The 71465-nt window shown below is 45.1% G+C and overlaps 1 protein-coding gene and 1 non-coding gene across 2 annotated transcripts; both read left to right on the forward strand.

Annotated features, from left to right (window-relative positions):
* The first annotated feature begins 8914 nt into the window (after window positions 1-8914).
* Window positions 8915-40077, forward strand: ADD2 (adducin 2). Its single transcript, XM_049785047.1, has 14 exons — window positions 8915-9122; window positions 9641-9779; window positions 12489-12640; window positions 13003-13083; window positions 17024-17173; window positions 18453-18596; window positions 19594-19692; window positions 25936-26112; window positions 27340-27597; window positions 28799-28918; window positions 30199-30282; window positions 32634-32781; window positions 34606-34731; window positions 39761-40077. Exons 1-14 carry the CDS (start codon window positions 8940-8942, stop codon window positions 40066-40068), a joined length of 2169 nt encoding a protein of 722 aa, XP_049641004.1. The 5' UTR covers window positions 8915-8939; the 3' UTR covers window positions 40069-40077.
* A 22653-nt stretch (window positions 40078-62730) lies between these two features.
* Window positions 62731-62837, forward strand: LOC126025120 (U6 spliceosomal RNA). The gene has a single exon (XR_007501167.1). It is a non-coding gene; the product is annotated as a U6 spliceosomal RNA (small nuclear RNA).
* Window positions 62838-71465: the final 8628 nt, after the last annotated feature.

Below are 71465 nucleotides of genomic sequence, written 5' to 3' on the forward strand. Positions count from 1 at the left end.
CGGGAGCATTCCCTTTATCTGAGCAGCCCAGGCAGGGTGTGGCTCCGGCCCCATTCTCCATTCACTGGCTGAGGCACTGAACAGAAGGCAGGTGGCTCCTCCATCACCATCACTGGGAAGCCTCCCTCAGGGATTGGTGAGTCGGGCCCTAAATGCCCTAAGGCTTGGAAGTGCTGCTGCTGCTTTGTCCTTGGGGAGAAAGGGTCTGGCTGCAGATGTGGCTCTGCCCCAGGCAGCCACGTATGGGGGAAGCAGACAATGGGAAATGACAATTCATGATGCTGAATTCTAAAGTCTCTCTCTTGCTGTCTGGCTGCCTGCCCCTCTTGAAGGGACAGGAGACAGGCACCTGTCAGTTGCCTTGTCCTGCAGGCAGTGCTGAAGCAGAGCCTCTGGAGTCTGTCATCTCTGCAGCTGGGAGACCTTTCTGAGACCTGTCTCTAGCTACAAGAGAGATGTATTTTCCTAGTCAGTGATTCTGAGCCGGGCTGAAGCTGCTTGCAGGAGCTGTAGCCCCCAGCTGCTTTCCCAGGAGGTTGAAGTCTAAGAAAACTTAACTGAACAGGGGCTAAGGGTTGGGAGGATGCAATCTGGAGAAAGGGATCTCTAAGTACTAGCTGACAGCCCTGAGTTTGGGGCAGAGAAGGGCCTGCTGTTGGAAAGAGGGGAGAGACAGATAAGTAGCACGACTAAACTTTGGAAAGGTCTTGTGCATGCGTTGGAGTATTACCTTCTCCTGTGCTTCCCAGAATCCATGCTTTATTGTGGAGTTGTAGTTGAGGCTTGTAATTCTGCTTTGAAAGAGGCTAGAGAAGACTGTCTGCTGCTGGAGGAGGCCTAGCCATTTGATTTCTTTAAGAAAACAATGTTTTCTTCTACAGGAAGTGGTTTGGGCCCTAGAGTACCTGCCATGAAGCTGCCATTAACATTCAGCATCTGACCCCAAAAGGGCTACGTCCACCCCCAAACTCCTTAGTACTCAGAGCTCCCCAGGGTACTCTATCACCTCTGGCCCAACTCCTCCCAATTTGTTGTCCACTGGTTTCAGGTTTAATTAATTTTTATGCAGCATCTACCTGGCACAAGTCTTTTGGCAACACATAGGATAGAGAATAGAGAAATGTCCAAGATGTAGAACTTCCTATTAAGAGCTCAGAATAAGGAATGCTGCTGTCTGCCTGGACATGGAGAATGGGGGAAGGGGGCCCTAAAATCTGAGGGACAAGTTGATTGAGGTGGGGGAGGGATTCCTGAAAAAGAAAATAGACATTGGTGCAGGAAATGCGTAAGAGGCAACTCCAAGCAAAGACAGCTGGTACTGTCTGTCCCTGTCCCCTGGGCATAGTCCCTGAGCTGTACTATGAGCAGGAAAGGCAGGGCTGGCACTGGAGCTTTGCATTCAACTAAGAAGGACACCACATTCTAGCAGGTAGAGAGCCTGGAAAGCTAGGAAGGCCCAGAGGAAAGTCACAGAGTCCTCAGTCCTCACTGGTTGAATAGAGATCGGGCAGGGAATCTTGGGTTCACCTTGCACTTATCTGGGCCCAAGAGAGATGTCTGTCTTCTTTCACAAGTGACCCAAGTCCTTTATGGAGACAACGGACACACCCTCTCAGTAGATACAAGCCTTAGTCCAAGCATTAACAATCTAAGCCTGATGTGTCCAGGGCCCACATCACAACTGTATGCCATGGTAGCAGCTGTCATGGAAAAGATGAAAATTAGTGTTCCAGGTGAGAGCACGATTTACCTGTCTACTAGGCTGCTTATCTCTGTTTCATTTAGTATCTAGGTCAATGGAAGAAGACCCCATTGGTGACTGGGCAGGCAGAGCAGAAAGAACAATTTTTAGATGGTTCCTGAAGTGGGAATGTCAGACTTGGAGGTGCTCATGGGCACTGAAGTGCTGAGTCCTGGGCTCAGTGAGAAAAAGGGCCTCAGTGGGGGGAGAAAAGGGCCTTAGGGGGCCAAAAAGACAAGCACAGTGGCAGGACGTGTCTTGCATGCAGCTGACTTGGGATGGACCTGGGTTTGATTCTCTGCATCCCATATGATCCCCGAGTCTGCCAGGAGCGATTTCTAAGCACAGAGCCAGGAGTAACCCCTGAGTTACACCAGGTGTGACCCAAAACCCAAAGACAAAAAATAAAAGGCCATAGGATGGGTTCAAGAGCAGCACAGTTCTTAGATACTTGGTTTGTTTCCAGATTTGGGTTATTGTGAATATGCTGTAATGAACATAGGGCCACAATCCTATTTTTTCTTAATAAAATAAAGTTGATTTATTTTTAAGTTTATTTAAACACAGTGGTTTACAAAATTATTCATAATACAGTTGTTCTCTGGCATTCAGTGTTCCAGCAATAATTCTACCACTACACTACTGTAACATTCTCTCCACCATTGTCCCCAGTTTCCTACCCACTCCATTGGCAGGCACAAAATAATTTATATTGCTTGTAATATATACTGCTGTTACAACTACATGGCACAGGCATTATTGGAAAATTTCAATAACAACATTTATGAAACTTGTTAATAGGGTCATTAAATCATGTCTGATAATTTACTAAGTGTTTGTTGCTAGTTGTACATTCTGTTGTTGGTTTTTGTTTGTTGAGCTGTGTGGCTTCTAGGCTACTTTCACCTCTACTTTAGTGTGTCCTACTGGGTTGTCAGTAGTGAGGAATTTGGAAGTGTTATATGGCAGCACAATCAGGATCAGGATCTATTGAGCTGGGCCAGTGAGCTGATATGACAGTGGCTGTGTAATGTGGCTGTGGTGGCTGCTGGGGCTTCTGGAAGTAGAGTGAGGAGGATGCAACACTCACTTTGAGAAAACCCCAGAGTTTTCAGCCCCCAAACAAGTATACATGGAAATTTTTATAAATTAGGTACAAGAGTGAAGTTGGGATACTGACCTGATGGAAACTGGCAGATGTGATTGCATCTGCCAGGGATTCACCAGAACTTGGGCTTGGCCTGCTCCCTTCCTAAGGGTGTCCACAAATGTCTATTCTGAATATTTGGGTCCTTGGGATAGATGCCTAGAAGCAGAATTGCTGAGTCATATGAAAGCTCAATTCTTAGTTTTTTTGGAAAGTGTATTTATTGTTTTCCAAAAAGATTGGAGCGGTTGACATTCCCACTAGCAGTAAATGAGGGTTCCTTTTCACCAAAACCCATGCCAATTCTAGTAGTCTTGATATTTTTGAAGTGTGCCGGTCTCAGTGGTATGAGATAATATTTCAATGTTGTTTTGATTTGAATTTCCTTCGTAATAAGTGTACAAAGCATTTTTTCATATGCTCATTTTTTTTCATATTTTCCTGGTCATTTTATGTCTTCTTTGAGGAAATTTCTGTTGATCTTTTCTCTCCAAGTTTTGATAAGATAGATTTGTTTTGTTGTTGTTTTAAGTTTTACCAATATCTTGCATATTAACTCTTTGTTAGATGGGTGGTGGGCAAATATTTTCTTGCAGTCTGTGGGATGCCTTTTTATTCTGGTAAAAAGGCTTCTTAATTTTATTCAATACCATTGATTGTCTTCACTTCTGTTTTCTGAGACATGTAAATTTATCTAAAGTTACTTGGCTTTTAAAATAAAAATTCCTTTCAAGTTCACTTTTAAGAATGCCTTAATAGTCCTATAAAGTAATCAGCACCTAATGGTGCTGCAGAAAATGGATGAAGAGTCACATCATATCGACAGTTATATGGGTATTGTATGTGTTTTCCAGTTTCTGCTTGAATGCTGAGTGCCTGTAATTCGGTCTGTGTTCCTGAGCGTGGAGTGGAGCGTGCAGGCCAAGTGTCAAGAAGAGTGAGGCAAGGACAAGGCTGGCTCAGCCTCCTGGTAAGGAGCCTATCATGTGGGTGGTTGCAAGTTGGGGAAGAAATAAGTCACATTATGACTAGACTCATCTCAAGTCTAAGCTGCCCAAGCCTCAGGTCATTACCATGGGCTCTCCAAATTCTGCTGATTCAATAACTAACTTAGAATTGAAGGAGCTTACTGGTTAGTAGGCCAACTCCTGCTCCCCCAGGCCCCTAGAAGAAGCCAAAACCTCTCTTCAGTACTCTGATTTAGAGAAAGCTCAATGGCACTCTGCCCCATCTTTCCTGCCCTCCACAAACACTTGCTATCTCTAGCCTGTTGGGTTCTTAGCAGTTGGCCTAATTCTTCTACCTACATGGCATCCCAACAGAGGTTTGGAAAAACTTGTGTTGGGGAAGCACAGGATACGTACAGAGGCAGTTATAGTTGGAATTCCAACTCTATTGGCATCTGTGTGCTCTCAGGCAACTTCTGGGTGTGATCTGAGTCTCTGTGAAACAGGAACAATCCCATCTGCTCATAGAGTGGTCCCAGGGATGAAAATAAGCCACAAATAGAAGCTACTGGTGCTGTTCTGTCCCCAGCTCTTCTGTTGCCATCTGGGTGTTCTAGAATTCATTTCTGACACTAAACTGCTGAATTAAAGAACACTCAGTGAATGCCCATAGTAAAGGAGTCAGGTTCTCAGAAGATGCTTTCAGACACTGGTTAAAAAAGACCCTCAGACCCTCCATATTTCTGATCAACTTGACTATAAGTCTGGGGGTTCCTACAGATTCTCTGAGAGTGCTGTACCTGTGATCATGATTTTTTTTTTTTTTGGTTTTTGGGTCACACCCGGCAGTGCTCAGGGGTTACTCCTGGCTCTATGCTCAGAAAATCGCCCCTGGCAGGGGGACCATATGGGATGCTGGGATTCAAACCACCTTCCTTCTGCATGAAAGGCAAACGCCTTACCTTCATGCTATCTCTCCGGCCCCCGTGATCATGATTTTTATTAAACAGGAGATACTTCAAAGCTTCAGGAACTGCCAAAGCAATGGATTGGGCAGACTTTGAGGGTTTGGGGAATGATGTAGAGCTTTGAATCATTTCCTTATGGATTCAGGACACATCACCCCCAACATAGCAATGTATTTACCAAGTGGAAACTCCTCTAAGCCTCATTGTTTACAGATTTTTAGTGGGAAGACAAGCAGTTTAGGAGGAGGGTTAATTTGTAGGTATAATTGACTGATCATCTGCCACCTGAATGAATTTGGTCCTTTCACCAACACTGTGGCTGGGGCAGGGGCCGAGTTGCATCACTGTGAGCAGATCTTGGTGGATGGTCCCTTCTGACCAACTCAGGTGTGGTAAAAGGGACTCATTGTGAATGACAAGGAACCTCTGGTAGCTTTTGGACAGGTTAAAATCTCTCATGTGTGTTTTTGATAATACTTCCAAGTGTTACTGGTATGGCCAGATGCCCTCCAGGATATCCTGTCCAATTTAGGCATCACTTATCTCAACAGGCACTTCAGGGGCCCCTGGGTAATCTGGTCTCATTATCTGGCCAAGGAGCAAGGTGTTCCCCTTGCTCTTTATCTGTCTGGTCTCTTCATTAATATTCAGGACAATATTGAACTAAACTATGGTATTAAAGTTCTTTGGAGAGCACTGGTCCATCACTGAATGCTAAGCTTCTCAGTTCTTCATGCTATGATGCTGACAAGAGCAAATGGTTATTTATCTTTTGTTTTGGGGCCATATCTAGTGGTCCTCAGGGCTTACTCCTGACTCTGTATGTAAAGATCAGTCTTGCAGTACTCATGGTACATTACATATAGGGTTCTGGGGATCAAACCAGGGTTGGCTGTTTGGAAGTCAAGTGTCCTCTGCCTATTGCACTATTTTCTCTGGACCTAAAAGCAAATGCTTATTAGTATTTACTGTGTACCAGCACATTTACACTAGCTTCACTTACACAGCCTCTCATTACAACCACCTAGACAGTTGAATAGTTTCGATCCCATCATACCAGGAAACAGGTACAGAGATATTAGGCAACTTGTCCAAGATTGTATGGCTATTAAGTGATATGGTTGAGCTATTACCTCATTGAATTGTTCCAGAATCCATGCTTTTAGCCATGAAGCCATAGATGGATATTCTATGTGACATCTACAGAAAGGAGCATGAAAAGATGCTCTGGCTCACATAGCCATAAGCTTCACCAAGACCTGTTATTGTAGTGAGTGGTCTGGCCTCTCAGAAGGTATAGTACAGGCAGTTGTGGTGAATCTCCTGCCTTCAGATCCAGAACCTTGTTGTTCCTCATCCCTTTGTGCTTTGATGAGGGAAGACCCCTCAGAACCTTTGCTGATTCCTGCCTAAGGAGGATAATCACACTGGGAGCAGAGGTGAGAACAAGCCATTCCATACCATGGGAAGGAGTTAAGCCATGAAATCTCAGTGCCCAGGTCCCAGTGAGTGAGAGTTCAGGCACTTGTGTTGCTGGTGGAATCTAGAGTGGTACTGAATCCAGGATGCTTGTTCCCACACACAGATTTATTGTATCCACAGTGGGCTCCTTGTTGCTGCTTTTAAAATCACAATGAAAATCTAGGACTACAGCAGTGTCAAATGGTATGGAAAGGGAGGTAGCAGGTGATGCTCTGGAAGAGCTTGGGTTATAGCTTTGTCTGCCCAGAAGATCTGACTTGCATTGTCTCCACCTTTCATTCCCATCTTTGCTGAAATCTCAGGGGTGAATTTAAGTAGCAACAAGCAGGAGGGGAAGTGTTTGTTTTTTTTTATCTCATCTCTATATATGAGACATACTTGAACTCATATGACCCCTCTGTGTTTCTGGCAGATGTTTCTCTTTTGGCATTTGGCTTGAGAGAGAAACAATTTGGGTGGTTGTGGCAGGGGGAGAGGCACAGGAAGAAGCTCTCTTGTTTCAGAAAACCTGGGTCCTCCCTTCTGCCCTTTCTATATTAATCTGTCTCTCCTACAAGTATTTTTGTTTTTGTTTTGGGGCCACACCTGGTGGCACTCAGAGGTCACTCCTGGCTCTGCATTCAGAAATCTCTCCTGGAAGGCTAAGGGGACCATATGGGATGCTAGAAATTGAACCCGGGTCCATCCCAGGTCGACAGCATGGAAGGCAAATGCCCTGCCGCCATTCTATCACTTCAGCCTTTTTCCTACAGATTTATAGAGTTCCATGTGCGTTTTGTTTACTCCTTCAAAGATGGCAAAGAAAAAAGTGAGTCTCTGATAAGAAACTGTCCTGCAGTGTTCAGCTACTCAGCACAACTGCCACTATTCTAGTAAATTGTCAAATAGTATTCAAAAGTTTCCTTTAGCTAATTATTGCCACTGCTACCACCTCCAAGTCTTCTAAGCAGGATACTCTCTGGGAGGGATGGAAAAACCACTAAGCCAAAAAAAAAAAAAAATTGGGATCAGAGATCCTTGTCTAGTCAATATATAAAAAGCAGGGTATTGTGGCTGTTGGGGAGTTCTTGTTGTCCTAGTCTAGTGAACAGTGACAGATGGAGTTTTGAGGGACCTAGATAAATATGGACAGGGATGTCCGTCACTGGCATTGGAAAAATGAGGCTGGGCACCATTTTCAGGCTTGCTGAATGCCTTTGTCTTAAGTTACAACCTTCAGTACCCACCCAGTCATATGAAACCTGGACGCCCAGGATGCTTTTCAGAATCTCTCAGGAAACTTTGTAAAAATCTGAATGGCCGGGCCCAGAGAGATAGCACAGTGGTGTTTGCCTTGCAAGCAGCCAATCCAGGACCAAAGGTGGTTGGTTCGAATCTCGGTGTCCCATATGGTCCCCCGTGCCTGCCAGGAGCTATTTCTGAGCAGACAGCCAGGAGTAACCCCTGAGCACCGCCAGGTGTGGCCCAAAAACAAAAAACAAACAAAAAAATCCGAATGGCCAGTTCATACCCCAGATTAAAAACATTCAAACTTCTGAATGATAGGTATTTCTTTAATGGTTCCCCTAGTGATTTCAGGAACAACCAAGATTGAGAATGATTGAGAATCACTTCTCTAGGGTCACACTTCTTAAAACCTTTGCTGCTCCTCAACACTTTTCACCTGAGAAATGCAATCTGGATGAGCACTGCCAGAAACAACTGTGTTATTTTTGTTTAGTTTGGGGGCCACATTTTGGGGTGCTGAGGCTTCATTCCTGGCTTTGTGCTCAGTGATCACTTTTGGAACAGGGGGATCATAAGGGATACCGGGGATCCAACCCAGTTCAGCTGTTGGCAAGGCAAGTGCTCAACCTGTTAATCCCTGTACATCTGTACATCCCTATGCTTGACATAATTTATGTCAAATTTACTTTTTGGTATGGATGATGAAAAGTTCAGAGGGAAACTATGCATGTTTTTCTTTATGCTTCACAAAGGAGACAGAAAGAGAGAAAGTGACACAGAAACAGATGCAGAGAAACAGAAATAGTGATAGAAAGATGAGATAATGACATAGGATGGGAGAGATATGAGGATGATGATGATGATGATGATGATGATGATGACTCCATGAGAGTTTGTGTTGTAGACCCAGGTGGTTCCCCATCTGTTTTTCAAGTTCAGAGTTTTCCGTTTTCTTCTGTGAATTGCCTGCATTTTTTTAGGGGTCACTCTCTTCATGTTCCTCCTTACTCTTGGCTCAGTGCTCCAGGGGTCACTAGCAGCAATACTGAGAGGACCACGTGTGAGTCATTAGCCACCTCCTGGAGGGCTTGCTCTAGGCATTAAGATGAGTCCCAAATCACAGCTTCACTCCTGGAGGTGCATGTCAAAGCAAGGTGTAGTTTGCCCCCGGAGTTCAGACCTATGGAGTGGTGGTGAAACCTGATCCTAGCATACACTCCAAGGTCTCAGATGAACTCAGCACCCTTATCAGACCTGTCTGCACCCACCTGCAACCATCAAGCCCCTCCGTGGATTGATTGCATCCCACTTGGGATCCAGCCTACACCAAGCCCTCTTACCTTGGAAAATGTGTTCCCGGACTTGCCTGCACACCAACTCTGTTTCTCTGCAGACATTTCGAGTGCGTTGGAAAAGCCTCTGAGAATATGAGTGAAGAGACGGCCCCCGAGGCCACCTCCCCTCCGCCACCCCAAGGCCAGCAGTACTTGGACCGCTTCTCCGAGGAGGACCCTGAGTACCTTCGCCTTCGCCACCGCGCGGCTGACCTGCGGCAGGACTTTAACATTATGGAGCAGAAGAAACGCGTCACCATGATCCTACAGAGTCCGGTAAGGCGCCGCAGCCAATGACGGGCCACCAATTCTGACAACATGGGGTGTCTGCCTGGTTCACTCCCTAGTCACAACTATGGCTGGAGGTGGGGTGGAGATGGGAGGTCAGAAAGGTGGAACCCACTTCAGCTTCGAGTGCCCCTACATAGCCCCAGTTTCCAGTCTAGCGTGTCCACTTTACCAAAGCCTAGAGCAGTGGATGAACAAATTCATTTAAACTGGAGGTCTGCAGGGGAAAAAAAACCTAGATTCATGTGCAAATTGGGCCTACATGAACATAGGCATAGCTAATTAGTAAGGAGCCTGGCCCACTTCCATGTACTTCTTTCTGTTAAAGTTTCAGTTCCTAAAGTAAAGCCCGGCCATGTCTGACAGAGAGGGGTCCTAGTTCTCATTTAGACCCAAGAAGGACACAGATTGTAATATGGGTACTGGCAAAGGCTCCTCCATGGACTGAGGGACCCTTGGTCTTCCACACGGAATGGTGGGGCTCAGTGCCTGGGGATCTGCTTCAGTCTTTCAGGGAGGAGCTGGAAGGTCTCATCCAGGAGCAGATGAAGAAGGGGAACAACTCCTCCAACATCTGGGCCTTGCGGCAGATCGCGGACTTCATGGCCAGCACCTCCCAGGCCGTCTTCCCAACATCTTCCATGAGTATGTGGGGAGCCGGGGTGATGCAGCACAGAGTTGGGTGGGGGGCAGAGAAGAAAGAATAGTTTGGTTGCCAGGTTACAAGTGAGTGCTCAGGCTGCCTTAGCAAGAAAGAGGGGAGCTGCAAGACTGTCAGAGGCATCTTACTGCTCCATAAGCTGCTAGCAGAATTGAAGACGTACCCCGCTCCTCAAGAGAATGACTCCCTCTGGAGAGGGCGGGGGTGGATGGAGGTTTAGCTGCTGCTGGGATTACATGTGACTACTCTGGTTGGCCTCTCTAAGGACTCAACCTCCCCTCCAACTCACGTCACCCACCCTGTAAGTGCATGATTTGCATAAAGGGAAAAGCTAGCTGTAGGCGGGTCCCTTAGGAAGCCTCTGCTCAAAGAGGGAGAATTTTTCTCCCCATGACTCTAGCTTGGATACAGAACCTCCTGTCCTAGCACCATCCTGATTCAGACAGCTCCTTCTCTCGCCTACTACCTAGGACTATGGTGATGGGCAGGCAGGCCCCAGGGATCACTCTCGACTCCCTGCTGCATGGGCCAACTGCCTCCATAGACTGTGCCCAGGGTCTCAGGGGGAACTGAGGCCCAAATCTGCCTCGAACCTCTAAGAAAAAAACATTGAAAAATAAGTGCCTGGGACTGGAGAGATAGCATGGAGGTAAGGCATTTGCCTTGCATGCAGAAGGACAGTGGCTCAAATCTCGGCATCCGAGATAGTCCCCTGAGCCTGCCAGGAGCGATTTCTGGGCATAGAGCCAGGAGTAACCCCTGAGCGCTGCTGGATGTGACCCAAAAACCAAAAAGAAAAAAAAAGAAAAGAAAAGTGCCCACAACTAGAGGTATATATGATTAATGTCCAAAACTAGGACTAGGTTCCAGAAAGGAGATAAAATTAATTTTTTACTAGTATTTGGATGTCTAGCTAGCTTCTAGCATTTTCTCTCTTTTTCTCATTTAGTTTTAAAAACATTTTTGGGTTTTGGGCAGAATCCAGCCCTGTTTAGTACTTCCTGGCTCTGTGCTCAGGGATCCCTCCTGGTGGAGCTCAGAGCACTGTCAAGTCCTGTTCAAGGCATGCAAGGCAAGCCCCTTATCTGCTGTACTATTTTTCTATCCTAGCTCTTTTTTCTTATGATATACATATGCAAGCAAAAATATGAATGAACAAATTTAATAGCTTGCTGTATTTTTATTTATTTTTATATACTGTGACTGCATTATATAATTTTTTGGCAGATATGTAAGTTCCATAGAGGAAAGAAAGTCTGTTTTCATCATTCACTGCTATATCCTAATATAGTGTCCTAGACTTTTCAAAAAGTGCTTGGCCTATCTTGGTACTTTACAAATATTTGCATGAATGAGGGCTGGAGAGATAGCACAGCGGTAGGGCATTTGCCTTGCATATGGCTGACCCAGGAGGAACCCAGTTTGATTCCTGGCATCCCGCAGCCTGCAAGGGGCAATTGTACAAAACCAGGAGGAACCCCTGAATGCTGCTGGCTGTGGCCCAAAAACCAATTAATTAATCAGTAAATAAAGTTTAAAAAAATATTTGTATAAGTGGATTTTAAGTCTGTTCATAAGTGATATAGATCTTTGATTTAATATTTAATGTTTATTAGAAAAGGCTAATGATTATTTTTGTATAGTCCCTATAATTTTTAAGTTTACCTTGGAAACTATATGCAACTATAACAACTACATCATTGTTATGGGAAATAATTCTCCATTTAGTTTTCCTTACTTGATATTATTTGTAATTTATTTATTTCATTTTAATTTAAATTAATATTTTAGTTACAAAATAATATAATTTTATATTTATGACATAAAAATAATTTGTTTAAAATTATTTTTAATTTAGGGAGACTAGCTTTTATTAAATTCTTAGATCCTAATAACTTCTCAGTTAATTATTTTGGGTCTTATTTATAGAAAAATCATGTTATCTACAAATAATGGTCATTTTGCCTCCTTTATTCCAACATTTATCCTTTGAAAGGATAAAGGATAAATTCTCAGAGAGTTTAATAATAGTTGTCCTTATCTAGCTTCTCAATTTAATGTAAGTTCTATTTATCACAATAGTTTGAGATAGTTATCCTTTATCATGTTGAGGAAAGATCTTTTATAACAGTTAAACAAAATTTTTCAGAAAAATATATTGAATTTTATAAAATATATTTTAGACACTTATTTTTTCATTGAGATACTGGTGTGAAAAATTATATTAATAGAATTTTTAATACTGAACTCTTTTAATTTCTGAAATAAATAATTTTATTGGATTATTTTTAAAATGTATCTCTGGATTTGATTTAATAGAATTTTAAGGACTTTTATGTCTATAGTGTAATAAAATTGGGCAGTAGCTCCCTTTTGGAGCTGAATTTATTTAGTATCAAGATGAATCACAAATAAGTGATACTTTTTTTGGTTCTTCACACTTTTCTTGAACAGTTATTTTTGTTGTAATTATTATTATTCAGCATCCAGAGATTATATATTTTTGAATGCATTTTCTTGCTTGGTTTCATCTTGGATTTTTAAACATATTATATTGCTATTTTATGAATAGATTTTTCCAAGTATCTTGCATACAATATTTTGCTATTATTTCAACTCTGCCATGGATGAGTGAATGCCCCATTTTCATTCCTGTCTATGTATTTCCACTCCTCCCTTTTACTCCCCTTCAGATTTCTCCATGATGACGCCCATCAATGACCTCCATACAGCCGATTCCTTGAACCTAGCCAAGGGTGAACGGCTCATGCGATGCAAGATCAGCAGCGTCTACCGTCTCCTGGACCTCTATGGCTGGGCCCAGCTCAGCGATACCTATGTCACGGTGAGGAGAGCAACTGCATGGAATCCCCATGAAATTTCTGACTCTTGGCACTCAGGGCACAGGTGGTAGCTTTCTCCCAAAATGCAAGGAGACCTTCCTAGGTTCCTAATCTCTGTGGCACCAGAAATAGCCCAATGGGAGGCCTCTGAATGAGGTGTCTATACCTCCTGGATTCAATTTCTGATACTTTCCTTGATACTGGGAAATTTCTGTTTCCCTCATTCTCTATCAGGGCCAAGTCTTCTTCATCTCTTAGGAGTCAGTGGGAGACAAGGGCTTTGGAGAGGAAGATTTGGGTGCCATGGATTTAGGTGTAGAGGATGAAAGCAGAGTGCCCTAAAAACATGTGTCTTTCCCCCCAGCTGAGAGTCAGCAAGGAGCAGGACCACTTCCTTATGAGCCCCAAGGGGGTCTCCTGCAGTGAAGTGACTGCCTCCAGCCTGGTGAGTAACACCTGTTTCTTCCCAAAATGCTCTGTTATCCTGCTCTGTTCCATCTTAACTACTGCCCCTCCAGTCCCTTGACTCTGGGGTAGGGCAGTCCCCTAGGCTTTGAGACAGGGTACCCAGTGCAGGATGTACTTGAAGGCCACCTGTGTGGCATGGACAGCAGGGACCTAGGAGAAGGGCCCTGGACTTAGACTCACACTCGAGTGGCTGCAAGAGGGGAGGCCTTCCATGGGGAGGCAGAGAGTAAAATAACATGTGCTTAGATCCAAGCTCCTAGTGGTTGTGCAGTCAGAGAGGGCTTTTAGATCCCTTTCTGTACTGCTCCTGTAGCAAGAACTTTCCAGCAGTGGGTTTTAATCTAGGAAGATCTTGGGCAGGTGAGGAAAATTGCTAGAAGGACTGCTTTGAGACAGAAGCAGTCCTGGATGGAGGGGTTGTGGCTGCTCATGCAAGGCCTATGGAGAGAACCATTCCCATTTTCTGGGGCCATTGTGCCTAGATGAGGGCACTGTGACTGAGTCCAGGACTTAGTCAACTTACAGGCTGACAATATTGTAGCTCTCTGGGAGGGCAGGATCTCAGGGGCTGCCAAAGTTATAAAGCTGCAGTCTGGGAGAGAAGTGACTGACAGGGGACCACCAGGGAGGTGACAGTCACAGGAGACCATGACCATAAACACAGGCCAGTAGAGGCTGAGTCTTGTATTCATGGTCTAGTGGAGATTCGACAGCCTGGGAGTGAAGAGGGTCATCTAGAGATGATGGCGCTTGGGAACCTAAAAGTGACTCTCTGAGCATGATAGGTGCTAAATGCGCTACAGGAGTGGAAGATGAGCCTCTGGATTGCAGTGGTGGAACAGGAGTGGAGTGGGGTCCTCAGGAACTTACAGCTTTCACAGATTTAGACCAGAGAGACTGACAGACATGTCTCTTATTTCACACTCAGATCCAGCTCAGGGGAGCCAGGGGAGCTTCTGAGTCAGACTTATGTAGTCAGTATGTGTATTGTGGGGGAAGAGGGAGGAGTAGATGGTGCTAAAGGCCCCATGAGTGTACGCTGGCTTTCTTCTGTTCCACACAAAGAGCCACTGAAGCCCTGACATGCAGTCGGTGAGATGGGATCTGGTTTCCTTTGCAGAAGCTGCACTCAGTGGAGTCAGGTGAAATCAAGACAACTGGGCTTGGGTTAGTCTAGTAAGCCAGGAAGAAATTCTGGGCCAGTATCTTTTGTAGACCTGGTGATCAGTTGGGTTGGGGTATGGGATTGAGTCTGAATTTCTGGGGAGAGGGCACAGCCAAAGAAAAGACAGCTGTCCTAGATCTGGAAGTAACCTTGACTAGAGATAGTGTGGGAATCACAACATAAGGTGCTCAGGGCGAGTGTAGGGCTGCTGTGCACAGCTGTGTGGCTTGAGCACTGCACAGTGAGTCTAACTGAGGGAGAGGGGAGAGCGATGCAAACTTGTGGTCTGTCTCTAGAGTTGCCCTAGAATGCATTTAGTCTGTACCATAGCAATGTCTGTGCACCCAGTCAGGTGTCACTGGGGCTCTCCTAGGGTCTGTTTTTCACTTGGATAAAAGGCTCTGTGGGATAATGATTGTCCTGTTGATCTGCAGAGATGCCTGAGTGACCACAGATCACACATCCTTATCTCAAGGCTGATATAAGGAATATCTAGGATCACCCCAGAGAGGAAACCCTGAGCAGGACCTGGTTGTGGGCTTACTCCTGCTTCTGGGCTTACTTCTGCTTCAGGGATCACTCCTGGTGACACTTGGGGATCTAACTGGAGTGGGTTTTATGCATGGTAAGTGACTTAAACCATGTACTACCTGGTCTCAGCCCACAGCTGTAAAAAGTAAAGTCTAACTGGCATGTGAGTCAAGTTCAAGGTATTCATGTGGCCCATTCACCAGGCTCAGGAGCCTACAGGAGCAGTTTTAAGATTACCAGGAGACTTCCAGGAGAAGATTGTACCAGGACTGGGATTTAGGTGGGGTGTTTCAGGGGGGATGGTCTTAAGAAGGAGGGTTGCCCTGTCAGTGCCCGGTAGGGTTAGGCAATGAAGAAGACAGCTGTCCTGGTAATAAAGCAGCAGTGTCTCTTGTCAACCAGGAGGGGGCGTGTTGGTCATTTCTTTGTACTAGTCTTTTCTGTGCTAAGAAGTGACTCTGGACTGGTCTTTTGTTTGCTGGGATCCCTGGCCTGGGGTGGTGCAGTCCCTGAGATTGTTTATTGTAGACTGGGAACACCACTATCAGCAATATGTTCTCTCTTTCTTCCTCTCTTTCCCTCTGTCTCTGTCTCTCTGTCTGTCTCTCTGTCTCTCTCTCTCTGTCTCTCTCTCTCTGTCTCTCTCTCTCTGTCTCTCTCTCTCTCTCTCTCTCTCTCTCTCTCTCTCTCTCTCTCTCTCTCTCTCTCTCACACACACACACACACACACACACACACACACACCCCTCCTAGCACCTTGAATCAAAAGCAGATAAGACTAAGAACTGCTTTCCATTTGCCTGATAAGACCTAGATTTTGGGTGATTGGCAAATGGATGTTTATTACACTGTGTTTCTCTTGATCTTTGTATACATTTTTTTAAAAGTCAAAAACACACTAGTCTCCCACTGCTTTAACCATGATTCCTCTTTTTGTGGTTTTAATTGGATTCTGTAAAGCTTTAGGTACTATAAGGTATTCTGAGAGTGAGTCCTCCACTGAGCCTATGTCAGCATAACTTTTACTTATGTACCGTGTGAGACTCGTCTATTTTATTATTTGCCATTTTTAATATTGTGCTGTGCCTGGTTTATAAATTAAACCTTATCATAGGTATATAATATATATATATATTGTACTCTCAAGTCCAGTGGTCTTCAACCATTAGTTCATTGGCTGGTCCTAGTCCAGGGGTGTAGAAAGCTTGAGAACCACTGGACTCCTGCCTTGAGTATAACTGCTGGCTAGTGCCCATCTAAGATGTTAAAGGGCTGAAGAACACAGCTCTAGTTAACATTGTGAGAGTTTTGGAAATGGCAACTTTGCATGAAACAGCATGTAACAAACAAGTTTCACTGTAGGTCCTTGAAATGAAAAAGGCTAAGTTTCTAGGGTACAAACAATCCTACAAACAATCCTGCCTATCATAGCAGCTTACTCTCCCACCAATAATTAATTTAATTGGAGAACTATTTATTATCCTTTCCTCATTCTCCAGATCATATACTATAATACTTCTTATAGGCCTAAATATGGTAATCACAGCCTTATACTCACTATATATATATATATACTAATCATAACTCAACGAGGTAGGCACAAAAGAGCCACCAAACTTTAAGAAAACAAAAACACAGCACTTCTGACACTAAACAGCCTTTTGCATCATTCATTCATTTACTCATTCACGTCTAGCTCACTTACTTTAGTTAAGGGCTCTAGGACTGTGGCCTCTGCCAGCAGCTTAGGAAGCAGGGGGAGCTGAGCTGCCAAAACAGGAGCCTGCCTTGGGGTGCACGCACTCACTCCCATCCCCAGCAAGGACAGTCCCCTCCACACCAGTACACCTGACTACACTGTTTGGACCTATGATGGAAGCTGGGAGCAAACTTGGGGTTCATACTTGTTCTGGGAAGGCTTTTCTGACCTCTACCCCCTTGTTGGGATTAATAGCTCCTCTGTCTGCTGCTAGAAAATGACTCACACCCTGCATAGTCTCTGGTGCTCTTCCCTGCTTGCTGAATCATTGTACTCTACTCTAGTAGTTTCCACATTGAATGGAAATCACTGGTGTCCCAAGAGCCTGGACACTTGCTGAGGACAAGGAGTGATTTCTACTACCCCGAGGCCCAGCATGGTTGCAGCTCATGGCGTGGTGGGAGGGAGAGGAGTCTCTCCTCTGAGTTCTGAATCTCTCTCCGATCTCTCTCCCTGGCTCAGATCAAGGTGAACATCCTAGGAGAGGTGGTGGAGAAGGGCAGCAGCTGCTTTCCAGTGGACACCACGGGCTTCTGCCTGCACTCAGCCATCTACGCAGCCCGGCCTGATGTGCGCTGTATTATTCATCTGCACACGCCAGCCACAGCAGCAGTAAGTGCCCCCCCCACACACACACACACAACTGCCCTTCTTTGTGTGTTTTTGAGCTATGCCATGCCCAGCATGTAGTCCCACATGGGATACAGGGATTGCATTTGGGTTGGCCATGTGCAAGATAAGCTCCTTACCTGCTATACTGTGGCTCTAGTCCCTGCTTTCCCTCTTAAAGAAGCTCTCCGAAGACCTCCTGGGCTCAGGCAAAGGAAGGGGAAGGAACACCCAAACTCAGGGGATTTCTCCTAACTGTTTCCTAACAGTGAAATGGTTCGTTTGTGGGGGAAAATGATAGAGAAAAGGCTGCATTACATCAGTCCCTCCACCTTGTATACAGACTGGCACTAATTTCCTAGTGGCAGCACCTCGTGGGTTTCTAGTAAGGGCATCTGGTTGGAGTAGACCTGGTGCTGGCCCTCACCTGACCCTGGCTTGGATAAGAGAGTCCATGGAAGAGAAGATGGGAAGAGCCAGGACTGTACCTAGTTCTCACTGCTCAGGATATAGGAACTAGGAGAGTAGGAGAGAGTAGAAGGAAGCCTCTTCTTACAGCAACTGGCAGTTCTTGGTAAACACCTCAGACTGTTAGGAAGGAGAACATTTCGCCCACAGTATCCCCTGCAGACCACTAGGTTCCATAGCTGAAGTCAGCAAAGTCTTGTCACTGCTCTGTGACTTTTCCTGTGAGCTCCACTGATCCTTAGAACTGGGACTCAGACTGAACCATGTTCGAGTCTTCCTGAGGGCAGGAGGGCAGGGGTCTCTCCTAAACCCCTACATACTCTGTGCTTTCACAGGAAGATGCATGGTGGCGATAAAAATTGAGGATCCCCATTTGACATGCCTCCTGTCCTCCTGTTGCCTGAATCCCAAGAATATGGGACTTCTCAGTGGTTCTCCCTGATCTGAGGAGACATGGTTGTCTCTGTGCTGATTGCAAGGCTGAGGGTCTCTGTTGTCTTAGGAGACACAGGACCTCAGCCTTACCCAACCTGGTGCCAAGTTCTCTACCCTTGCCTCTTTCCAGAGTCCCAGAAGGATGGGTGGCAGGTCTGGCTCACCTGGGCATGGACTCTGCAGAGATACTGGAAGTGAGATCTCACACTGACAAAGGGAACATGGTGAAGGACAGGAAGCAGTGAGAAAGGGGTGCAGAGCCTCTCCCTGCTGTATCCTATTTTCCCCAGGCCCTAGATAAGGCTGAGGGGTACTTAGACTAAAAGGGAGCAGAGGACTGATGGGGAATGAAAATATGACCATCTGTCTCTTTCTGTAGGTGTCAGCCATGAAGAAGGGTCTCCTACCGGTCTCCCACAATGCTCTGCTGGTGGGAGACATGGCCTATTATGACTTCAATGGGGAAATGGAGCAGGAAGCAGATCGGATCAATCTGCAGAAGTGCCTTGGACCCACCTGCAAGGTGGGGCTCTGCTGTTGGGAAAAGTGCTGAGGGCAGGCAGGGGTGTGAGACAGAACCGAGGGGACAAGGCTCCTTGGAATGCCACAGAGTCACAAAACAGAAACCAAAATCTACTTCACTATCCTGAGAATTTGGGGTACATCCAAACATACTTGCATTTATTTGCAAAACTAGGGTCTAAATTATATCATTCTTGTTTTCTTCAGTGATACAAAAATGAACCCCTTTGTATGTTAAATATTTCAGAGTCATGCTTTTTGAGCTATGAATCATCCTTCCTTATCTGGGTAGACGTGTCACCATTTACTTGACACTTGTTCAAAGTGGGACGATGAAGTTTTCTTTTTTTGTTGTTTTTTTGTTGTTTTTGTTTTTGTTTTGGGGCCACACCCGGTGGTCCTCAGGGGTTACTTCTGCTCCTAGCTCTGCGCTCAAAAGTTACTCCTGGGCCCGGAGAGATAGCACAGCGGCGTTTGCCTTGCAAGCAGCTGATTCAGGACCAAAGGTGGTTGGTTCGAATCCCGGTGTCATATGGTTCCCTGTGCCTGCCAGGAGCTATTTCTGAGCAGACAGCCAGGAGTAACCCCTGAGCACTGCCAGGTGTGGCCCAAAAACCAAAAAAAAAAAAAAAAAAAAAAAAAAAAAGTTACTCCTGGCAAGTTCAGGGATACCGTATGGGATGCTGGGAATCAAACCCGGGTTCATCCAGGGTCAGCGAAGTGCAAGGCCAACGCCCTATCGCTGTGCTATCACTCCGGCCTCAGGAAGTTTTCTTGTAATGAGTTTTCTCTTCCTATAAACAATACAGTCGTGAAGACCCTTTCACTAATGCACAAAGTGTGCATACTGGAGGAGTTCACTTAAAACTCTTACTGTCTCTCCTTTCCCACCACTAATTGTAACATTGGGGTGGGGCTCAGGGATCCACATGAGAAATCCTTCCCTCTTCAAAGAATGTAGATGCTCACAGTTTTAATGGCTCTTTTCTCCCCCGCAGATCCTGGTGCTAAGAAACCATGGCGTGGTTGCCCTGGGCGACACTGTGGAGGAGGCGTTTTATAAAGCCTTCCACCTGCAGGCAGCCTGTGAGGTGCAGGTGAGTGAGTCCCTCCGGGAGTGGATCTGGAACAAAGTATAAGACTGAAGGGCCTTTGAGCCGGCCAGCTAGAAACCCTGCCTGACTTCTCTATCTGCTCGCTGCCTTATTCGTCTAAAGTTCACTGCAGAATCTGTTTTGTAGCGTAAAGCATGCATCCTCACTCTATCAGCTCATGGGGGGGGGGGGGGGGTCAATGCCCACTGCAGGCAGATTCTGGGACTCATTAATGGGGTAGCAGGAGAAATTGTAAAGGGGAGACTCTTCCCACACTGTTCAGCTACCACCTGGGCTTTCTTTTTTTCTCAGTTGTGTCCATGCAGGAGGCAGGTAGGCTGGCTGGCTGATTTTTCTCTCCCTATCTCTTCCTTCCTTCCTTCCTTCCTTCCTTCCTTCCTTCCTTCCTTCCTTCCTTCCTTCCTTCCTTCCTTCCTCCCTCTCCCTCTCCCTCTCTCTCTCTCTCTCTCTCTCTCTCTCTCTCTCTCTCTCTCTCTCTCTCTCTCTCTCTTCTCTTCTCTTCTCTCTTCCTCTCTCCTCCCTTTGGAGAGGAGAGAGATTTGCACAAACATGCCTGGGCTTTTTTTTTTTCTCAGTTGTGTCCATGCAGGAGGCAGGTAGGCTGGCTGGCTGATTTTTCTCTCCCTCTCTCCCTATCTCTTTCTTTCTGTCTTTCTTTCTTTCTTTCTTTCTTTCTTTCTTTCTTTCTTTCTTTCTTTCTTTCTTTCTTTCTTTCTTTCTTTCTTTCTTTCTTTCTTTCTTTCTCTCTCTCTCTCTTTCTTCCTTCCTTCCTTCCTTCCTTCTTTCTTTCTTTTCTTCCTTCCTTCCTTCCTTCCTTCCTTCCTTCCTTCCTTCCTTCCTTCCTTCCTTCCTTCCTTTCTCTCTCTCTCTCTCTCTCTCTCTCTCTCTCTCTCTCTCTCTCTCTCTCTCTCTCTCTCCTCTCTCTTCCTCTCTCCTCCCTTTGGAGAGGAGAGATATTTGCATAAACATGCTCAGTCCTAAAATATAAGGTGGGATGTCTGTACTGCAATCTGAAGAGCCAGGAAAAAAACCCCAAGGCTGATGATGTCTAGGAGCCTTGGCCCACATAGTCCTCATCAGGGAGTGCCTGCTGGAGGGGTATGTGCAGGGCATGTCAGCGGTCATGGGCAATTTAGAAGCTAGTGGGAAGCAGCAGAACATAGACACGTTGTTTCTCCCTAACATGTGGTGTAAAATGAACTGAAAACTCCTGTCAGTGTGGCTGGGCCTGCCAGATGGGTAGGGTCTGGCCCACTGAGGACTGCATACCCCTGGGGTGGGCGCCCACTCTCTCCAACCTTAGAGTCCATGTGGGCACGGACCCTTTCTGACGAGAGAAATTGTTTGTGGGGAGGGATTTGGGGGATTCCATTGACCAGAGTGACTCTGCAGCTCAGGGTGAGTCCTCTTGGCAGTCCTATGTCTGTTTAGCCTGCCCTCTGCTGGAGGACCTGGCACACAGCCTCAGAGCAGGAAGCCTTTCTGGGGAGAACCAGAGGCAAAAAGGGGGTGGGTGCACTTGTAGAGGATGCACCCCAGTAGGACCTGATTCCCTGATGAGGAGGAAATCAGAGAGGTCAGCTGAATCATGAGAAAGCATGGGAGAATTGTGGGGGACCATGCCCTCTACAGCCATGCCTCCACAGGAGAACACAGAGAGGGTGATCAGATAGCAGTCAGGCTCCCAGCCATGCTGCTAGCCTGGAACTCTACCCTCCGCTCCTGTGTTGATAAAACTGGGCAGTGCCTTTTTGTGCCCCTTCCATTTTCTGCATTGGCACTCTGGAGAGTTCTCCACTCCCTTCTGAGGAAGAGGCTTCCATGAGAACGAGCTCCGGGGAATGAAAATGCATCGACAGGCAGTCCTAAGGGGGAAAGAGGCTTTTCTTTCCCTCACCCACAGGAAGTGCATCTCTCCCAAGCCCCACCTCCCCAGAAATGACCACTGTCAGAGATGAGGTAGTGGGGTGAGGAACTGGAGCCAGTTGCAGTCTGGACTGATTTGGTGGGACCTTATAGGAGATGTGCTCCTCCTACACCACCTTATCCTCAAGAAAATATTCTGGGGGGTTTTGGAGCAGGAAGGCTTTTAGAGGAAAACATGTGGTGAGGGAAAGTGGGGAGATGGGACTGGATGTAGGTGCTGGCCATCACAAGTGCTGGTAGGACTCAGTCCCAAATGGGTCTGATTACAGCCTTGAAGTCTCATTTCCAAACCAGAGTCTAAATTCTCCCACTTGGCAAACTTGACCTGTTGTGGCTGCCATGATTTTCAGTGGCTTGAGACTAAGCTGATTTAGTTTGTTCAGGCATACTGTTCGCTTCAGTCACTGTCAACTGGGGACTCCAGGAGCCTGGGTCAGCAGGAGGTGGTTGGAAAGAAAGAGAGAGGAGATAAGAGAGATGCTATGGGTTTATGGGTGGTAGAAAGATACTCAGACACTTCCCTGTTGGCTCCTAATTGCCATGGAAACTGAGGGGGGCTGGGGAACAGGATGTGGGCAGTTTTCTCCTCATCCCTGAGGCTCAGATCCCCAGAGATTACTGCTTCTGAGCCCATCACAGTAATGTCTCTGAGTAGGTTCATTACAATCACTTTTTTGGCATCCTCTCTGCACTTATTCTTTGGCTTTACAAATAGTATCATAAAATAATCCTCATGAAATAAGTACTACAGTGTTTCACAATGGGAAAATGTCTTAGGCAAACTCCATCCCAAGTGCTAGGGTGTCTAGGTACCCACAAAGCTGGTCGCTGGTTCCTCCCCATCACTGGACTGTCCCTGGATGCCACATCCTAACCATTTTAGTTGAGGGACTAAAAGGAGCATTTCAAGCTGCTGTCCGATGACATTGGAAGTGGAAAATAAGGGGTCTATTTCTGAAGGTTTCTTAGGACCAGTCTAAAATCACTTGCAGAATTCATACTCCTCTGGCCCAAAACTCAGATTCACTGCCTGCCACTCTCCACCCTCTTCTCCCCTCCCACACAGTCCTGTCCACACTTGGCTGTGCTCATCGGTCCCCCCCCTCACCTGCCTCATCCCGGAGCCATGTGTTGCCTTTAGATCTGATTCATCCTTTGGTTTTATTGGTCTGCTTCCTATAAGGGCCTTTTTTAGAGGAGGAAGAAGAGGGTTGATGGGTAAAGTACAACCTACACAGTGTTCTTTCCTTGCACACACATACACATCCTGATATGGGGTGAGGAATGGCAGGGGGAATCAGGGCTGGTGGCGGGATTTGGAAGCAGGCTCGGGGAAAGAGCCTTTTCTTTTTTAAAGTATATCTTGATGCCAGGAAGATAATGGGTAGCTCCAGTATTAGAGCCATTGCTTCACATTGTGAAGCCCTGAGCTTGATGTTCAGCACTGTGTAGTCTTATGTGTGTGTCCGTGTGTCCGTCTGTGTCTGTGGTGACCCCCAAGGTTTGTTGACTCCAAGAAGCACCTATCTCACACCAGTTAAAATGACCCTGGTACTGCAGCACTGTTAGGGGTAGTACCTTATTTATAAAAGGACATTTTGTAAGCCATTGTTATCTCAATTTAAAATAAAAATTAAAAAAAGAATATTTCAAACTCACAATTACAAAATACAGAAAATAGGGGTCAGAGAAATAACATGAAGGTGGGGTGTTTGCCTTGCATGCAGGATGGTGGTTTGAATCCCGGCATCCCACATGGTCCCCAGCCTGCCAGGAGCAGTTTCTGAGTGTAGAGCCAAGAGTAACCCCTGAGAGCTGCTGGGTGTGACCCCCCAAAAACTACAGAAAATAATACTGGAATAAGGAATCTTTCTACCACTTGGATTGAATCCACATTAGAAGCCCTTTTGTTTCAAGATCTTTTCCTATTAAACATTACATATCTGACTAAAAGTTACTTTTTCTCAATTTTACTCTCTCCCCAGAAATAATCACATTTAAAGTTTGTCTATATACCAGGTAACTCTTAAGTCCTCTGTTTGTACATTTTAATTTTTGTTGTGTTGGGGATTGAACCTAGGACCTCATCTATGCAAGATGAGTATTCTACCACTGAGCTACATCCATAGCCCTGTACTGCTTTGCTGTGAAGGTTTAACATTTGGGTGTCCCCCCTTTTTTTTTTCTTTTTTTTTTAAATTTTAATCATAGTGGCTTACATATCATTCTCATTAATATTTTAGGTACATATTAACTTTGAGTCAGGGGAATTCCCACCACCGAATTGTCCTCCCTACACACACCGAATTGTCCTCCCTACACACACACACACACACACACACACACACACACACACACACACACACACACACACACACACACACACACACACACACACACACACGCCTCCCATAGCCTCCACCCTCACCCCTGGGGCTGCTAGAATGAGTGGTCCTCTCTGTGCCTAGCTTACTACTTAGTGATCTTACAACTGTTTGGTCATGGTACCTCCATTGTATCCCCCTCTAATTGGGAGGCGGGACTAGGTAGTTAAAGCTATGTGGTTTTGTTTGAAGAAGAGAAAAGTAATAAGATGGGATAAAAATCAAATATGCCGAAATGGGCGGAGTCCTTCTAGAGGCTCTCATCCTTGGTTCAAGAGACGAAGGGGAAAAAGAAGGTGAAACACCACAACAGTATAAAAAGAAGTATCGAATAAAATATCCAATGGGCACTACAGCAATAAATGTAGGCACCACATACTTGCCATGGTCTTGAGATAAAAAACATGACAGAGCACAAAACGGAAGAAGAGAAAAGAAGAAAGAAAAAAAATGGGTACAACCAGTTCAATATCTACACCAAATCAAAGAAATTGACAAAAACTAGACAGAATAAAAAAAAAAAGATTATTTTGTACTTTTTGTCTCTTTTTAATTTTTTTCCCCTCCTGCATAGTCACAGTAAACATTGGGGTCATTCGAAAATGAATTCTCTTGGCCTAAGAGATACAGGGTTTCTCTATCCTTGGAGTATATTGTCATGGGATTAACTATAAAGTCCTTTCTAGTTCATTTTCTCTCCCGTTGGTGCTTTTGTGGTATATGGGAGACTTCTGCTCTGTCCTGGGTGGTAAAGTCAGGTCTCTGTATCTAGAGATCTTAGTTTCTGCACAGGTCAAGGATGGAACTTATGGTGAAGTCTTTCTTTGTGGTTCTAGAAGTTCTGTTCCCCTAGTGTGATTTTAATCCATCTTCTGTGGTTGGTGGTCTTGGTCCTTGCGCTGATCCTAGGATGGAGCCTGGGATAGCGTCTTTCGTTATGTTACCAGGAGATCCATTAAGTTGCTACTGTCTCAGTCAGACCTCTGGAATTAGAGATCATGGTTGTTGTGCAGGTCATTGATCAAACCCTAAACTAGGGCTTTTTTTATTGGTCCCAGGATACATAATACCCGGTCATGGTTCTATCAGCCAGTCATCTGTAGCTCACAATCTTGGCTTTTGCACAGACCAAAGGGTGACAAGTCTTCTGATTTTGTCTTATCATTAGCTGGTGAGGTAGGATAACCTGCTCTTAGGTCAGGTTGTTTTTAATTTCCTCGTTGTCAGGATATCATATTAGAGCTGGGCCATGTTGGTGTTTGAGCAGTATTAAGGATATCCCAGATGGGATTTAGTTCCTATAGCTGTTGTGAAGAACTGTGTCGTTTCTATGCCTGGGATACAGGGTTTCAGGCTGGACGATCGGCGTCTAATCACCTGGGTTCTAAGTTGGGTTGACATGACATATATTCAAGGTGGGAGATGCCCCTGTGTGTAAAAAAAAGTATGAGTTCTTATCCCTAGTAGATAAGAGCTTGTTTTTATATGTAACCTTAGTGGGTTATATATATATATGTATATATACATATATATACATGTATATATATGTATATATACATATATATGTATATATACATATATACATATATATGTATATATACATATATATACATATATATATGTATATATATAGTCTTTTATAGTCTCTAAAAACTGGTGAAGAGTCAAGGACAAAACTATTCTTGTCTCTTTACCAGGGAGGGAATGTGTCTAATATGGATGGTGTGGCTCTTCCCTTAGCAGGGAGAAGCCAAATCTAGCTGTTTAACAGATCTTTCTGTTTCTAATCCTCCCTGATCCCACTCCCCCAGGACACACACACAAGCAAAGGTAAGTGTGTGGGTACACATGCTAGCACACACACCTGAACACATGTAAGCATGCATATGCTGAAGCCTTGCTGCTCTTTATATAGGTGTCTGCATTATCTAGCGCTGGGGGAGTGGAGAACCTCATTCTTCTGGAGCAGGAGAAACACCGCCCACATGAAGTGGGTTCTGTCCAGTGGGCAGGGAGCACCTTTGGACCCATGCAGAAGAGCCGACTGGGGGAGCATGAGTTTGAGGCCCTCATGAGAATGCTGGACAACCTGGTGAGTGACGTGCATTGACCCTCGAGCCCTTCCTTTGAGGCTTAGTTCCCCAAACCAGTCAGCATCAGGTATGTGGTAGGTGTGAGAATTGTAGCAGCATGTTTATTTAAAAATCATTAATTTTGGCTGGAGAGAGTGCTTAGTAAAATGAACACATGATTTGCATAGAGAATACCCAGGTTTGATCCCTGACACTGCTTTGACCCCAAGCACTAAGCCACGGTAGCTCCTGAGCACCACTGGGAAAACAAAATACTAATAATGAAACTAAAAATCCAACTTATTGATTGGCTTCTTTTAAAAATTACCATTAGGGGGCCAGAGAGATAGCATGGATGTTGAGTGTTTGCCTTGTATGCAGAAGAATGGTGGTTCGAATCCCGGCATCCCATATGATCCCCGAACCTACCAGGAGTGATTTCTGAGCATAGAACCAGGAGTAATACCTGAGCGCTGTCAGGGTGACAAAAAAATTACTATTATTATTTTTTTTGTTTATTTGTTTGGGGAGCTACAACTGGTAGTGTTCAGGGCTAACTCCTGGCTCTGAACTCAGGGCTTACACTTAGCAGAGTTTGGGGGACCACATGGGCTGCCAGGGATCAAAGCCTGATCAGCTGCATGCAAGATAAATACCCTATGCACTGTACTAGCATTTGGAATTAGAATTTATGATTGCTCTAATAGGAGCTGGATTTTCTTAATGGTGACATCTACTTCTCTCCAGCCCTAAAAGGGATGGTTTTATGTTGGGTTCCAGTGGGAGTTATTAAACAGCTCCTGAGTAGAGGAAGGAAGGGCTGGTAATAAGAATCAACTGGGAAACTTGTAAGAAAATTTCATAGCCCAGATCCCCACCTCTGCCTGAGGTGGCCCCAGATCCATGCATTCTCAGATCCCACCATGCTGGGCCAGATCTAATGTGGGTAAGGAGCTCGGGTACACGGTTCACTACTGATCTGAGGACTTTGGGGAAGGGGTAAGACTTGGGAGTGGGAAGCAAGACAGGAAGTGGATCTGAGCTAGAAGAGAGGAGCATCTCTAAGGGCTCTGCTAATGAAGGCAGGTTTGGCTAGGCCCCAACTCTGTGATGATTGTGGTGGTGGTGCTGAAGATGGAGCTCAGCTTGGTGCTGCCAAGAGTGAAGTGGGTGGAGGGTACCATGTCGAAGCAAGTGTCCAGGTGCCTTCTACTGTTCCAAACGGTTCTGCTTTCATCCTCGTGTAGGGGTACAGAACAGGCTACACATACCGCTACCCCTTTGTTCAAGAGAAAGCCAAACACAAGAGTGAGGTGGAGATTCCGGCCACGGTCACTGCCTTCGTGTTTGAGGATGATGGTACTCCTGTCCCCATGCTGCGGCAGCATGCACAGAAGCAGCAGAAGGAGAAGACCCGCTGGCTCAACACACCCAACACCTACCTGCGGGTCAATGTGGCGGATGAGGTGCAGAGGAGCATGGGTAGCCCCAGGCCCAAGACCACGGTATGTGTAGAGGTGGCTCCCAAGGGGACAGCAGGTGGGGCCCTCACTGTACTGGGGGAAACAGCTGAAAAGGGGAAACAGAACCAATTTCTTGCTGGGTACACTATCCTTAGAGGGCTTTGCTGCTCGCTTGTTTCTTGAACCACTGTTCTGAGTCTGGAGCATGGGGTGCAGAGACCATGGCCAGGTCACCCTAGGCAGCACAGAACCCAGGAGCTCTTGATTTTCCTGCTGTTCTTCTATCTGTAAAAAGTGAGAAGCTTAGGGGAGGTGGAGGTGCATTCACAGTGTAGGCAAGGGCCTATTTGAGAGCTGATGGCTGTTCATTCATGTTAGGTCGCCTTTCATCCCTCCAAAATACCCACACTCAGTTTCATTGTGTTTGCGGACCACACCTAGCCACACTCAGGGCTTATTCCTGGCTCTTTGCTTGAGAGTGACTCCTGGATACCTATAGCACAATGATAGCACAACAGGTAGACCATTTTCTCATATGTGACCGACCAGAGTTTGATCTTTGGTATCCTTGGCTATGGTCTCCCGAGCCTGCCAGAGTAATTTCTGAGAGCAGAGCTAAGAGTAACTCCTGAGCACCACTGGATGTAGCCCAAAAACAAAGAGAGAGAGAGAGAGAGAGAGAGAGAGAGAGAGAGAGAAGAGAGAGAGGAGAGAGAGAGAGGAGAGAGAGAGAGGAGAGAGAGAGAATGACTCTTGGAGATGTTCAGGGCTTTACTCAGGCCTCTGGCATACAAAGCATGTGCTCAACCTGTAGTGCTATGTACTACTGCCACATATTGAGGATGCTGAGTGTTCATAAAGGTAGATAAGGCTGATGGGAGAGCAAAGAGAACAGCTCTTATTCTACCTAAAAAAAAAAAAAAAAAAAAAGGACCCCGGTAAATGCATGGCACAAAATCACCTGACACTGAAACCTTACACCACACAGCAATCATGATGCCCACCCAGGCTCTAATGCTGTTCTCTAGGCTTCTTTGGGCTGATAATGGGTTTGCTTAGGCAGTGGGCTCCATTTGTTGCTCTCTTTGGGAGCCTGGCATCAAATAGGCTCCAGAGAAGGGCCCTTGTGCATGTAGGGGTGTGGACCTAGCCCATCAGCTTAGGCTCGTGGGCCAGGGCTACTCACTCTACAGAATTCAGTCCATGGCTTTGCCTCACCACTTGCCCTTGTGTGTGTGTTCAGTGGATGAAGGCAGACGAGGTGGAGAAATCTAGCAGCGGCATGCCCATCCGGATTGAAAACCCAAACCAATTTGTGCCTCTCTATACTGACCCCCAAGAAGTGCTGGACATGCGGAACAAGGTACAGTGGTCCTGGCCTTATTGCATCTTCTCTTCCTTTTGAACTGGGGCTGGGTTGAGGCAGTTGCAAGTCCTGCATATAACAAGCTGAGTTTCCAGCATCATTGATCATTGATCAATGATTGATCATCATCATTGATAATTTATCATCATTGATCAACTTCCAGGGGGCCCCTATTGAAAGAGGCTTACCTGCACCCAGAGCTGCAGACTCTGTGCTAGTGCCACCTGATGTATTCCCCAGGCCCCCTGACCCAGAAACCTAGCTTGACCTAGCTGGATATGTCTACAATGCCTGCCCACAGATTGAGTTTATAGCATCTCTTCCTTTGTGTTCACTTCAAGCTTTCTTTTTTTTTTTAACTTTATTTATTTATTAATTGATTGATTGGTTGTTGGGCCACACCCAGCAGTGCTCAGGGGTTACTCCTGGCTCTGCACTCAGAAATCACCCCTGGTAGGATGGGGGACCATATGGGTGTTAGGAATCAAACCGGGTCCCTCCTGGGTTGACTGTATGCAAGGCAAATGTCCTACCACTGTGCTAGATCTCTGGCCTCCCACTTCAAGCTTTCATGAGCATTTATATTTATTTTTCCTCCATTGCTGACAATCCCTCTGATATTTCCAAGCACTCAGATATACTCCCCTATCAGCATTGCCATATGTGGTCCTAGGCTCTACTGCAGCTCTTGATGAAAATTAAGATTCCTGTGTCTTCCTTTCCAACCTCTCCTAAGAGATTCTGATTCAGTAGGTGTGGAGTGCCTTAGGAATCTCTAGTTCTTAACATTTTGTTTTGCTTTGAGGGCCATAACCAAGTGGTACTCAGTGGCTACCACCTGCTCATTGCTCAGGGTTACTCTTCGTAGTACTCGGGAGACCTGGTGATGCCTGGGAAACATGGTGGTGCCAGGGCCTGAGCGCAGGCCTCCCTCATGCAAAATGTATGCTCAGCCCTTTGAGCTCTTGCCAGCCACAAAATCTGTTTTGAACAAATCTCTCAGGAATATCTGAGGAATGTTAACTTCTTTGGACTGTTCTCAGGGCTCTGTAATAGCACATTCTCCTTCCCCACATCAAACTTGCTTTCCCAAAGTTCTGCAGAATCTGCCATTTTGCACAAACAGCATGTGCTCTTTGAAGCAGAGACACTGTCAGGGCAAGTTTTGAGTTGACTGTGGACGAGATGGTTTCCACAGGGTTCAAGAGCAGACTTGGGGAAATGACTTGGCCCTTCCCAGTCTCAGCTCCTCATGCTCCCCTTCCTTTTCCATGCAGATCCGGGAACAAAACCGCCAGGATGTGAAGTCTGCAGGGCCTCAGTCCCAGCTCCTGGCAAGCGTCATCGCTGAGAAGAGCCCGGTACAGCCGCAGCCTGGAGGGGAAACAAGCTTGCCTTCTGGGGCTACAGAGCCCAGGGCTGGGCCGCAGGACCCCTGAGTCCTGGTGCCCACCTTTCTTGGGATCTTGAGCCCTGGTGCTCTTGCTGTAAAATGGATGCTGTGAGGACCAGAACAGTGTCGCCCCCTGTGGGCACTGGGCAGGGTCACCTCAAGCAGCTAATGGCTGAGGCCAGCTCCCCATTAGCCCCCCATAAAACTCATTTATCTCACTCTTCCTCTCTCCTACCTCTCCTTCCTTCCTTCCTTCTCGCCTCCTTCACTCTACCCCTCTAGTTTTGGGCCCACACCTGGTGGTACTTGGGACTTACTCTCAAACCAGAGCTCCAGAGTCACTCCCAGCAGTGCTCAGAGGACTATAAAGTGGCAGGGATGAACCCAGGGCCTCTGCATGCAAAGCCCCTTGAGCCATCTCCCTGGCCCCTCTACCTTCCCTTAGTGTACAGTAAAGTAAGTGTCCCAGGAATGATTGGCAGCTCCCAGCAGCTCCATGCATGCCTCCTACCCCTCTGTTGCAGGTCTGGCCTCTCTGCAAAATGGTGGCACCATCAGGCTGTAGTTCACAAGCATGCTAGAGGCCACAGCTCCTGCAGGACAGGGAATCCATGTAGCATTAGGAAGTCTAAAGTCATTGTTTCTATGTTTGAGATAGAGTAGCATTTATCTAGTACTTAGCCAAAGGGTGAAGATGAATATTACGGCTTCTGTTAAAAATAATTGCCTCTCTCCTTGAGGCAGCATTGGAAAGGGCCTTCTCCTAAGCAGTAGCAGGGACGGGGCAGTTCAGAAACTGCTCTTATCTGCAGAGAAGACTGAGAGTGGTGATTTGAGGTCAGGCTGCAGCCCAGTGGCGAGTGCCCATTGGCAGAGGGCTCGTGTGTGGTTATGTCACAATGCCCTTGCCACCCCACTTTCTATTAGCCGAGAAGAGCAATCTCAGATGTGCCACAGAGCCATGGATAGAAACATCCTACAGTATTCTCCTTGGTGACCTTCAGTGTTTCTCTCAGCCGAGAAGAGCAAACTCAGATGTGCCACAGAGCCATGGATAGAAACATCCTACAGTATTCTCCTTAGTGACCTTCAGTGTTCTAAGCTCTGCCCTTTCCTTAGGCTTCACTCTCCCTAGAGCCCCTCTTCTGGGAATTCTAGACTTTTTTTTTTGAAACTCCATGATTCCTTAGATAATCCCAGTGCTGTGTCAGAGAGAAAGTGCCACACACCACATATGTCCCATCCCACCCCCCCACCCCCACCTCCACAAGCCCCGCCAGCTGCCAGGAGTGATCCCTGAGCCCGTTGAACCAGGAGTAAGTCCTTAGCACTACTGGATATGGCTCAAATACCCGCCCCCAACTCCCCACTTTTCCTCTTCTTCAAAAGATGGTTCCAGTGCTGTCCCTTTTCTGGAAGTACCCCATGCTCAGAAGAGCTGGTGGGTGGGGAAGATAGTGGAGAGGAGAGGTCTGTGGACCAGCCACCTATTCACTTCCCCTGTCATTGACTCTGTCTGGTCACTCTCAACTTCCAAGTACTGCATTCTCAAAGGGGGAAGTGAAATTAGAAAAAGGGCTTTGGGGTTTGAATATTAGTTCCTGCCTTGAATTAGCGGGGGCCAAATCATTCTTGTAATGTGTTCAAGGCCCAGCTGGGAGCTTCCCAGAGCCAGAGGCTCCACAGAGGTGTGAGACATGGCAATGGGACCCTTGTGCACACAGGAACCTGCAGTGCAGGCAGGTTGAATATCTGAGACTCAGAGTGTGATTTCTTGTAATCTAAGACTGTGTGCCCAACAGGGCTAACAGTTCGGACTGAGAATGCTGAACCACTGTGTGTTTTGTGTATGACTTACTGCTGTGTGTTGTGGCTTGTGTTGCTGTGGGGAATGCATAAGGTGGGAGGTGGGGTTGGGGAAGTGCTGGCATGAAGCTGGCTGGAACCATTGCTTTGCTTGTGGACTGACATAGGGGTCTGTATTTGCTGGTGTTGGCTTGGAAGCATCACAGGTGTGATTGCAATAAAGGCGTATCTCCTTCAGCTGGGAAGCATACTTGGATTTCCTTTCCAGAGCAGAGGGTGTCCCCCGCCCTGCATTCATCCAGCCAGTGGGCCAAGAATCCCAGTGTGAGAGTGAGGTTGCCATGGGGAGGAGTGGACAAGCCTTACCCAAGGCCTGAGCTGTTTCCAAGGAGCTGCATGCCTGCTGCGCTGGCCCTAGCAAGACCTCTGGCAGCCACATGAGTGTGAAAGGCAGCGTGGGCCTGGCCTGGCCACTATATTCAGAGAGCAACATGCCCTCTGGTTAACTTTCAGTCTACAGAGAGTCAGCTGGCGGCCAAGGGGGATGCAGATACCAAAGACGATTCTGAGGAGACGGTGCCCAACCCCTTCAGCCAACTCACTGATCAGGAGCTGGAGGAGTACAAGAAAGAGGTGGAGAGGAAAAAACTGGAACTAGAAGGTAAATGGCCCAGTATTCTGGGATCTCACAGGGGCAGGGCACAGCTCAGGGGTGGTGACACCCAGCCAAGAGGGCAGAGCAACCAGCAACATTGATACCTGGCCAGACTTCCCAGAACCTGTGTCCTCCATTCCTGCCTAGTTTGGCCTCATATTGCTTTTTTTTTTTTAATACATTTATGTATTTTCCTCATTCATGTACAGACCTTGCATCCATGAACACAGATCTCATGCATGCAGAGAGTTTACTTTGCACAGGCCATATCCCAGGCCCTTGCTTTCATTATTGTCTTCTGTAAAATAAATCCTCATGTTGTGAAATCACCCCACACACCGCATCATAGTTTCCAACTCCAGGTGGACAGTCTGAAGAAGGGTAGCCACGAAGAATTAATAAACCAAGCCAGTCAGGAGAGAGTCCGTGGAGTCACTGACTTTTTTGGAGTCAATGGCTTTTCATCTCCTGGTTTCTCTCATGCCAACCCAGACTGAAGTTTCTTTATTAAATCAATACCAATTCATAGTGGACAATGTACCAATTGGTGGAGTAGGGTAGAGTGAGATCCAGGTGGATTATTAAATTAGTAATTAATTAGTAATTATTATTTAATTAGTATTAAATGTTAAATATTATTAGTATTAAATATTACATAATTAAATATCAAAGGGATAGGTTTAAAGAAAAGAGGAAGTTGCGGGTTTGTTTTAGGTTAATAAGTGGGTATTGTCTTACAGTCTTCTTCTGGTTTTCCCCCTTTTCTGATAGTTTTCATTTGACTGTCTTACCCCATCATCTTAGTGCTTTTGTTTGTTTGTTTGGTTGGTTAGTTGGTTTTTGGGCCACACTGTGAGTGCTCAGGGGTTACTCCTGACTATGCACTCAGAAATCTCTCCTGGCAAGCCCAGGAGAACCATATGGGATGCCAAGAATGGAACCCAAGTCTGTCCTGGGTCTGCTGGTGCAAGAGAAATGCCCTACTGCTGTGCTGTATCTCTGGCCTCACCTTAGTGCCCCCTCCTTGTTCAGGGCTGGGCATGAACTCATCCCTCTTGAGTGCTTAGAACTGTGCCTGTAACTGTGACTTAGGGTGGTAAGCACCAGAGAAGTGTTAGCTGTGACATGCCCATCACCACTGTGATTATTATTATGGATCAGCCAGCAAGCCTGGCAGTCAAAACTCTCCACCAGCAAACTCCTTTATGCTTCTCTCTCCCTCCTCCGCCTGGGACTCTTCACCTTACCACGTGGCCTCCCCAGCACTCACGCTCTTGATGGCTTGTATGCCATCATTCTGCCTTTGTCCCTTATTGTCCAGTTTTCTCTTTCACCGAAGCCAATCTGAAATGATCTCCATCTTGAAGTTTAACCTCCGATTCTGTCTCAAACCCCCTCCACTGAGAAAGGCCTCCCCCTGCCTCCCACCTCCCACATGAGCTGCCTCTGCTCTTTGCTTTTCACACCACATGGGGTCTCATACTTGGTTTCAGCTGAACATTCATATCCTGAAGGTCTTCATCCTCTGTTCCACCCCATCCCTCACTGACTGCCTTCCTGGCCACAGATTCAGCCCTGGAAGTACATACCCTCGCTTCTTTGCTTGCCTTTTCATGGGTTTCTTGCCCATCCCCTTAGTCACTGTGCTCCACAGGTGGAGGTGGGGAGGAAACAGCACATGCCTTCCCCAAGAGGGAGCAGAAAGTTAGGGGAAATACTTCACTTAGGCCAAGAGGATCAAGTAGAAGAAAGGCACATTTTGGATATATTCACTCTTTCCATCTCTCCTCTGCTTGACTTCTATCCTGGGGCGGTTTTCTGCCTTTTCAGGAGAGAAAGAAACCGCCCCAGCAGAGCCTGGCTCACCTGTAAAATCTGCGCCTGCTTCTCCAGCCCAGAGCCCAGTGAAGCCAGACACAAAGAGTCCTGTGGTCTCTCCAGCCAAGTCTGTAGAGGGTGAGTGGTGTAGACAAGGCTGGGGGCATGGCGGCAGGCACTGTCTGTGTGGAGGGGGGCCATGTGCACACTGCAGGGTCCTGTCTTTAAAGGTATTGTACCCCACCCCGCTCAAAAACACTTTCGTTTTTAGGGGATCTGAAATGTAAGCTTATTTTATTAATGAGTTGTGACCCCTGATAGTTTAAACCCAGTTAAGCAGAGATGGAAGTAAAAGAGAGACTCACCCTGCTGGCCTCAGCTCTTCCAGCTGCACCAGCCCACTTCTTAGACCTACTGTGCATGAGGAGTGTTTAGGGGTCTCTTTCAACTGAAGACCCCAGTAGAGTAGATCTGAGCTGGGACCTGAATCTCACCAGCAAGCCCCCAGGCAATGATGTCATTCTATGCTTTGACTGCATGTTGGGCTCACTTGGAGAGTTTTCATAATCCTGATGTCCACTTGGACTCCCCACCCACCAGATTCTAAAACAAATAGGGTGGAACTCTGGGGAGAAGTTGAGTCCCGGAGCATGGGAATCTCTAGGAGCGTCAAAGAGCCCAGGCTGAGCACATCTTCATTAGCTGCCAAGGGGAGTTCTCAGCCCATTCAACTGCTAACTAATATTAACTGCTCATTTTGAAAACCAGTCTTTGTGCCTGCCTGTCCTTATCTGTCAAATTGCCTACTAATATTCCCAATATGCTTAAACAGAGTAAAAGAATGACTTGAAAGTAAGATGAAGGGCTGGAATACAGTGGTAAGGAACTTGTGTTGTACATAGCCAACCTGGGTTCCATCCCTGGCATTCTATATGGTCCTCTGAATCCGGCCAGCACAGAACTAGAAGTAAGCCTTGGGCACTTTACAATGTGGCCTAAAATTTTTACAGAAAAAAAGTATATTTTAATTTCAGTTCTGATGAAAGCTACACATATGATGGGTGATAATTTTGTTACAGTCCTTCAGTTACACTACTTCAGTCACAGAAGCTTCTAGAATCACTCCCAGGCATGCCCACTCCTCCCTGGGTCCCCCAGTGCCTCATCAGGGAATTGGTGCTTGGGGCATGTTGGCATCTTCTTCTTCCTGGGCAGAATGGTCATACTGTGGGTGCTGATGGCAGCTCACCCTCCAGCTACCCCCTGAAGTGAATTGCCAGAAGAAACCTATCTGCTTGAGGCCAGAGCCCCAAGTGGATGTTGCTGATGTGTTCATTGTGTCTCATCGTGGTGTTGTCTGCCTGTTTCCCTTTCTCTCCCCATTTGTGCCTTCATCAAAGGAGTTTCCTCCGATTCTGAATACTTGTCTCTGTAGTAAGTATAGAGAGGGGTTTACTAACTCACTCCAGCACTCGCAATGGGGGAGGGAAGACTTGTTCACAAGAAATACATTTCTTCCCAGTGTTTATATTTTGAAACTCAAAATCCCACCTTCTGGAGGGTTCCTGGCTATAAAATTCATGATCAAACCCACATGTGCTGTGCATGGAGAAGGCCTTCCTCTACGATTCACACACACAAGACCCAAACATGCACTAACACACCAAGCCCACACACCCCCCACCAGCCCCCTCAGAAGCAACAAGCCCCACAGTGAGTGGGCAGTGGGCTAGCTCTTGGGCACTTGCTGTGACGGGGTGTTGTGGTCCTCAGGAATGCACCCATTTCCCTGTTACTAATGCATGGACCCTGGTGGAGCTCCCAATCTCTACCAGGGCTGTGAACAGAGTGTAACTGGCCTTGGGGATCATGCCTGTGAGTGATGCATGTGTTCCTACTACAAAAGGGAAATCTGGTTTGGAGAGGAGGCTTATGGCAGACATGAAACAAGGGCCAGCAGTCTCATTTCAGTTCCTGGGATCCTTTTGGAGAGTAGTCTACTGCTTGGCATATAGTACAGGACAAAGGTAGGAAATAGTCAGGGAACCCCTGACCTGGCCTGGTTCTCACAGCATATAGAAGTCCTTCTCTCTGGGCACACTGGGCTTTTGTTAAAAAAAAAAAGTGAGTCTTCCTGCCCTTCAAACTGAACTGTGAGTGTGGCCTCCTTAGAGCAGACCCATAAGCTGAGGAATTAGTAACCTGTGGAATGGTCCTGCATTCTCAGGGCTTGTGAGAATCTTCAGGAAGCACAAGCAGACCATCAGGGCAGCATCTTTGCTTTCCCATTCAGTTCACACTTTTTTGGGGTATCACTTTCTCCCATTTGTGACTTTGCTCGCAAATCCTTGTGCTGACTCACCTCAGTGTCATTTCTTGTCTGTCTCCTTGCCTCATGTTCCATAAGCCTATCTGAATGAAGAAGAGTGAAACCCTCTTTCTTCATTCCTGGTCATCTATCTCATCATCTGCTCCTGCCACTACTCCTATTGACTTTAGCTCCTAATGGTCCCATTGGGGGATATGGGTGAAGCCTGCACACACCACAACAATACACACACACATTTTTTAATTAAAACTATTGTTTTGCACTTGACATAAAATGAACTCTATTAAGTTACTAGTGTAGTTATTTCAAAAAAAAAATCACTTAAGCAGCAAACGAAGAATAGTGCTAGTCTTTGCCCTTCCTGGTTGTTTTAGGATATAATCGGCGAATGAGTATAAAAGTACCCAGTAATATGTGCTGATATAATTAATTCTTGTTATTTACTCTATTTTGAGGGTTGTGGAAATACACTGCTTCTTATTCTAAATTACTGAATTTTGGGTTGGCTTATTATGCAACAATAGATAGTGATTAAATTATGGTGCATAAGAAGAACCCATTTAATGGAAATCAGTCCTATGGGTTGACTGGGCTCAGCAAGATGGTTTTCTGTTTCATTAATGTCAGCTGAGACTACAACTAACCTAGACTCCACATTGGTGACTTATGTGTCAGGAGTCTTATCAGGAAGACTGGACTTAGCTGGGATCCTGGGTTGGTCTCTTCTCTTTTCTCTCACTCTCTTTCTCTCCCTCCTATATGTGGTTGTAGGGCCTCATCACATGTATTTTCATCAGGTATCCTTCAAAACAGAAAGTCTTAGGTCTGTGCCAGCTCAGTGGCACTTATTGTGCATTCCTGGGTTGCTTTGAGACACACAGCTTGTCCAGATTTAGTGTGTTAAGGGATCACAGAGGCATGACTTTGTTACGGCATGGCTTATTAGAACCATCTTAACATATTAGCTATTACATGGAAAACTTTAACTGAGTTCTCATTGGAACATTCATGTCCCAACCATGGTGACTAGACTGGAATAACAGAGTCTGCTGGACCTTCTTACCAGAAGTCATACTATTTTGGCTGTAAGTAATGTATTTCAGTCCCTGAAGGAGGTAAAGATTGGAAGAAGTCGCGTCATTCTCAACCCATGATTCCTAACATGTGTACCTGGCCTGTATAAGTGTTGCCAAGAATATGCATACTCACACACACTGACACATATGCAGTCACACATTCAAACATACCCTGACACAGTCACACACACACACAAACCTCGACACACACCCACACACATATACACAAACCCCACAACATACCTTCTGTCTCAAATTTTTTTGTGGGAATAAGACTGGGAAGCTGCATTCAGTCTTTTTTCAGACACTGATTCTTTCTGACATAGGTATTTGGGAATTTGAACCCAGACACACCACAGCATTCTTCTCTGCATAGTCAGCACCAGCTTATTGGTTGGCTAGAAGGCAGTTTCGTTGGCTCCTTTTTTGCTCCTCTGCTGTTTTTTTTGAGTGCCCTCTGGGCTTTTGGATTGTGCTGCTTCAAGAGCTCACAGTCCTGTGTCAGCAGAGGCCAGTAATCTTTCATTCTAAGAATCAAAGGCCTTTAATGAACCTTTCTATGGTTTATCTATGCAATGGTACAAAGATCATGAAAATGACCCCAGTTAAAGCAGTCACCAAGGCTTCATACTTTTGTGCTTTCAGTTAATATTCAGTCCTTTAAATTTGACTTCAGTAGCAAATCAAAAAAAGCCTGTTCCTGGCCCCTCTGAAATCTCCCTTGCTGCACAAAGGGGCCTCCATAAACTGCAGGGCAGAACAGTATAGATAAGTTAATCTCTGAGCTATTCACAGGCTAGACTCATTGGCAAGGGAGAAAAGGCAGCCTTAATGTTTGTATCACACTCCTTCCCTTGGTTACCAAGTCCAGTTTCTGAATTCCCCACTTTCCTGATAAGATCCCACCTTTCTTCTCCTAGCTTCCTGGCCATTGTTATTAAACAGAAAACCAACCCCACCCATTTTCTAGACTCTGCTACACTCCATCCAGCCCTCTTCTTCCTAAAGCACCCTGTGCCCCAGCCAGGACAGAGAGTAAGGATGGAGTAGGGTGAAGTCAGAGTACGAAGCAGAAAAAAAAAAGGGAAATTTGTCTTTGGGGTCCAAGGTGTTTGAGACTTGAGCATGGGGACCAATAGGATTCCTCTTGCTGGAATCAAGACCTGAAGTCCCAAGTGACCCCAAGAATAGGCCTAAAGTGGTCATCCACATGTGATCAGAGTCACTTGGGAAATTCAATCTTTCCCTTCCCCCAATTTCTGCCTCCTATGAAGATATTGTTCATATTTTCAAAAGTTAGTCACTGGTATAGAAAATAGGATGGGTATTAAGGCATGCTATTTTTCTATCTTTATTGATAAATCTGAACCAGATTGAAGGCCCCACTGAGTTGTACATGATCCTGCTCTCTTCTTTCTGACAGCTTCTCTCCTTGCCTGTGTCTGTTTACTCTTCTGTGCTATGGATGCTCGGAACAGGCCTTGGCTGGACTCCCTGCCTTGTTTGGACATCATTGCCTATTTATATTTGTAGACAAAAACCCAGTAACTGATCTGCCCAGGGCTTGTTTCCCAGGACTGGCCACATGGAAGAGGGTTCAGGTTTGGGTGAGCTCCAGCCCTGTGCCTTATAATGTCAGTCCTACCCTCCCACTGCTTTGGACATGGGTTAAAGAATTTTCTAGAAATGGTTCTGTCAACCACAGGTAGAAGTTCCCACCTAAATGAAATCTTATGGGCCATACCTTTTGCTCTTTTCCTAGAAGGTGCTAAGAAGACAGAAACAAGCAAAACCACTACAGAGCCCCCAACAACACAGCCAGAAGGGGTAGTGGTCAATGGGAGAGAGGAAGAGCAGACCGCAGAGGAAATTCTCAGCAAAGGCTTGAGCCAGATGACCACCAATGCCGACACGGATGCTGATGTTTCCAAGGACAAAACTGAGTCGGTCGACCAGCGGCCCCTCTCTCCAGAGGGCTCACCTTCCAAGTCTCCTTCAAAGAAGAAAAAGAAATTCCGAACCCCATCATTCCTGAAAAAGAGCAAAAAGAAGGAGAAAGTGGAGTCCTGATTTGTAGCACTGTGGGCTCCCGTTTATAAGCACCCCACCCCATCTCTTCCTTCTCTCATCCGTTCCTGGAAGTACAGGGCCAAGGAGGGATAGAACAGGTCCCTGGATCACATCCTGGGGGGTGGGAGACCTTAGGGATCACACATCCAACACTTCATTTTACAATCATCTCAGCAATCAGGTGACTTTACAATATTACACCCCTGGTTGGTGGCAGAGCCTGCACTGGGATCCAGACTTCCTGGCGCCCAGTCCAGCACTCTCCACTACACAACACTGCCGAGTGGGGATGCTGCCCACTGTTCTGAGCCCAGGGCAGATTGGCCAGAGGAGTCCCCAGCTCTCATAGGTCAGACAGACCAGATAGATGGCGGTTTCCTCTTGAGCATGGACCCTTTCCCCACAGGAATCCAATCTCCTGCTGATGGAGCCATCTCTACATTTCCAGAGTTTTTGCCCTGCTGCCCATAGTAATCAGACAAACTGACCCTTCCCTGCCAATTGAAGTTAATCTTTATCCCCAAGGGCTGATGGCTTAGCTTGTGCTTCCTTAACTACTAATCCTGAGCTTTCTTCATGGAACCTCTTGAGTGATGGATAAAGGAATTGGCAGACAGAGGGCAAGCCAGGTCAGTCATAGGATTGGGGATTGTTGACCCAATAGAAGAAGCCAGATACTTGTTCCATTGGTAGTGTGCATCACAGATACTTCAAAACTGAGAACAGCTTAGAAAGTGAATTTAAAAGAAGTGTTCTTGTACTTAGGGCAGAAATTTGGAGAAGTTTAGACCCTCTGACTTTGGGTTAGACAAGGAGGATCAAAGCAGTACTGGAAGTTCTATGTCTACCTTTCGAGCTTTGCATGGCACTCAGAGCAATGTGACTCCTCTTGTCTCACTCACCTAGTATTCGGGTGCCCCGTGATCACCCCTTAAACTTAGAAGCACCAGCTCACAGACAGAACCTGAAACCTTACCCCTAGCACCTTGACTTTCAGGTTCTGACTCAAGTTATTTGAGGTTCAGCAGAGGACAGTGAGGTGAACCCTTCAGAATTCAACCTCATGAACCAGAAAGCAGAGAAATATTTGGGGGTTCCTGGCCCTGTCACTATTCATCCTGAGGCATAAAAATAGTCACAATTATTGTCTTAAATGCCAACAAAAACAGTCCATATTCTTCTATGGACATTTATTAAGGAACAATGTTGGCACCCAAAAAATAGACAATCCATCCTCTTTAAAGCACAGTGTCTTCAAAAAATATTTTCTCTTTTTGCTCTGACTATTGTAAAACTATTTTTGCAAGTTCTTAATCATAGTTTTCCATTTTGAGCACTTAAGTGTATATAGATAGACACTGTGTAGGCTTCTAAACATTATATTCTTCCCCCTCATGAGAATTCTATGATGCAAATAAGATTAGTTTCACTTTATAGGCAAGGAAACTGAGTATTCAAGGATAACTGGCCTATTTCAGGTAACTTGTCTGGAAAGAATCAGAGCTCAAATTTGCATCCATGTTTTCAAGTCTAGAACTTTTGCTCTTAATGGCTCTTTCTAGTCCAGGACCTATTACTGTGACTGGTTTCCACTGCATTTGGAGGGAAAGATGGGAGACCCCTATGCCCTCCCTAATGGTACATGTCGTGAGGCTAATGTGACCTTTGACAAAGGAGAAGCAAAAGTCTTTGGGGGATGGGATGGGAAAGGTCAACGTAGTTGAACTATGTTTTGAGAAGGAAGGAAGAAAACTGACATTAGAGTAAGGAAAAGCTAAACCTGTATCCCATAAAGCAAATTCTTAGCCACAGCCCCAGGTGCCCTCTCTCTGGTCTGCTCTTTGACTGTGGCAAGTCTTTGTTATAGACAGCCCAGTGTTAGCACCAGTAATGACTCAGTGAATCTATGACAGGAGAAATGCCTTTGCTGCCTTCTTTTTAAAAAACTAGCCTCCCATTCATACATCCATCTCATCATCATAATTGGCAAGTATCCAGTAAACACCAGGCATGTCCTGATACTGGAAAGAAGAGAATTCTGAGACTGGGATAAGCAGTGGAAGCAGTAGAAATCTGAGGGTGGTGTGGACACAGTCATCGAAGCAACTTTTTGTGTTTGAGAGGTAACAGCCTGAGACTGTAGTTAACAGACTTGATTAATTCCCTTCACTGTAGTGAGGCTTCATCAAGGTGATGAGGTTCCATTTAAGTGAAAATGCCAGAGCCTTATTGGAACATTGCCTGTGGGGTTCAGGCCATGAATATGCTGCATAGTAATCCATTGGTACATTTCTCCTGCATTTGAAAACCATGAATTGTAAATATGAGAGACATGGAGACAAGCTACAAAACAGGTAAGGGCACGGAGCAGCACAAAAGAATTTATTAGTCTAAAGATCTCTTCTTAAAAGGCGCAATGGCTGAGTTAGAGTGTCAAAACAAAGAGTTTTCCAGAAGGATGAAGAGTTGGCAGGATATTACAAGATGAGGGAAGAGCAGAGAACTTGGAAACAGAAAACACCATGACAAGTTCCCTGAACATTTCTGTACAACTCAACCACCAAGTGTAAGGTGTGGGAGATAGGCTTTCTGTCCTCACTGGCTGGAGGTGACTTGGAAACTTGCATATCATGCAGGAATGAGACTGATAAAGGAAGAAGTTTGGAGCTGGCAAGGGCCTCAGATTGGGGTCAAGCCATGATCTGACTTGCATTTTAGGACAACCCTCTTGGTGACCGAGTGGAGAATGGTTGGGAAGCAGGAAGATCCTTTGAAAGAGGTCTTTCTGAAATGTTGGTCCTTAAACATGTTTGGCAGCCTGCCTGCCACTACATCTTTCATTTACAGCAAATAGCTTCCAGCACAGAATTAAGTTTCATCAACTTTTTGGATATGGCTTCTTAAGAGGGATTTTCAAAGACAGAGCAATGTTTAAGAGCTCATGCTTAGCAAGTTCCTCTTCTTATTTGTCTTGGTGTTGAGTTGCTGGATATGCTGTTGGCTCATTCTGATTCTCCTTTCCCATATAAGTGGAGGAGGGGGAATGCCCAGCCCAAGGTTTTGAGGCCCAAGGTTTTGATTGCTGAGGAAACAGAAGTGCAGCCCAGCAAAAACACAGATATGCAGATTGAGAAGAATGGCACTTTCTGGGACTCTGAGTACAATCTGGCCAGAAACCTTAACCCATACTGGAAAAGGTGTGTATACAGGCATCTTAGAATCAATTAGAAATTTAGGTTAACACTAGTAAACACAGTGTTTGAATTTACTGCAAAAAAAGAATGAGAAAACTTGCCTCAAGTAACTATGGCTACTCAACAAGGGATTATAGAAACTATGACCGTTTTCATGGGAAGAAGAGCAGGGTGAAGGGAGAAGATGCAGAGAGGCAAATTTGCACACTATTTGTAGTAAAAGGAACTATCCCTACCATGGGAGCATCCTCTAACTGCACAAAGTACATCAACCAGTCCAAGGCTATGCCCCTGTGCACCATCTAGTCTGCAGGGATCCAAGTAACTGTCTTCTTCCAGGGTTGCATCCAGGAAAGTAGCCTCCCTGGCTCTCCTCTAATGAAAATGAGGTTCTTCCTCTGCAGACAGACAAGTTCTCTTTTTAAAAGATGTGGGGGATTTGGCAGTGGACATGGATCTTACAAACAGCCACAATGGGTAGTTTTGCCCTTATCCCATTGATTCATGTTTGCTGATCCTTGGATCCCATTCTGTGTCTAATACAGATGTGTCAGACAGTGAACCAGATGTTGCTTAGTAGTCAGAAGGTTTTGCTATCATGAGTGCAGGAGAAATGTTAGAAAGTCACTTCTCTGGTTCTCAGGCATTTGTAAGAACTATTTTCCTAGCTGCACAATTCACTTCTGAAAGGTTAAACTCAAGCTTGGGTTTTCCATGCAGGTCCACATAGGGTGGTTGGGTCATGACCACCATTGTCCTGTAAGCTGTAAGCCAGCCCCATTTACGGGGTGTAAACAGTGTATTCCAGAGCAGGAGCTGTCAGCCTGATACTTACCAGCCTAAGAAATCCTGGAAACACTGACCCACAGGACTCTTGGGTCTGATGACTTGGAGGAAGCAGGCCTTACTACTACGATCACTACATGAGCCCCAGCAAACTCTCCAAGACAATGACATTCAGTCTGAGAAGTAGAAGGGAGATTTCTCTGCTCTCTTCTCCCCAGAAGTCCCACACAACTCAAAGCCTGATTCTTCCAGTCATATACCACCTCGGTCCCTAAAGGGGTGATTTCATCCCTCAAAGATCTGACCTGACTCTAACATGATATACTTTTAAGTTATTTGCCAGTGACACCCTTAGAGAAGCATGTGTGTGGAGAGATGTTTCTAAACCTATGTAACCACCACACCACTTGGATGTGGCCAGTTTCTATCCTTCCACCCTCTTCTGGTCTTCCAGAAAGTAGACATGAAGTCTAGCCCCTGGGCGAGGCCTCCTTCCCAGGACCCCAGGGGGACTTAAGAGATGGTTCCGAGTGGATAATGCTGCTTGCATTAAAAAAATATAGACTTCCCTTTTAAAGAGCAAGTCAAAAGCAAGACAAAAACCCCAGGTAGGGGTTATTATTGGAAACATAGAAAGCTGGTTTGTTCTGGCTCATTTGGGTGCATTAGGTTTTGCTCAGTTCGTGTCTGATGCACTTCACCTTCAAGAGGTGCCCCAATTTAGGCCCCTGCTTGGAGAAACAGGTGGAGAAACAGGGAGGGTCTTGAGAGGCTGATTTGGAACTTCTGTGTTTCTCCTGGAGCAGCGGCTTCCTGGGCTTCTGCTCCTGCTCTCTAGGTAGCAAAATTGTGGGGATATGTCTGAGTGACCCAGAAAATGGAATGGGTTGGGGATGGTATAAAGAATAACTGGAGAAGTATCAAATCTTTCTTTCCTTTTAAGTGATACTTCGACGCTCAAAGGCCAGATCTTCTCTTTGAATGTGGATGGGAAGGAGAAGCCAGGCAGGACAGAGGGCGGAAGCCCTGATTCAGTGGAGCTGGATGCCAAGACCCTGCCCCACATATCCACCTCTTGCCCACTGGGCTTGCTCTATGGCAGAATGATCTCCAGTTGTACCATCTTTAAGCCCCTGTGATCTGGCAAAGTTACCTCCCAGTGTTTGTCCTGGGGGGCGGGGGAGGGGGGAGGTGGGGTGTGGGGCTGGCTACCCTGGTGGGAGCGGGCACTGAAGGGAGATGTGATGTTCTCAAAGCTGTGATGGTCTCAGTGATGTGTCTGTGTCTGACAATCGTCTTCCCTGTACATACAATGTCCGTGCTGGTTTTCCTAGTAACTGTGAGGTTTCCAATAGGGGTTCCATGTAAATACTCTTTCTGCTATTGAAATGCCAGCCCCTCACCATCATGCACCTGCACCCCCCCAGAAGGTTTTGCCTTTTTCTCCGCTAACACTTTTTGAGCCACAAATGTGCAGATTGATGATTAGTTTCTTGGGCTTTTATTTTGCAATTTTATATATATATACACATATATAATATATAATATATATTTATGGGTTGGTTTTGTATAGTTTTCTGTTTGAATTTCCGAGCACCAAAGCTGTCCTTTGATTTTCAAGAGAACGTTCCACAGCCACCCGCCAGCCCCTGCTGCTTTGGTGTCTGGTGCGGGGGCCGCTGCCCTAGAGCTCTGTTTGTGTGTGCTGTGCTCACCTGAAGATTTACCCCAGTAAATCTACCATGCCTGGCTTCCCCGTGTGTGACCATCTCTGTCAGCCACCCCAAGAGTAGAAGCTAGAGAAAGGGGAGTGGGTCCCCGGATGGGAATACCTGACCATAGGAGAACTATTTGTCATCTACCTTCTTCTGCACATGTGAAAAACTGGGCGGTAATGAATGGGAGGGAGCCACGGGCCAGCCTGGATGAGGGCCAGCCCCGTGAACTTGCCCCGGTGCTTTGGAAGGAAAGAGAGCTTGATTGGGGCCTGGAGGCAGGTCTGTGGTGCAGATTCTAGGGTTAGGATGCAAGAAGGTATCACTGGGAACATTCCAATACAAGAGGCAGGCTTCATGTTTTGTCTGTCTCACAGAGGAAATAGACTCTGACACCAGGGAGTTTGGGGACCACAATCCAGTATATGGTAATGTCCAAGTGACACCTAGTTCTCTGGGTATTCACATCCTGGCTTTCCCGGTGACATAAAGCTCCAGGAAAGCAGTCTGGACCATCACCCCATCTTAGTAGGTCCAAATCTCCAGTGCACCTCACCTTCACCACCTCTGGGCAGTGTCCCAGGAACTGGTGATAGGAGCAATCCCTCAGCCCTCTGTCGCCCCTCGAGGTCACCTGGGACACAGCATGCAGACAGCACACAGGTGTCAGAAGCCCTTCACCAGGGGGTCCAGAGGTGGTCATGAGTCATGGAAAGGACGAGGCATCAAGGAACTTAATGCTTGCCTACAGGGTTTGCTACTTCCTTCAGGGCTATTGAAATGGCTCAAGCTTGGGAGCAGGACACCCTCCACCACCAGAAACACTGAAGCTTGTTTTCAGTTCAGAGAGCACAAGTGAGAGGAGCTCAGGGCCAACTACTTGCCCATTGTTTATAAAAGGCAGAATGGTTGGAGCTGAGGAAGGAGTGGACGCCAATCCTGACCTCAGGAACAGTGAACAATGTGCAGGTACACACTACTAGCACCCTGTAGACAAGGTTTAAGTATGGAATGGTGAGGAGAAATGCTTCAGTCTGCTGCAAAGGTCACTCAGAAAAAGGAGTGCTCAACCAGGAGGCTCATGACTCCACTGCAGCCATGCAGCTACCTAGAGCTCTGCCCTGGAGAAATGGAATGGTTAGAACTAGAAGCTTGTTCCCTTTTCTTCCTTCATGACTTTGGAAGGGGTGCCACCCATCTTGGGCAGGAACTGGGCTTATCCTAGATAGCAATATTATCAAGAATCAGCATAGAGGGGCCGGAGAGATAGCATGAAGGTAAGGCGTTTGCCTTGCGTGCAGAAGGTCGGTGGTTCAAATCCCGGCATCCCAGATGGTCTATGGTCCCCTGAGCCTTCCAGGAGCTATTTCTGAGCATAGAGCCAGGAGTAACCCCTGAGCGCTGCTGGTGTGACCCAAAAACGAAAGAAAGATAGAAAAGAAAGAGAGATAGAAAAGAAAGAGAGAAAGAAAGGAAAGAAAGAAAGAAATAAAGAAAGAAAGAAAGAAAGAAAGAAAGAAAGAAGAAAGAAAGAAAGGAGGGAGAGAGAGAAAAGAAAGAAAGAAAGGAGGGGTAGATAGTATAGAAAGAAATAAAGAAATAGAAAGAAAGAAATAAAGAAAGAAAGAAAGGAGGGAGAGAGAGAAAAGAAAGAAAGAAAGAAATAGAAAGAAAGAAATAAAGAAAGAAATAGAAAGAAAGAAAGAAATAAAGAAAGATAGAAAGAAAGAAAGAAAGAAAGAAAGAAAGAAGAAAGTTTGAAAGGAGGGAGAGAGAGAAAAGAAAGAAAGAAAGGAGGGAGAGAGAGAAAAGAAAGAAAGAAATAGAAAGAAAGAAAGAAAGAAAGAAAGAAAGAAAGAAAGAAAGAAAGAAAAAGAAAGAAAAGAAAGAAAGGAGGGAGAGAGAAAAGAAAGAAAGAAAGAGAAAGAAAGAAAGAAGAAAGAAAGAAAGAAAGAAAATGAAAGAGAGAAAGAGAGAACGAAAGAAAGAAAGGAAGAAAGAAGAAAGAAAGAAAGAAAGAAAGAAAGGAAAAGAAGAAAGAAAGGAAGGAAAGAAAGAAAGAAAGAAAGAAAGAAAGAGAAAGAAAGAAGAAAGAAAGAAGAAAGAAAGAAAGAAAGAAAGAAAGAAAGAAAAAGAAGAAAGAAAGAAAGGAGGGAGAGAGAGAAAAGAAAGAAAGAAAGGAGGGAGAGAGAGAAAAGAAAGAAAGAAGAAAGAAATAAAGAAAGAAAAGAAATAAAGAAAGAAAGAAAAAGAAAGAAAGAAAGAAAGAAAGGAAAGAGAAAGAAAGAAAGAAAGAGAGAAGAAAAGAAAGAAAGAAAAAGAAAGAAAGAAGAAAGAAAGAAAGAAAGAAAGAAAGAAAGAAAGAAAGAAAGAAAAGAAGAGAAGAAGAAAGAAAGAAGAAGAAAAGAAAGAAAGAAAGAGGGAAAGAAAAAGAAAGAAAGAAGAGAAAGAAAGAAAGAAAGAAAGAGAGAGAGAAAAGAGAAAGAAGAAAGGAGGAGAGAGAGAAAAGAAAGAAAGAAAGAAATAGAAAGAAAGAAAGAAAGAAAGAAAGAAGAGAAAGAAAAAGAAAAAGAAAGAAAGAGGAGAGAAAAGAAAGAAAGAAAGAAAGAAAGAAAGAAAGAAAGAAAGAAAGAAAGAAAGAAAGAAAGAAAGAAAGAAGAAAAAGAAAGAAGAAAGAAAGAAAGAAAGAAAGAAAGAAAGAAAGAAGAAGAGAAAGAAAGAAGAAAGAAAGAAGAAAGAAAGAAAGAAGAAAAAGAAGAAAGAAGAAGAAAGAAAGAAGAAGAAAGAAAGAAGAGAAAGATAAGAAAGAAGAAAGAAAGAAAAAAAGAAAGAAAGAAAGAAAGAAAGAAAGAGAAAGAAAGAAAGAAAGAAAGAAAAAGAAGAAGAATTAGTATAGAGAAACTAGAGTGATAGTACAGTGGTAGGGCTGTTTGCCTTGCAAGTGTGTTGATCCTGGATGATCCCAACATCCCATATGGTCCCTGAGTCTGCCAGAAGCTATTTCTAAGCTAAGGGAGGAGGAAACCTGAGTGCTGTTGGGTGTGGCCCCAAAACAAAAAAGAATCAGCATAGAGAAAAGATGCTAAATCTGGAGTCTTTCTAAAGGATATCATTGGGAAAGATGAGATATGCTCGTCAAGAAAACTGTCACAGCAAGAATCAGGAAAAAGTGAAGATTGCCAGTGAATATCATTTCTCGAAACAATGAACCTGCCATGAAAAAGGAATATTTTCAATCAATAAGCAAGGGAATCACATTAAATATGACTAACAAAGCCATAATTTAAAATGAGGCTTTGGAAGTTAGCAGAGGTCAAATATTGTTTAAAATATATTTTTGGTGGGGCCGGAAGCAATGGCTGCCTTGGTGTGCCTAGGACAGAAAGAGGTTTGATCCCCAGTGTCTCATATGGTCTCCCAATCCAGGTGCGATTTCTGAGTGCATAGCCAGGATTAACCCCTGAGCATCACGGGTGTGGCCGAATAACCAAAAAAAAAAAAAAAACCCAAAAAACATATTTTTGAGTAAGGATCTCAAGTCCTCCAACTGGATGGACCAGAGAGATATTAGTGGTTAATATGGTACTTACTTTGCACATGTCCTAACATTTGTGGTCCATTAAGCACAGCCAAGAGTATTTCTTAAGTTCAGAGTGATTAGTAAAGTAAGCACTAAGACTAGCCTGGTGTGACACCACTGAAAAACAAGCTACATGGTTTACAAATATTATTATTAATTGATTAATAAAATAAATCTAGGAACTAGAGATATAGCTTGATGGGATAAAGCAGGGCTTTTTTTTTTTGTTTTGTTTTGTTTTTTTGCATGAAGATGACCTTGGTTCAGTCCCTGGCACTACATGATCCTCTGACTCTCACTGGGAGCAACCCAAAATACTGTCTCTACATAACTACATGATAGAAAAAAAATCAAAAATTGTTTATAAGAAGACAAAATATTTAACATTCACCAAAAATATTCACAAAGTCTGCCTTGAAGCAAATGATTATTAGACATGCTAAGGGACAGGATAAAGAAAAATATCACTTAAAAAACGTCCTAGAACTCATTCAAATGTTTGACTCCAATGTCATACAATATAGTCTGCATATGTTCAAAAAGCTAAATTTACAATGTGTAAAATAAAAACTACACTCAACCAGGACTAACACATTACACATTGTGGAAGAAAAGGCTAGTGAACATGAAGACATACAACAGTACCTAAAATTAAACAGTAAAGAGAATTTTAGAAAATGAAGAGTTTGTTGGCAAGCTAAAGACAAATTCAAGCGTCATAATACATGTACTTGGAGTCCCTGAAGGAAAGGATGGAAAGACAAAAGTATATGAAGAAATTATAGTCAATAATTCTCCAAATTTTATTTTAAAACAAGACCAATGAATCTCAAGTGCAAGGACTATGAACAAAACTATGTGGTATCACAAATTATTCAAAGCAGTCATCGTGAGAAAATACTAAAGTTAATCAGAAAAAATGGGACAATATATAGGACTGGAAAGATAATACAATATATAGGACTGGTGACCTAATTTAATTTCCAGTACCACATATAGCGCCTGAGCAATATTTTTCTACTACCCGAAGTGATCCCCAAACTCAGAGCCAGGAGGAAACCCTGAGTACATCTGGTGTGACCCCAAAAGCAAATGAAAATCATTTTGTGTTAAAGCAAAGATTTGACATATGTAAAGCAAAAACTGATGAGGCTATGAAGAAAAGGAAGACATTTCTACATGAAATCACAATTGTGAGGGAATTTAATATACCTCTATCCTCACAGTCAAGTAGATAAGAAATTAACTATAGACATAATCTAAAAGTATTTATTCAAAGGATATATATGATGAGGAGCATACTTAAAATGGCCATGATATAGTTACCAAAAGCAAACAAAAACGCAACCATTTACCAGGATTCAAGAAACTTCCCTGGTATTTCCACTTTACACCATGTCTAGCAAGTTAGGTGTCCTGATGCCATTATTGAAAATATCCACCAGAGGGCAACATTTCTCTTCCCTACTTCCTCTTTGCAGGAACAGCCAAGTATAAGGTGTTGAAAGAGACCTTAGTCTCTTTCCCTCTGCACCAAAGGAAGATATCAAGGATACGCAATGAATCCTTTTCATAGCCCTGAACACTTATCTAACTTCCAGTACTCTGGCCCCTTACAGGAGGCCGCATCTTCTTAGCAGTGGGCCTGCAGATTGCCCCCAGTTTCCAGCCAAAGAGCAAGGTCACAAAGCTCTGGAGTCACTTGGTCCTGAGCAGTTCAATGCAAAGACTGGAGCATGCGGTACTGAGGATTACCTGGGTCATCCCCACAGTACTCAGGAATCTCCAGGCTGTACTTGTTGGTACTTAGAACGCTCCGAGGATGAACCTGGCTGTTCTCAGGGGACCAAGTATTGGTGGGGATCAAATCAGGATTTCAAGGCATGTGCCTTAACCACTGTATTGTCTCTCCAGCCAGAATTTCAACTATTCTTGGGTACACCACTCAAACACCTTTCCACAGTCACATGCATGCTTTCAGGCAGCATTCTTGATAACCCCAAGATTAATAGCCTCAGTTTCCACTGTTTTTATTTGTTCAACACCTCCTAATTTCAGAGCCATCAGTTCTCTCAGGTGTGGAGACTTTACCCCATTAATGGGAGCAGAATTGCATGGAGCTCCCTTAGCATAAGGGGGTTTGCTGATTTGAAGCGCTCATGAACCAGTGGTGGAGCCATGATGGCCTGGATGGGGACATGGGGCCCACACTCACTTCTTTTTGTAAAAGACCTCCCCCATAATCACGCACCTCATCAAAGACAAGGGACAATCAGACCCAGGCCGACAAACCCCAGGGAAGGCTCTGAGGAACCTGACTGGGCCTCTTTTCTAGCTTAGAACAGCAATGGTAAAGTAGGACACAGAGGGGGGAAGAGGCAGTGCCAAGGGTGTCCCTGTCCCATGTGCAAGTATGTACTTATGTGAGGGTGTGTGCAGGTATGTACCATGTGCCAGTATGCATCCATGTTCAATGTGTGCCGTGCATGTATATATGCTCATGGTGTGTGAGCTCTGCACTCAGGAATTACTCCCAGCAGGCTCAGAGAACCATATGGGAACTGGGCTGGATCCCATGTCTGCTGCATACTAGGCAAGTGCCCTACCTGCTGAGCTATTAATAGCTCAGACCCCATGTTAAAGACATGTGTTAAAATTAGATTCTAAGAAGCAGATGAACCATCCGACCCAACCAGCATGAGTGAGACTATTGACTCTCTCCTCCTCCCTGTCCTGCCTTGGTCCCCCTTAGGAACAGCCGCCTCCTGGATCCTGGAGATCTTTCTCTTACCTTACTGGTGTTTCGCACCCGTGGGACTGAGTGTTAAAGCAGGTGGGCTGCAGGTATATCAGAGCTGGGTGCATGTAATCAGAGCAGATCTTGTGAAAAAGGCAGTGCCTAGAGAGCTCCTGCAGCAATGCTACCTTTAAGTAAGTTGTGATTAATAGAATAAACTTATTTATCTCTTCATGTTGGGGAGCCACTCTTTGTGGGGACCCAGTCCCACAGTGCTCCATGCTCCAGGGCCCATGAAGCCCCACTGTGAGATTTAGGGAGTCTGTGTAGTGTCCCGGGGGAGCCCACGCGCCCACAGGGTGAAGGTCTTTATTGAGGACACGAGGCAGCTGCAGCCCGGGGGGCAGGAGAACAACAGAAGGGGAGGCTTGGCTGCAGCAGGTGGTAGGTCTCCTGCTAAGTGAGAGACAGGGCTGGGATGTGCAGAGAGTAGAGGATGTTTCAATGCTTTCAAGTAAGTGGGACGCAGCTCCAGAAACAACTACCCTAATGCTTGATTCATATGACATTTGGACTCCATGGGTTGGCACAGCTTAGCTCACAAACCTGCCCCATGGGGTCCCTGATGTCACCCTCAACCCTTCATCCCCACACCTGTGAACTCAAGACAGACCATTGGGGTCAACTGTATGGGCAGCTAGCTCAGAGGGCATGTAAAGTTTTCTTTTCCTGGTAAAGACCAGTGGGCTCAGCTCTGGAAAGTGGGCTGTGAATTTAGGAGGGAACCGTGCAGGGAGAAAGCAGAGAGGTTCAGGGCTTGGGCCCACGGGGAAAAGAGGGACCAGACTGGGACTGAGGGATGAGCCACGGGATAGCAGAGGCAACATTCAGAGCACTGGGTCCAGAGGTGAGTTATGATAAGCCAGTGGGGGGGCTATAGCTGATGGACAAGGATGCACTTAAGTGAAATACCAGGTTTGGAGAAAGAACTAAAGTAGGAGCTAGTCCTTACCATGGAGCTGTGGAAGGTGCCCTAGGGCCCAGGGTGCGGTGAAAGAACTTGGGGTCACTCTGTCCTCATGGGGAGAGGTGGTGGTCTGAAGTGGGCACAAAAGAGGAGGTCAACCCTGGCTCTTGATTCCGAAAATGGGCTGTGAGAAGAAAAAGGCTCATTCTAGAGAGAACACGGTAGGGAGCTACAGGGAGGATGTGAGAAATGGTTGTAGAACTCTCTGGAAGAGTCTGACAGGATCTGGTCAAATGGCCCAAAGCAATGAGGCTGGCTAGGCTGGTTGAAAGTCTCTGGAGGTGGCTGGTCTTCCTCCCGAGGGCTGATGTGGGTGCCTCAGAGAGAAGAACCCCAGTACTACAGCCGGCAAAGATCTAGCACTCGGACTGGTGGCTGCCTTTTTCCAATTTTGCTTCCTTTATCACTGCCTGCCTCTCCTCTCCAAACACCATTCCCAGGAGGGACCCTGCACCCAGTGGCTGTCATCTCACCTTCCCCAGGGGATGTGAAAGCACATAGGGTAGCTTCTCCCTGTAGCCCAGGTACCAGCAAAGTCCCTGACCCAGACATTCACTAAAACAACTCAGAACAGCAGATCAGGATTGGAGGAAGTAACCATTGAATCATCACTGACTGCCCCTTCCTCAGATGAGGAAACTGAGGTAGATTCCCTGGAACAGCTGGCCCAGAGTCACACTTTACTCCAAAAATAAATTGTCACACTCCACACACCAACATATAACCTGCCTATCACACCATGAGCCCGCAGGTGAGCGGCTGAGAGGCGCTCTGGGAATGGTCTGCCGGGGTTTTTGGTGCCCCACCCCACGTCTTCCCAGCTCATTGAATGAGCCTTCAGCTGGGCTGAGGCTGGCAACCTCCTCACTGGGCACTGAGATCATGGGCCTGGAGTAGCAGTTTGATCATAGGTTCTTTAGCAGGACATGGAATAAATTGCCTATAATTTATTGTCGCCTCCACAGAGTGAACCCCCAAGAAAGAACAACAAAAAGGAAAAGGAAAATTACACGATGAATGGTTTGACTCAACTATTGATTTAAGTTTATTTTCTTGGGGGGGGGGCAGAAATAAAGGATTGGGGGTACACCTGGTGGTGCTCAGAGATCACTCCTGGAGAGCTAGGGGGACCATATGGAAATGCTGGATTGAACCAGTGTCAATCTTGTGCAAGGTAAATGCCCCAGTGGCTGTACTATCTCTCCAGCCCCACAACTTATTTTTTTGTTTTGTTTTGTTTTTGGGCCACACCCATTTGACGCTCAGGGGTTACTCCTGGCTATGCACTCAGAAATCACCCCTGGCTTGGGGGGACCATATGGGACACCGGGGGATCGAACCGCGGTCCTTCCGCTTGCAAGGCAGACACCTAACCTGTAGCGCCACCTTCCCGGCCCCAACCCCACAATTATTTTTAGGGAAATATTGCCTCGTGTCTTGAATTTTCACTAGCTACATTGAATATTAGGCAAAGGTTTCTTTTTGCAGAAAATTGGATCAAAAATAAAAACACATCCTTATGGTCTTGGTCCCCCGTTAGATGATTCAGTTGTCACCAGGATTGAGGAAACAACTGGCTTCAGCTAGGCTCAGGCATTACACCCTTTGGCCGCCTCCAGGGGGAGCCCTCCCCATTTTTTTCTTCATTAATGGTCTCTTTAGAATCTGGACCTCTGTGCTACCAGCCTCAATCCCTGGACTCTGGGCTACCACCCTAGTGCCCACCTCACTCTCAGCAGCACTTCACTTTGATCTTCAACATCAGCAGAGGGTGAGGTTTCTAGGGCATCTTGTCCCAGCTCTCTTCTAACATTTCTGCTGCCATCCACCAATGCAACCTCACCTCCCTCATTGTCACATTTCTGGTCACCACACACATCTCACCTCAAGATTCTGGGTCTAAAACATAGACAGCATCACCCCTCTGGCTGGCACATGCTCTGTCTATATTCACATACTCTTCCCTTTCAGGGGGCACAATCTCTTACTATTCCTCTTAGGAAAAGCGAAGAAGGGACTCCCCACCTTGCAAAAGACTACTGTGGAGGTCGGTGGAGGGGAAGAAGCAAGAAAAATAGCACCTTTCTTGGTGCTGAGGCAGGTAGGTGGGAGCTTTCCCCAAAATTTGTCCCTCACCTCTCAGGCGGGAGCTGGTGCCCTGTGTCACGGAAATTCGATGCCACTCATTAATGCTCATAATTCCATATCACAATCGTTGCATTTTTCAATAGCAAAAGGAGAAGAGACACTTGAATCTCACCCCAAAGCATTCCCCGCTCAGCCAATAAGGTTTTCATACTTGGGTTATGTGTGGGGTAGCATAGGGAGAGGTGTTGGCACCTAGAGAACAATACCATCAGATGATGCTTTTAAATGACCTTTTCCCTCGTGGATGATGCTTTCTCAAACTGAGAAAGGCCCCAATAATAGTCTGGTTTTCCTATTCTGGAAAACTTAGAAGTCACATAGGGAGTTGGGAAATATAAAATAACATTTTAATTTAAGCCAAACATCCCTGGCTCTGAGATTGTCCAAGCAAGGTCTCCACACTGGCCCTTCCACATTAGAGGGCAAGTTTTATTGTGATTTTGTCAAGCCTAACAAGACCAATGAGAGACCTGAGAGCCTCTCGACTGATAGGGGTAGAGGCTGCGATTCCTTCCTGGCTCCTACCCAGCTGCCGCCCCCCCCCCCCCCCCCCCCCGTGATTTGAGCTGTCCTGCCATGCCAGAGTGACAGTCACAAGCTCCCTCCTCCATCCCAAAGGGGGAAGGCATAATTAATACTTTCAGAGATTCCAGATGCTGAGATGAAAGGGAGCCCGGCATATCATTACCATGTTTTTTGTCTTATCTCTGGCCTTTGAAGCTTATTTTGGTGGGTAGAGTGATGGTTTCATGTGAGGTCTGCTCTGGCAACCAACCCTGGGCTAGCCTCCTGACCCTCTTCAAGGAGCAGAAGGAGCCTGGCCTGAAAAGTCACTGACTACTATCAGTGCTCAGCAGTTACATAGTGCCCAGCAGGAGCTTTCACACACCCCATATTCACCCACAACATGCCCCTATCTTCTGGTTGCTGCCCTCTGCAAAGCATCAGAGGACACCCTGAGAAGGGGATGCCCCCAGATCACAAAGGTGTGGGCGCAGACTCCGGCCAGGATCAGCAGGACTTTGGCAGCTTTGGGGAGAAGAGGCGTGAGGACAGGGAAGTGGTGGCCTCAGACAGGTGTCTCCTCCCAGTTGCGGGGAAGGCTGAATCATGAAGGGCATGAGTCAGATTTATGCGTGGCTTGGGGAATAAATAGCACAGGGCCAGTATGAGCTGACAGCTCGTTCTTATCCATAGCAGCCTGTGGTCTCATTGAGAAAAGGAATGACAGTATGTTCCAGCCCCAAAGATTGTGTCATCCCAAAAGGGTGAAATCACAATTCTTGAGTTCCTGTGGCAAGAAGGAGATGCGTCACCACAGGTTTCTGTGTCTCTAAGGATCCTGTGGGGGTCTTCGTGGCCACTGGAAGGCACAGAGCATGGGACAGAGGTGAGAGAGGCCCAGTTCCAAATGCAGGACCCAGGTTAAACAGGCCACCTCCGCTTGCTACCTGTTTCCCCTAACTTCCCCAAAGTGGCTGCTGAGCTCCAGTGAGCAGGAGATCAGAGCTGCCAGAACCTTCTGTCCTCTCCAGGATGAGGATCGCAGTGGCAGAAGAAGCAGGATTGAAGGATGCCAGCACACCCTCCAACCTCTGACCCTGCCCTTCTTTAATGTGAAAAGTCACTGTCTTTTGCTTTATTGTGGGGGGCATACCCTGCAGTGCTCAGGGCTTACTCCTGCCTCTACCTATACTCAGAGATCACTCCTGGTGGAACTCAGGGGACCATATGGGACATTAGAGGTCAAAGCTGGGTCAGATGTGTGTAAAACAACTACCTTTCCTAATGAACTATCTCTCAGGCCTCTCTTTCTCACTCCATTTATTCCACTCTCAATAAGACCTTTGATTTGTAAGTCCCTCCTTTAAAACACAAACTCACCTTTAATCAATGATATTTTCACTAACACTCTGGGATGGGTCTCCTTTCATGAGGATACTGGGTGTCCTGCCCAGAAGAGAACTCTTGGGCATTGAGGAAACAGGGAATTGGGGATAAAGTCCAGGAAATGGACTCTCCACAGTCTCACTGAAAACATGTTCACAGAACAACTAATCAACTTGAAGGAAATTTGGCTGTAAGAGAGAAAAGAAGGAAAACAAAAAGGAGGAGGTCTTAAAAGGAGATAAGAGGCTGGAGAGATAGTACAGTGGGTAGGGATTTGCCTTGCATGTGACCGACCTGAGTTCCATCCTCGGTATCCCATATGGTTCCCTAAGCACCTCCAGTAGTAAGTTCTGAGCCCAGTACTGGAGTTACCCATGAGACATCACTGGGTGTGTCTCAAAAAATCAAAATAAGGGGCTGGAGAGATAGCATGGAGGTAAGGCGTTTGCCTTTCATGCAGAAGGTCATCGGTTCGAATCCCGGCGTCCCATATGGTCCCCTGTGCCTGCCAGGAGCAATTTCTGAGCATGGAGCCAGGAATAACCCCTGAGCACTGCCGGGTGTGACCCAAAAACCACACACACACACACACACACACACACACACACACACACACGCACACAAAAATCAAAATAAGCAGAGATAATAAAATATAAAAAATAAAAACAAATCAATTTAATAATAAAATACTAACTATTTTAATGCAACTACTGCAAAAGTAATAGCTATTTATTTTGGCTACATTAATGTAGATTAAGGGCAACACTGTCCAAGGATTTGATTTTCTCTTGTGAACTGGCTATAAATGTTTCATTTACACTCAAATCCATTCATAGTATTGGCTTTTTTATTTCCTCTGAGCATAAAGCCAGATCACATTTTCTCCACTAGAACATTGTTAGATTACACCCTCCTGGGCCCGGAGAGATAGCACAGCGGCGTTTGCCTTGCAAGCAGCCGATCCAGAACCAAAGGTGGTTGGTTCGAATCCCGGTGTCCCATATGGACCCCCATGCCTGCCAGGAGCTATTTCTGAGCAGACAGCCAGGAGTAACCCCTGAGCACCGCCGGGTGTGGGCCCCCCCCAAAAAAAAAAAAGAAAAAAAAAGATTACACCCTCCTTTACCCAATACAAAGATTCCCTGGCTTCCTCTTTCCTTTCATCCAAATCTTTTGTCCACTGAGACAGGATCAGTTTGAGATGGGCACTTTGTCTGTCAGTGGACTTGAGCTGGTCAAAAAGAGAGGTTGGTTTGGTGCACTCTGAGACCTTGAGGCTGGAAGCCAACCCCACCCCCACCTCTCAACATGCCATGCTCTTCTTCCATACAAGTGCTTTGGTTTATTAATTCTGGTGGCAACCTTGCTTCAGATTCATACTCCATGACAAGTGGAGCCTTACAGAAAACAGTAGCACAACACACAAACACACAAATACACACACATACTACAAACATGGAAGTCAGACTAGAGTAGACTAGACTTTTGATCTACTATGATTAGCACCCTTATAAAGAGGAATGATGACGATATCAGGGAAGACAGCATGTGAGGCTCAGACAAAAGTGAAGATAGCCATTAGTACCTGGGGGCCCTCCAGAAGTCCCTGGGGGCCAGATGAGATTCTCTGGACTCCTCTGGAGGGACCCTGCCTGTGCCCTGAATTTAAACACCTAGCATCCAGAACTTCAAGATAATGCATTTCTGTTGTCTAAAACCTCCTAGTATGTAGCACTTGGCTATAACAGCTGGAGAAATGTAAATATTACACCATCTTTGGTATATATAAATTATCAAGAGACAACTCTTGGCACTTCTCTGGGATGCGGCAAGAGGCTGGTTGGGCTAGATCCAGTAGGATTCCTTCATCTTAAGAACTGTTTTGAAGTTAGGGAAATAAATCGTTCACTGTGCTACTAATCTCAGAGTATATTCTGGGCCAGGCATGGAAGGAGAGCTACAAACTGCTCCAGGGAAAGCATGTCCTTCTCTTTCTAAAGGCAAACAAGTCTGTTAGAAATAGCTGAACACAGGCTAGGAATGAGGCTAAGCAAGAGCCTCAGTCTTTGCAGCTCCCTGAGCAGGCCCCAAGAGTTTAGATGGAGGGATTTACTTTTGGCCAGAAAAGGAGAGGTAAAAGGGTAGGAAACTAAAGCTCTCCCAAAAGGTGAGAGGAATATTGACTATTAAAAGTAAAATATTTATGGGGCCAGACAGATAGCATGGAGATAAGGCATTTGCCTTGCATGCAGAAGATCAGTGGTTCAAATCCTGGCATCCCATATTGTCCCTGAGCCTACCAGGAGCGATTTCTGAGCAGAGAGCCAGGAGTAACCCCTGAGTGCTGCCGGGTGTGACCCAAAAACCAAAAACCAAAAAAAAAAAAAAAAAAAGTAAAATATTTAATACTTCATGTCCTTCATTTTCCTACATTTTTTATTCAGGATGCTTTTCTTTGAAATAGCCGACCACTTTAGGAAACATACACTTAAAGAAAAATAAGCAGAGGGCTGGAGCTATATAGCACAGTGGTAGGGCGTTGACCTTGCACTCGGCCAACCTGGGACAGACCTGGGTTCGATTCCTAGCATTCCATATAGCCCCCCGTGCCTGCCAGGAGCTATTTCTGAGTGCAGAATTAGGAGTAACCCTTGAGCACTGCCGGGTTATGGCCCAAAAGCCAAAAATAAACCAAAAATGTGATGGATTTGGGGGGGGCATAAGGGAGTCTGTGGAAGGTGAAATTGCTGTTATTTTCTTTTTTGTTTTGTTTTGGGTCACACCTAGCAGCGCTCAGGGGTAACTCCTGGCTCTGTGCTCAGAAGTCGATCCTGGCAGGCTCAGGGGACCATATGGGATGCCGGGAATTGGGCCAGGGTCCATCTAGTGTTGGCCGAGTGCAAGGCAAATGCCCACCACTGTGCTATCGTTCTGGCCCTGATGGCTGTTATTTTCAAAGCTTTAGCTTGGGGCTGGGAAAGCTAACCAAGGAATCTTCATATATACAGAGGTAGCCTTGAGATTTGCAGCAAATATACTAGAAGAAATTAATTAGTTTTGTAAAATTAATTTTGGGTCTAAGACTGCATGTTACAGTTTTAAAGGTAAAATTGTTATCTATTTTATATAAAAATATATTATTATACTTTAACAAAATTTGATGATTCCTTGTTGTACTTCTCTTCATTCCACAGTTCTCTCGCCAAAGGTTGCCACCTTCTTTTCTTGGTCTCCTCTTCACAATTCTGTCCTGTTATTCTGTTCTTGGCCAATGTGAGGCGCTGTCTACTGACTTCCTATTATGGCTGATCAAGATCTGGCCTGTTAACACCAACCGGCCTCATCTCCCTGTTTCCCGTCTCCTTTCCCTGTGTCATTAGATTGCAGTTTAGTCAGACTAATAGTCCTTGTTTACATAGTATGGCCAGGCAAATATTATTTGGGATTGAACACTGCAGCACACTACAATTATGTTTCCTTCCTTACCTTCTGTTATATCTGTAGTTAATTATTGCTCTGCTTTTTTTTTCTTAAGTTTTTTGAAGTTGATTGCTAATTCAGCCTCCAAATTCCAAACGTCTGTCAGAACACTTTCCTCATGGACAACAGCAAGCCTTTGTTTTTCTCGGCTTTCTGGATTCTCCATAAAAACCCCTACAGTTCATGTGGTGTTTGTCCTATTCTCCTTTTTCCTAACCTTAAGTTGCCTCTCCTTACTTCCATTTCTTTGTCTTCCAGAAGATTTAGTTCTATTTAGCTTTTATTGAGTGTCTCATTTCTACTACTGTATTTTTATTTTCAGAGCTCTTTTTTGGGGTTACTTTTGCTCTTTAACAACTTTTGTGTAACACACAGTTGTGTCACTGATGCTGGCTCTTGATTTCTCATGCAATACTATTATGTCTAAGAGAACTGGCATTGACTGTTCACTCTTTGTTAGGGTCTCTTTTTTTCCACATCAGAGAAATAAAGAGTGTCACTGTCTGCAAGCTTTGGCTGTCTGTCTTGATTAAAAGTAGGTTAAAAAAAGGAAAGAACTATGTCTCTGAGTATGTGAAAGCCTTGTAAAATTTGAGATCTTCCTCAACACCCTGGGTTTGGCCTGAGAAGTTGTCTATTATAATCCTTCCATTTAGGATGTTTCTCTTTAGACAGGCAAAGATTTGCCAGGGAAGATTCTCTATCCTCACTTTGGATAGTGACAGTTTCAAAAATTAATAGGGCAAGTGATCTGGGGGTTCTCAACATTTAGTTGCTGTGCCATACATTCGCCCTGTTTTCTATGAAGCACTTGAACTTGGAGCTCCCTCTACCATTTTCCCACTCTTGAGCCAAAATGAAGAAAGAGCAGCCTCAGTTGTGTAGAATAAGAAAGGGATAACACTGGGTGTACCAAGAGCTTTGGCAGGAGTCTGTCCTGAGCCAGAGATGGAAGCCTATGAGTTATTCCCTCTCTCTATGTTCAGGTCAACATCACTGGTCTGTTGTTATGCACAGGTGGATTTTTCTTGCCTCCAATCTTCTCTCTATATCCTTTTAACATACTAATGTTTTATTTACTATTGCTTTTCTCCTCTCAAACATTTGCTTATCTGCTTCCATGAAGCATTACTTTTTTTCTCACTTCCAATCCTGGTTTATTTCTTTCATTTCTTTCTTGCTTTCCACTGACTTACCTTTTATCTCCTTTTAGTCATATGTACTTCTCCCCTCAAGTATTTGCATCTCTTCTTTATCTTCTTGTAATGAGGTATTTTCCCGCATTACACAATTAGGAAATTAATAGTAGAATATTCATGTCAATTTTCTCATGGGTGCCAAGACAGAATTTGCATTCTGAAATGTGTTTACCTTTTACATTTTTTGTCCATTTTTTCCTGCCATTATGTTAAATCTCCTGTGCTGTTTTGTTTAAAATCAGAATTGATACCCAATCAACAACAAGCTGTGCAAGTTGGGAACAGCTACACTAGCATTATGGGGGGTAAAGGAGGAAGATATGGGGTGCATGCTGGGAACAGGGGTGGAGGGAGGACAACACTGGTGGTGGGAATGCCCCTCGTTCATTGTCACTATGTGACTTAAATATTACTGTGAAAGATTTGTAATTCACTTTAATCACAATAAAAATTTAAAAAATCGGGCCGGGCGGTGGCGCTGGAGGTAAGGTGCCTGCCTCGCCTGCGCTAGCCTAGGACGGACCGCGGTTCGATCCCCCGGCGTCCCATATGGTCCCCCAAGAAGCCAGGAGCAACTTCTGAGCGCGTAGCCAGGAGTAACCCCTGAGCGTCACAGGGTGTGGCCCTTTTAAAAAAAAAAAATTTAAAAAATCATGTTGACAGTTCAAACTAGTTATTTGAATGAGATTCCTGTCTGTTTTGTTTTTGTTTGTTTGTTTTTGGGTCACACCCGGCAGCGCTCAGGGGTTACTCCTGGCTCTTTGATCAGAAATCGCCCCTGGCAGGCATGGGGGACCATATGGGATGCCAGGATTCGAACCACCGTCCTTCTGCATGAAAGGCAAATGCCTTACCTCAATGCTATCTCTCCGGCCCCGAGATTGCTGTCTTAAGAAGGTTGAGACCGTGCTTGCTTTGGCAGTACATATACTAAAATTGGAACGATACAGAGAAGATTAGCATGGCCCCTGTGCAAGGATAACACACAAATTCGTGAAGCGTTCCATAGTTTAAAAAAGTGTCAAAAAAAAAAAAAGAAGGTTGAAACCATGTCTAAACTAATTGAAATTTGTGCCCATCTTCTTGGTTAGCACCCCCTAACCCCCAATGAATAAAGAGGAACATCTGGGGGTTACTTTTATATATTTGTTAATATAAAGACCTTCTTTTGTGCTCACCACCAGAGAGCGATTATGGTTTACTAGTGTGGTTTCTTGTTCCATCTCCTTTGGAACCACACTAGATCTGGGAAAGCTCCCGACCACTAGGATGTTCTTTATTTATTTTGTTTTATTTGGGGGGGGGGGTAGAAAATGAACACTTTAATCTTCAAATGCTTAATTATAACAGATTCGCTTACTTAGGTCTTCTTCAACTTAAAGAAATATTATGTTCCTAATGAAGAGAGGCATTGTATAGATTTCTTAAACTATACCTAGGCATTTGAAATTTATTTCATTTTATATTATTTTAACTTGAGTTTAATTTATTGAATGCCAATATATAGAAATAAAATTAACCTTTTTGTTTTTTATTTTTATTTTTTGTACCTTGATCACAGATAGAGCAAACTTTCAACATACCAAAAATGACATGGAATAAGTGATATAATTCAGTAATAGAGAATTTTCCTTGCATGGGTGAGACGCTAGGTTTAATACAAAATACAAAACAAACTACTGATTGCTAGATTTAGTTATGAATTTCTTTTAGAGTATCTGCATGGTACATGCAATAGAACAATGTTACCTCTCTCCAGCTCTCATTCCTTGTTAAGAAAGGCCTGCAGAAGGTCATCGGTTCGAATCCCGGTGTCCCATATGGTCCCCTGTGCCTGCGGGAGCAATTTCTGAGCATGGAGCCAGGAGTAACCCCTGAGCATTGCCGGGTGTGACCCAAAAACCCCCCAAGAAAGAAAGGAAGAAAGAAAGAAAGAAAGAAAGGAAGGAAGGAAGGAAGGAAGGAAGGAAGGAAGGAAGGAAGGAAGGAAGGAAGGAAGGAAGGAAGGAAGGAAGGAAGGAAGGAAGGAAGGAAGGAAGGAAGGAAGGAAGGCCTGTAAGATGACTCAGTGACAAAAAGCACTTGTCTTGCAAGCATGAGGCTATAAGTTCAAACTTGGGGGGTCGTGCTTGTGTCAGAAATGTACTGCAGTGGAGGAGCTCTTGCCTCGCACACATCAGGCTTTGGGCTTGACCTCCAACACCAAAATAAGTAAGCATAGAATAAATAAACATAGAAATAAACAAATAGAATAAATAAACATAGAAGAGATTGTTGAGAACTCGGATGTTACTTTTCATGATTGTTAAAGAATCTCAGTCTTTATCTTTCCTATTTTCTTTTCCTCTTCCTCTCTTCAATGTAAGACCGATCCTACCTTCATATCTGTGAAGCTGTGACACCTAATATTAAAAAAATACTATGCACATTGAAAACGTTTAATAGCTAGAGATTATTTCTTTTGAGCTCCAGGAAAATTTCTTGTTTTATTTGATCATTTTCTTTGTGTGTTCTTTTTTTCCTTTTTTTTTTTCTTTTTTTAAACTTCTATTATTTAGAGAATTTATGGTGCTATAGGGGCAAGCATCTTACATGTCACTGAACCTAGTTTGAATTCCCGGCATGACATTTGGTTCTCCCAAGCAATTCTGAGCATTGAGCCAGAGTAAGTCCTAAGCATCACAAGGGGTGACCCAAAATTATGCAAGAGAGAGATAGAGACAGACAGAGAGACAGAGACAAAGAGAGAGAGAGATAGAGACAATATTCACTTTTTAGCTTAATCCTTTAATTAAGACTTTTGTCTTTTCTCTGTTTGCCTTATTTTTGCTTTATATTCTGGAAAATTCCATTGATTTAATTTTATCCCATTTTAATAATTTTCCTCAGTTATCTTCCGTTTTCCTATTTAATAACATCCAGCTTTTGATTTTTATCTATTACCTTACATTTCAAAAGCACTGAGACTATTAGAGGGTTATTTGTTTTTGTGTTCTAGTTACTGTTACCTGTATAATGTATGAATAAATATATGTATGTGTCTATATACATATGGTGATTTGCTATGTTTGTGTATCTTTGTCATTCCATGCTCAGGTGTTTGTCTTCTCACTGATGCTTGTCAATCTTTACTTAATAATGGGGAATGGTGTTGATTTTTCTGCTCTGAGTTTCTGTGCTTGGACAGAGGTGTGGTGGCTGTTTTCCTCCCCAGGTCACTCCAGTCCAACAGCTATCTGTTGGCACTGGAGCTGAAAAGAGGAAGAGAGAAGGGTTCGCTTTGAAGGCATCCTAGCAACCACCTGAGAGGTCTGTTCTTGGACTTCTCTGGATCTTTCTGGAGCAAAGAATTTGTTCGTTGGCTACTCTTCCCTTTTACATATGGCTTTGTCTCATGGGTCACTTATCAAATAGTTCTTTCTTGACAGTCCCTTTCCACTGCTTTTTGTGACATGCATCTATGTTCATCAAATGGGGTCTCAAGTAGAAGGGGGGCAAAATCATGTGTCCAAGTCCATTTGCTGAACTTTGGAGTCCCCAGGATGCTCTCCCTGGTGAGGATAGAATTCAGTACTTCCAGTTCCCTCCAAGGAAGCTTTGCCCTCTCCTAAGGACAGTTTCTTCTGCAGTTTTCTCTCTCCTCTTAGCATACTGAAACTGTGGGGGAAGTCAAGGCTACCGCCATGTTCCTCTATGCTAATGTCAGACTGGTTTGAGAGTGACAAGTCACCAGACCTATCCCCACTACCTCTCCAGGTAGTCCTCACCCACTTTGCAAATTTCATTTTGTAAAGCCACGAGATGGTTTTTCGGTGTCCAGCTCAGCCTCTTGGTCTAGTATCCTTCAATAGTCAGCTCCAGCAGTGGGCCTTAGTTGCTCTAAAGTGAATTCCTTGACCTTGTTTTACCAATGATGTCAGTGATAAGCACTCATTCAGACCATCCCCATCTAAATGTCAGCTTCCCTCTCTTCAAACTCCAATCATTCTTATCAGATCTTCCACGCCATTACCACTTTATCACTGTTTCTTGCTCCTTGGGGGTGGGGGGATACACCCAGCTGCATGGCAAGAACCTTACCTGCTGTACTATCTCACTGGCCCAATGTTTTTTTTTTTGTTTGTTTGTTTTGGTTTTGGGCCACACCTGGCAGCACTCAGAGGTCATTCCTGGCTCTGGGCTCAGAAATCACTCCTGGCAGGTTCGAGGTACCATATGTGATGCTGGGGATTGAAACAGGGTCCTTCCTGGGTAGGCTGCATGCACAGCAAATGCCCTACTGCTGAGCTATGACTCCAGTCCCACTTTCTGCATTCTTTTTGAAAGTCTTATACTAGCAATAAATGCTATGATTTAAACCTTTATCTTCCAAAAATCTCCTTTGATGCCTCCCTTGCCTTATACTACTTACCTAGAAAGAACCCAGACCTAGTATATTCTGACTCTGCCTACTTTGTACCTAAACCACATAAACAATTTAGCATGTTTAGGGTATAAACATAAAACCAAGCTATTGGGTACACTTTATCATTCTGGTTCTTGCAAGTAATTTGTGTGTGGGGTGGTGGTGGTGGTGGTGGTGGTGGTGATTTTGAGCTATAACCAGTGATACTCAGGGCTTACTCCTGGCTTTGCACTCAGAAATTATTCCTGGAGGGGCTCTGGAGACTACAGGAAGTGCCAGGAATAGAATCTGGGTTAAGAGTGTAAGGCAAGTGCTTTACCTACTCTATCACTCCAGTTCCTCTGATTCTTGCAAGTGTTGAAGTTTCTTAAATGATCAAAAATATCATACATTTTTTGGGCCTGAGAGATAGCACAGCAGCAGGGCATTTGCCTTGTATGCAGCAGACCCAGGACTGACGGTGGTTCGAATCCTGGCATACCATATGGTCCCCAGGACCTGCCAGGAGCAACTTCTGAGTGTATAGCCAGGAGTAACCCCTGAGTACCGCTGGGTGTGACCCCCCCAAAAATCATACATTATGTAGGAATATGATATATTAGATGTATATCCCACGTCACTCAAAAGAATGTGTATTCTACTGAAGCAAGCAGAGTGTTCTCCAATGTCAAATAGTTGGAATAGGTTAGCTATGTTGATCAGGTCTTCTAGGCCTGTAGTGATTATTTGTTCATTTTTCTACTGATAACTGACAACAGTGCACTTATTAAAGTCTCAAACTATTACTGTGGATTTGCCCATTTCTCCCATCAGTGATATTCATTTTTTTTCTTTGAATTTACTCTGAAATTCTGCTTTAAGGTGCATATACCTTTTAGGGATGTTATGTCTTTGCAGGCAATCAGTCCTTTATCACAGAGTGATAGCTGCTTTTATTATTCCTATCATCTCTCATCCTCTGAAATCTATGACATTAATCCAGACACTTCAGCTTTTTTTGTATTAATAGTGTGGGGTGCATCTTTTTCTATCATTTTACTTCCATCTCTATGCTTTATATATAAGGGTTACCTGGAGACAGCATATGATTGGGTCTTTTTTTTATACAATCTTAAGATGTCTGTATATAATCAGAGTATTTAGACTGTTTGTATCTAACCTAATTATTGGTATAAATGTATTTAGCACTACCATCTTGATAGTTGTTTTCTGTTTGTCCCAGATGTCTTTGTTCCCTTTTCCTCCTATTTTTGTAAGTTTTAACATTGCTTTTTATGATTTAATTTAATCTCCACTATTGGCTTCATAGTTATAAGTTTTAAAAATATTTAATAACTTCCCTAGAGATTATAATGTATGATTTTTCACTTATTATAGTCTACCTGTAAATTGTAATGTAATGAAGTATTTCAGTTATCAATTACATGTAATTGACATAATTATTATAACTAATTGATGAATGATAGTGTACCACTTCACAGTGGCATAAAACCCTTTTATTTATTTATTTATTTGTTTGTTTTGGTGCTTCAGTTTTTTGTTTGATTTTTGGTTTAGGTTGCAACACAGACCCCAAGGTTTGCAAGCCTGCAATATGTAAGGTCAGACCTTTAACAAAAGGCTTACTGAACTTGCTCCAGAAAAATCACTCCAAAGCAATGAAATAAAACTCATTTATCTTTTTATTCCTTTCTGTGCATCTGACATCATATTTCTTCTGCTTGAAGAATTTCCTCTAATCTCTCTACAGCTCTGCTGGTGATGAAATTCTGTAGCTGCCATCTTTCTGAAGAAGTTGACATTTCCCTTCATTTTTGAAAGCAAAAATTATTTTTTATGTGTGTAAAATTTTCTCTGGGTGTAGAATTCTGGATGAACAGCTTTTATTCTTTCAAGTATTTTGTTTTGTTTTGGGGTCATACCCTGCTATGCTGAGTTCTGCACTCCTGGTTCTGGACTCAGGGATCACTCCTGGAAGTGTTCAGGGGACCATATGTGCTACTGGGTTTAGAACTCAGATCAACCTCATGTAAGGGTAGGGCCTTAACTGGCTTCCATCTCTCGGGAGCATGCAAGGATCCAGGAAAGGACAGTGGGGTGCACACTACCTATGTGCCTGGAACCTCTCGCCTTTCAGAGCCCACAGGAGCCCATGCTTTGCCTTTGACCTTGGACTAAGAGTTCTGCTTCTTGCTCCCTAGCTGCTCCTCCCAGCCATGCCTCAGGGACACCGTTAATGAGTCCCCTCTCCCTTGGAAGACCTTATCTCTCGGGAATTCCTGCTTTCCTGCTGCAGGGTGACTCAGGTGACTCAGCTCAGATGGTTTCGAGAAAAACTGATTGTGGAGCAGGTTAGGGTGGAGCAGTGCTTGTAGCTTCCGACTTCTAAAGCAGGCACGCATATCTATTGATTTCCCTTTAACTTCCTGACCCAGCTAGGGAGATAGCTCAAAAGGCAAAGCTCGTACCTGACACCCTATGGCCCCTTAGATCTCCTGGGTGCAGCCCGTACTACTGAGGCACCAAAACCCCAGCCTGAACAGCCTCCCCAGACCCCAGGCATCATGGGGGCAGTCCCTGTAAAGCACATGCCCTTTATTAAATTAATGACCACATGTCCTTTATTGTCCCAGTGTGAATCAAGTCTCCTTGACTTAATCATTCTCTGATTCTCCTTGATAACAGTTTCAAACCTTCCCCCCTTTCCTCCTAGAAACCTTCAGCTGATGAGAAGGCTTCCTGTTTCACTGATGAAATCAAGAGAATCCTCCCACCAATTCCCATTAAGACACTCACTCACCTTCATGTCACCCTGTCCTCCCCTGCTCTTCCAGATAGAGCAGCCTGAGCCTACAGAAACCCCCGTTCAATTTGTCCTTCAACCTCATTCTTTCCCCTTGACTCTAGAACACCACCCCAGTATTTGGTCCCTGTCTCCGCAGTGAGTTTCCCTCTCTGACTCAAATAGCAACTTCTGCTCTTTTAGGCTTTTCCAGGTCTTCTACCTACCAGACACTGTTCTGTGCAACTGACTCTCTTTGGGTGTTATTTCTATTTTTAAAAAACTGAAGTAGACTTTTAAAGCTTCCTTTTAGCTTCCTCCCTTTCCTTTCCTTTTGTTATGATTCTCAGGTGTAGGGCAAAGGATTAAAAAAAAATAAATAAATGGGGCCAGTGAGGTGGCGCTGGAGGTAAGGTGTCTGCCTTGCAAGCGCTAGCCAAGGAAGGACCACGGTTCGACCCCCCGGCGTCCCATATGGTCCCCCCAAGCCAGGGGCAATTTCTGAGCACTTAGCCAGGAGTAACCCCTGAGCATCAAACAGGTGTGGTCCGAAAAAAAAAAAATAAAGCCTCCAGGAACCCAAGGCAGACTCTTCATCCCAGCTACATTCCAGGTCCCTTGGTACTTCTGACAATTCTCTCCCACTCGGCAAGCAAATCTCTGAAGATATTCGTGGCCGCCAGCAGGGGGAGGTCTCTTTGTGCTCACGCTCCCCCCCCAGGACTGCCCAATGGAGTCTTGGTTTAGGAAATGAACATTTATTTGCCTGCTCCAAGTTTTTGGGTTATATTTCCCCACAGACAGGCACCTGTTTGATGGGCATTTCCTGGCACTCACTCATCTTAGCATATTTCTTTGTTGCTTGAGTTTTGACTTGAAGGGCGGTGTCAGCCACCCATTACACCATCAGGTAAATTTAGATTTCCTTAGCTCTGAAACCAAACTAAACGGTGCGATGAAAATAAACATGATCTTGAGTAATTGTACATGAATATTGCTGTTTGACTAATAGGGTGTTAATTAGGAAAGAGAGCTTAACTTTTTTTACTGCCAACCTAAACAAGCTGGCTTTGCTTTTTGGCCCTGGGCCCGAGGAGAGCATCTCAGAGTGATTTGCAAACATTAATTAAATACTTCAGTCCAAGAAATAGGTATCATCAAGCTCGTTTCCAGGATGTAGAAAACAGATGTCCACAGTCAGTTCTCGATGTGACCACGGAGAAGGTGGCGTATGGTTCTTGGGGGTGGTGCTGAGCCCTGGGGCCCTCTCTTCCCCAGACCTCTCCTGAGTCATCCAGCCTTCTCCTAGGGCCTGACACCTCCTGAACCAGCAGCTCTGACTGTAAAGGTTCCAGGATAGTGCTGATGGCTAGTGCCCGGCCCTTCTCCTCCTGGACATGTGATGGTCTATCTGCTCCTTTCAGCCAGAGAACATTCCTCCAAGGAGTGTCCCAAACATATAAGCCCACTCAGGCAGATCCTGGACCTCTCAAAGCAGCTTCCTCGGCTGTGAATCATCCTACTAATGTCCTCTCTGCAAAAAGAGATGCTACCTCTTCATCATGGTAGGACCAGGTTTGATAGGTTCTGCAACATGGGGCAACTCCCTGTGGGAGTTCATGGCTCCTTCCAGATTCTTCTTCTCTCAGAGGACAAATAATACCAGCACCCCTACAGGGTTCTCAAAGCAAGAACTCTCCTCCTCCCAACCATGCATTTCATGACAGTGCACCCAAAGCAAGTTGGTTTGGACTCTACCTTGGTCTGAGGCCAATGGCAGAGAGAAGGACGGAAACAATTCTGGTCCCCAGAGGATTGTCCACAGTCGGGAGTGAGAACTACAGAAGTTGGGGCTCAGCACTTCTGTCCACCTCAATGCATCTTGTTGCTGCAAACCCACTGGAGGAATCTGCTTCCCAGCTTGGGTGTCTCCACCTGGCTCTCAGAAGTGGTGTCAGGCTGACTGGCACAGCATATGTGAGCTGCATCTATTGGGTTAGAATAGTCCCAGGAGAGATTTCACACCAGCCAGATCTCATGGATGAAGGATGTGAGTAGATGTGTGTAGCTGAGGCCTGCTTCCTCTCCCAGGACACCCACCAACACAAACCTTTAGCTAATGAAGTGAGGAGGATTTCTAGGGGGTATCTGGCCTCCAGCTGGTTGGATGCTCAGCCGTGCTGTGTAAGCAGGGCTCAGAGAATTCACCTGCTCTGAGAGCCAGGTGCCCCTGTCACCTTCCGTGCATGTGATTTCACTGCTCCCCTCACTTTCTGAATGCAGAACTCAACCCCTTAGTCATTAACTCTTCATAAGTAGATTCACTAGACTTGGGTTAACACAGGATTAGATCAGTGAGCTACAACTCAGCTCTGTAAATTATTCCTTGGTAACACCCTTGTGTGAATTTCCTAAATCATTGGCAGAAGTAGCGGACAGGAAAGAGATTCTGTG

The sequence above is a fragment of the Suncus etruscus genome, chromosome 12 (assembly GCF_024139225.1).
Source record: "Suncus etruscus isolate mSunEtr1 chromosome 12, mSunEtr1.pri.cur, whole genome shotgun sequence".
Taxonomy (NCBI): Eukaryota; Metazoa; Chordata; class Mammalia; order Eulipotyphla; family Soricidae; genus Suncus; species Suncus etruscus.

Coding starts and splice junctions, on each gene's coding strand:
- ADD2 (XM_049785047.1), top strand. CDS start 8,940: ATGAGTGAAGAGACGGCCCCCGAGGCCACCTCCCCTCCGCCACCCCAA. Junction 30,283..32,633: donor TCATCGCTGAGAAGAGCCCG/GTACAGCCGCAG, acceptor GTTAACTTTCAG/TCTACAGAGAGTCAGCTGGC. Junction 32,782..34,605: donor GAAAAAACTGGAACTAGAAG/GTAAATGGCCCA, acceptor CTGCCTTTTCAG/GAGAGAAAGAAACCGCCCCA.